The sequence below is a fragment of the Rhea americana genome, unplaced genomic scaffold, assembly GCF_003343005.1.
Source record: "Rhea americana isolate MKP2758 unplaced genomic scaffold, rheAme1 scaffold_112, whole genome shotgun sequence".
In the NCBI taxonomy this organism is placed as follows: domain Eukaryota; kingdom Metazoa; phylum Chordata; class Aves; order Rheiformes; family Rheidae; genus Rhea; species Rhea americana.
In genome coordinates, this window is record NW_028185173.1 from 787,880 (window position 1) to 859,968 (window position 72,089).

At 39.0% G+C, this 72,089-nt stretch overlaps 1 long non-coding RNA gene across 4 annotated transcripts; it reads right to left on the reverse strand.

Moving 5' to 3' along the window:
- Window positions 1–47,710: 47,710 nt before the first annotated feature.
- Window positions 47,711–55,437, reverse strand: LOC146600873 (uncharacterized). 4 transcript variants are annotated; one of them, XR_014897150.1, is made up of 4 exons: window positions 55,211–55,437; window positions 53,353–53,505; window positions 48,006–48,222; window positions 47,711–47,910 (listed from the first exon to the last, which is right to left on the reverse strand). It is a non-coding gene; the product is annotated as an uncharacterized LOC146600873 (long non-coding RNA). The 4 variants fall into 4 exon arrangements; XR_014897147.1 differs by lacking the exon at window positions 55,211–55,437 and adding an exon at window positions 54,537–54,913; XR_014897151.1 differs by lacking the exon at window positions 55,211–55,437 and adding an exon at window positions 49,437–49,492 and having other exon boundaries at window positions 53,353–53,650.
- Window positions 55,438–72,089: the final 16,652 nt, after the last annotated feature.

The window sequence follows — 72,089 nt, forward strand, 5'->3', positions numbered from 1 at the left end:
CAGCACATATTAGCTTATGTCACACTTGAAGCAGAAAAGTTAGGATACTTCAAGAAATTTCTTTCTGTGCTATTTCTGCCTGGGTTCTATTAAACCCGGAAGGTGCCAAATATCTTGCAAAAAAATATTTCTTAGCATTAGTTTGAAATGTTTTCATATAATAATTATATTTTTTCAGAGCTTGTCCCAAAACAAATGCTGAGTACTGAGAACATCAAGGATTTAAAAAAGAAAAGTTGAAAAACTTTTGTAAACTTACACACTTCAAGGTAATTTAGATTTTAATCACTATAGCCTGAAACAACTCTGCTGATTTCATTGTGAGAGGAATTACATCCTGCATATTCAGACATGTTACAGGACATATGCATTATGAGAGAGTTTTCAAACCACTGTTTTCTCTTCTCAGGGATTCACGATCTGAAAGTTATGCTTTAACTTTTACCCATACCACAGTGTTTTACATGCTTTGTGTCACATTTTATCACTTTTGTATCACTACTTTGTATTACTAATCAGCTAAATTTATATGAAAATCTTTCAGGTTTGAACCTGAGCAAACTTTGCCATGATACTGGCAGAAATTCTAGTTTTGCAACAGAAGCCCAAACAGGGCAAGTTTGGCCTGCTTTCTCTCCAGAAGTTCAATGCAGGTTTGATGGAAATATTATTTTCAGTTATATCTCCTGTTTCTGCTTTGTCATCACTTTCTCTGGATTTTTAATCCATGGCAATTCACCTACTGTGGTGATCATCATTTTAGTGGTGATTTTTTTTTATGACAGCTGTTTTGAAAAGTTAGAAGCAAATCAATTCTACTATTGAGTTTAGTCACGTATTCATCTTTTGCTACATGCTGTCATTTTGATTTGCTATACTGTGAAAATTACTGAGTCTATATGCTACATAATATATAGGAAATTCCTTTGTTTAATTAGTTCATCCTGAGTACATTTTCTTCCCATGAGCAATTTGATTAGCTTGTTTAAAATTCAGTCTACAAGACCATATGAAGTGACTAATACGAAAGGTAAACTTGTATTTAAGAAAAACAACATCCTAGGAAAGAATAGGAAAAATTCCCACTGGCAGAGGTCTCTTATATTTGGAAGCTGATTTTCCCATTTGTGTCTGGGAACAGTGTTGGAAATGAAGTCCAAAGTAGCAAGATGAGTACATAATGTTAAAAAGCATTAGTTTATACAGCAATTCTTACTGGGTTTTGCCCTTCAGTTGTGCCTCTGAGAAAACAAATTGAATTTCCTGATTTCAAATGGCAAACTCTGCTATTACATACTTCGCGATTTCAAAGAGCATCTGTCATCACACAAAGACAAATACATTTCTTGGAGAAACATCTGGTGCTTTTTTAAACAAGCCCCAGGCCAGGTCTGTGCAATGAATGAAATATGTACTATACATAGAGTGTTATTTAGTGTTGCTTTTCATTTAATCAACTGTGTGTGGAATGTTTGTATTGCATTAACTATCTCTAAAATATTGGCTCTCCAACTACTTTGGGCTATTGTTGATTTTTTTTAAAAAAAAAAGAATTGTGCTGTGAGTATAACAACAAAGAGCAGTAAATCAGCTCTACTTGATTTCCTAGTTCCTTGCGGGATATCTGTGGGAAAGGCACTAGATCTTCACTTATTTTGCTTTTAGGAAGGCAAGTGCTTGTTTTTTGTGCTTGCATGAAAATGCTGCATTACGTTCTGGCTAGCTAAATTTACAATACAGAGATGAATATACCTCATCCAACTCCACCCCTACAATCAAGCTAATATCAAAAAGCTGAACTGTTGTTCAGAAAAGAATACAGAACAGGCTAACCAGCATAGCACTCTTCTCTAAGGACCCATTTTCATTTTCTGACAATTTTGGACGATTCTTGCTGTGATACCCCTGAACTGGCTGGTAGCAGGGTCCAGGCAATATGCTTTTCTAATGAGATGCCACAAGCTCATTTTTAACACTGTCACTCTTCTCATGATGAATTTTGAAGAGATAATAGATATCAAAGAGCACCTCAATTGCAATCTGTGGTTAGGTCCTACCATGACTCATGTCTCACCATTTATTTTGCAGGAAAATTACAAGCAGAGTGAGTGAAGGGCAATAAAGTCACATACGTGAGTAAGGAAGCAGCTGGGAAACTGATACACAACATACTGAAAGTCAAGATGAAAGCCAAAAAGAGACGAGTGTAGCAGAAGCATGGAAAGGAGAAGTATCTTGTCCAGACCATATGGCATGATCATAATATGAGATTCATATCTAGAGACAACATTTCCCACTTTTCTTGACACAAAAGTAGTGTGCTCTGGTTTCAGTTCACTTGTGGGCCCTATCTGGGTGTTTTTCATCTCTGGTCCAAACATCTTCAAAGTCTAAGAGTCCCTAGATACGATATGGATATGAGGGCACATCTGACTTGAGGGCACCTTGGACTTACTCTACCCTTGAATGGCACCCATCTTCCGAGCAGAATTATCTAGTCTATTTATTAATCTTACCTTTCTTTCACTGCAGTGAAAAGTGTAGTATTTCATCTGCATCTTCTACATTCACATCCTGCTTTTAGGTGAATGGTTCAGCATTGAGAAATGTAACTAATGCAGTAATGTAAATATACTACATACATTTGGAGAACAAGGAAACAAAATAGCAAGTGTACATAAATAGATAAGTCATACAGTACCAGAAAACACTGCTTGGCAGAATCAAGCTTAGTGTATGTCTACATTAAAATCAAAACAAAACAAAAAGGACAAACAAGACCGTAGAATGCATCAACAAATAATTGGAACACAGATACACAGATCTATTGCTAGGCAATGTAACATGCTTCCCACTGAAATGTTTTTTGCAATACTGTCTGCGTATTACATTTTTTAAACCGATCCTCAATGATTGCCTTTTATCAAGGCTGTCAAGTAAAGCAGTAATTTTGGAATGAGTAAGAACTATCATGTTTCAAGGCATAAAATGATCTCAAACTAACAGGGTTAGTGAGAAGCTTTTATGAATATCAAATCACTCCAAATAAGCTACTGAAGATTTTCTTGCACATTCTTCTGAAGTAAGTAAAATATGTTAATGGTGGGCCAAAATATTGGACAAACAGAACTAGTGATCTGAGTTAGGTAGCTTAACCTTATCCTCTACAGATGGAAAAAAGCATTGTATTTCTTTCGAGCTGAGTTCTTTGAGTGAATATAGTATTTTAGGAAGAAAAATATTCCTTTAGGACAGTAACAGCCTGGCTAGCGGAATAGTATAGAACTCAATTTCAACAATAAACTCACATTACAAAGAGCCTTTCCATTGTCTAAGCCAACGACCACAAAGTGTTTGTACCAATGCCAAGTTTTGCACGGACAGGTCTGGGTGGGCATTAGCAGTGACAAGCTACAATGCTTTTTAAAATAAATTTCTCATCAGATGCTAAAACAGTTTCCCATCACTGATCTGAGATGCTTCATTTAAAATCTAATGGCCACTAGGTCTGGAATGTAGAATAACATATCTAAGATAAAACAGTCAAACAGTGGAGCCTCATTAGTTATCTGGTCAGAGACCATGCAGATTATAAACAGTAGTGACCACAGTAGACCAATTGACTCGAGTGCAGAACTTGAGATGGTGCTAGCATCAAAGTCAAGCTGCCAGCCTCCAGCATCCCCTGCACATTACCTTCTTGTAAGCTGCATGTGCACTTCCTGCCCTTCATAGGGCCATCGCTGGTAAAGTTAGAGTCCCATGCTATGATTGGGTCCTACTTAAGGGAGACATGTAGGCTGGGGACATTAAAAGGTTTTACCCTATCAAGAACATCTGTTCCTATCCCTTCCTCTCACCACTGGCTCACACTACTTTTCTCCCATRCAAACAGTTACTTCACCCCTCATCCTCTGTAGCAGCAGCCACAAGTTTCCATGATCGTTTATGACAATTGTCCAATTGTCCCAGTATAAAATTAACCTCCGATCTGAAAAAACCTTCCTTCTCATGCTAAATGTGCAAGCATGTATTAGTCCTCCATACCCAAGTTTGGATTCCGGTTCAGCTATAGTTCAGACAAATTCAATTATACAAATGAAATAACAAAATTACTTAATTTCCTTGATGATGTCCCTATAATGTAAAGTTATCAAACTCAGCCAAACAAAAGGTTAAATAGACAGAATTATCAGCCCGAATTATGGATGGCTACATAATGTTGGTACAAACAAAGGTAGTGGGGGAACTTAAAGCACGTAAAGCTGCAATTATTTTGCTTTTAACTAATGTAAAGGAAGGAAAGACTGAAAAGTGGAAAAAATAACTGCAATCTGACCTATAAAGATATAAAATATCCTACAAATATGCAGTTCTAGGTATAAGAAATTCATATATGTGTTTCTTTGAACACTGAAAATTGTCTGCTTTCTCTATTATTTCCACAAGCAACAGGTTACGCTGAGGGACAGAGCAGACCAAACAACACCCCAAGCAAGGCAAGGGAAACTCTCATTGCAATTAGGGAGAACTGGTCTGAAAAAGAACTTTAGTTTCTATTTAAGTGATATTGGTTGCTTTAAAATCCTTTCTTTTAGTTTCCTCTTTTGGGATGTTCCCATTTGTAAATAGCAAAGTATATCCATTGTATACTGATGTCCAAAAAGCCCAACAGCGTCGCTGCAGCGGCTCAGCCTGGGATGTGTGGGTGGACCGGCATCGGGGCACATCGGAGCAGCATCTGGAGAGGGGCTCCAGGTCGGCTTTGCTTCCCCCCTCATCAGGGCTGGCAGACCTCGGACACACCATCCTGCCTGCCGGTAAACAGCCTACCAGGATTTATTAAGGCTTACTTCTAATTATTTTATTTGCACTGGCTTATATTGATTATGTTAGAATATTTTCTTCCTGGAGAAGAGAGATGTCAGAAAAAGACATGCAAGCTAAAAAACAGGGCAATTATACATTTTCAAAAGACAAACAAGTGGGGAAAGAAGCCTGACGTGGTAAAACCCAGTAAGTCAATGAAACAGTCCTCAGAGGTAGAGCGATGCGGTGGGAGAGCAGTTGGAGAAGGAAACGCTTGCAGTGTGATTTCAGCAGAGGGAAGGAAGATGTGGGGAGATTTCCGGAATCAATCAAAGACATTAATGTTTTCTTATCCTAAGGTTTGGGAATGTTTTAAATCCCTTTCATTTCCTCATTCTTTACCAATGGCACAGTGTGAGCTTACTCAAGGTTTTATGCAGTTTAGTGACTAATATGTGGTAGGTACATTGAAAGATATTTCTTTTGTCTTTTTAATCAGAAATTGACCTCATGGGGATATTTCCTATAACACCTATCAATAAAATGAAAAGTTATGGACATGTTGTATCATAATGTGATGGTCATTGACAAAAATTACCGTGTCAAGAAAATAAAATATGCTGAAATACACTTGACACGTACTTAAAACTCCAAGCATTTAAATAAAGACCTGTTAACTATACTTTTCTAATCCAAGTTTCTATTTTGACAAAACTGTTCCATTATTAAAACTGGTTGGGATCACTACTTTTCTTTGAGAATACTCCATTAAAACCATTTTCTCCTATAAAATGTATTTCCATCAGGTTTTATTGAAAACCTGGTATTTTTTATCAGAAAGTGCTTCTGGTAAAAAAATACTATTTTTCAGTAGCTCTTAGTATTCAATGGAAGGAAAACTTATTTTTGAAAAACAAAATGAAGCAGCTCACTCTGGTTTTAAATAGAGGAAATATAATCAAGCAAGACAGCAGTCCTCTTGCAAAGGATCAAGATGTTAAGAAGCCACTCACTACAGAAGTGTATCTGAACTGAAAATCAACAACCTAAGGCCATGTAAGGGTGACAAAATACCAAGGCACAGCAAACAAAAAGGAAATTTACATTAAATTAATCCCACATTTGAAATCTGTTGTTCTACTGTTTATGTTAATTTGTTTTAGTTTGATAGAATCAACAGTTTAAAATGGATTAATATAGTCATGGAAAGAAGCATAGAATAAACAGACATGATGTAATAAAGTAAGTTAACTCTGAAAAGTGAGTGGCTTTATCACTTCTTTCTTCAATACGTGTTATGGATATACAATACATCTTCAATATGTACAGATCAAAAAAATGTTTTGTGGAAATTTTTAAAAAAATCCTAGAAGGACAAAGGAAATTAGGCAACACACCTGGCACACAATAGTTATTGAAATGTAGATGAAAGTATATGTTCAAGCTCTGTTATTAGTCAAAAATTAGGAAATAAAGGATGTATAATAAAACCCTCAAATGTTCCCAAAAGCTAACACAGAAAAGCTTATCTACAGTACAAATCCAAATGCTAGCTTGTGGGCATTCTGCTGTATACTGTAAGTAACCCTGATGCTTAGCAAGTACCATTTTCATCCTTGTATTTACATTATTATGCAAACATCATTACCCTCACTGTAAACCTTGCAAAACGGAAGCACAGAGCCGTGGGGACAAGAAGACGGGTGAGCCTCATTTTCCTTGCTTTGGATAGGAGCTCTGAAGCTCTTCGGCTGCTAGCTTGGGCTGTATTCCCCAGGAGCGCCTGGCGCAGAGGTGACCACCGGCCCCACAGCTGGCTGCACCGTTGAGCACTCGCTCTCCTGCTGAGAGCTCCCTTCCACAAAGTGTGGTCCCGCGGGGCGAATGAGTTTGCTTACACCTCTTTTTTCTTCTTGGTTCCAGGTCACCTTTCTTTGACCTTACATGGTCCAGCAGTTAAAGGTGTCTCTTCTACTATATAAACTATATACCCCTTTGATTCTCCTTTTAGTCTGTCAGTTTTTACTTTTCTGAAAAGCCTGAACTCTTTTACTTCTTTATAAAAATCTTTGTCTGTTATGACCTTTTGATCTGGTCAGATTTTTTTTCCATTCTTTGTCATATAGTTGGAAGATCCTTTTGTTCTGGCTTCAGCCAATGCTGCTTCTCATTCGCATTTAAAGTGCCAACATTTCTCTTGGTTGAGTTGATTAGAGCTTTACCATATATCAGCCAAAACATCAACTCAAATCCATCTCTCAGGATGCTGAGACTGTGCATACAGCAGCAATTTTATCATGTCAGCCAGAACTTTCTTGCTGGCAATAGAAAACTTTCACAAAGTAGCATCCATGAAATTCCAGTGAAGAGCACAGCAATAATTTGCAGCATATATACTACTAGTATAACGTTTGAGACTATCCTTACTAGTTATTCTGGAAAACTACTACTCTAAGCACACAAGCACTATTAAGTAGTGTATCAGACATCAGATAGATGGAASTAAAAGAAACTTTTAATTTGTAAAACTTAATTTTTAGATGGTAGTTTGAAAACTTATAAATTCTTCTGAAAAAGATAAGAGTCGTCTTCTCTGTTTTGGTTCATCTAATGATATAATCCCATTTGCCATATTTATTTGTCTTAACACCAACACGCTACAGACATCAAATCATATAAGAAATCTCAGTTCTGTTAGGCCCCATTTTAGCACAAAGTTGTGTCTGAGAAACTTCTGTTTTCACATTATTCAAAACTAAACTACATATTCCATCAATGGACCAAAAAAGTAAATCAATTCTAAGAGCACAATCACTTCAGTACTGCAAAATGTACCAGGTACTTTTTGAACAATGGTGTTTATACAGTACTGACATGATTGTAATGTTGAAGTGTACCATAACTATCTGGTCATTTAGTTTAAGAGTAACTAGGAAAATGCAGCTACTTATTGGAGTTGTTTTCTTTTCTCTATTCTACCAAAAATCTTCTACAAGGTAGAAGAATGTACCATTATGACCATCTAGTCTAGCTCTTCCGTAGCACTGCTGCAGCATTTTATCTCTGACTCTTTTAAAAATCCCAGAACCCTTGGTCAAGAAACACTCAGGTTTAGAAATCCCTAAAATTTCTAAAATTCCAAAGCACTCTAAAAAAATGATCAAAGAAAAGGTAGAATGCAGATATCAGTCAAGAAATGTAGACATGTAATAAGTCTAACTTCTTCTATCTTCTACGTGAAGCTGCACTTGGGAGACTCTTCCAATCTGCCAGGAAGGAATAACAAAGAATAAACTAAAGCCTGGGAAAAAAGTGGTTGTCAGCTGGTCATTCATGGTAAATTCTCTTAATTCACATGAGGAATTTTCCTGTGACTAAATGAAAATATACGTTTCTATGAGAACAGACACAGTTTTGACAGGATCTCAGATAAATAACTGTGCGTGAAATGATGTGTCCTTTAGATAGTCTAAGCAGCAGATTTACAGCAAGATGAAGAAGTTCAAAGCATGATACAGAACCAGTCTTGACAATGTGAATATGTTATCACTTTTAGCATCTGCTGCTGTTATTGCAATGTGCACCATTTTCTATTCCAATGCAGAGGTACAGGTACAAGATCTCCAGTTTCCTAAAAGCAAATACTGAGTAGTAACTCTCCATTTCTAACGCAGACAACATCATAGACATAAGGATTACACAACAGGCTTCTTTGCCATCTTTATGTCTGTGCTGCTGTCTGCATTAGATCAGAATAGTACACATTGCAATAACAGTTCTGTCAAAGATGTTCTCAAAATAACTTGCTGTAAAGAAGAATGTGTAGACAGTTCCCCATATATTCTTCCTAATTTCAGATAAAGCTCAACCTATATGACCAAACATATTTTTGATAAGAAGTGGCAGATCCCTGAATTTCTAACACTAGATCCTTTGCTGGCATAAACATCTGTTATTCTAATAAAGCAATGGCTCAGCTTAGTAAAAAATCGAGGAAGGCATTATTCTTCTTTCTCCAATTTCTGAATTCCACCCTTCTGAAATGTCTTTGTACTTTCAGCCCTCTTGACTGTTACCAGAATGATCAGTCTTCTTAAGAAATGTAATTAAGCTACATAATCTCAGTCATAGAACCGATATAGCTGTCAAGTGGTCCAATCCTAAAAGTCTCAGAGCTGCAAATAAGTGCTCAAAATATCAATTAAAAGCAAAAAAATGAAGTGCATCTCCCTTCTGATTTAATCTCTTCTCTTAATTCTGAACATTAGCTTAGCTGAATTTTTACTAATACAAAAATCCTTTTGCTAAGGAAAGAATTCATGATTTAGGCTTTTTTGTAAAGCCACAAGGGCTTGATAATAGGGCTAGATAGTTGATACATACACATACAAACATACATATATACATTTATACGCATACACACATATGTAAACTGCACACTATTTCCTCATTTCTGCTGTGTATATTACAGACATAAAGGTGTGAAATGTTTTTAAATGAAGGCTTTACATAGAAATAGAATTGGCAACAATATACTTTTTTATAATTTCACAGAACTGTGCTGAGGAGGAATTACTCTTATCCATTAGATGTTTCAAAGCTAAAATTGGACACCAAAATCTCACAAAAAACAAAGCTGAAGGCACAAAAAAGATTTTTTTTTTAGCTTTGATGAGAATCAAGATGATTAATCTGAATCTTCCCAAGAAATTCCATAGTCTGGATTTAATTTCTCATACTATCATTTATCAAGATAATTATATTTAAAGTATGCTCTTCTAAGTAGCAGTATATTCTGAATAAGTAAGGAAGATTGATAATAAATGTAGGAATAGCAGAAAACTAAAACAAAATTAGGAACCCAATTATATTTTTTATCAACACAGTTTGAAGCTTGATACCTTAGAAGATTCTTGTTTTGCTCTAAATTTAGAACTGATAGCATTATAAACAGGTAATCTGATTCATCTGTACTCTTCAGAGAACACAGTTTGATCCCAAAATGTAATGAATTAATCTCCTTAAGAGCTTCCCTATGGAAAACTGTTGACTCCAGAGCATTCAGGATATGAGCATCACCAGATGTGTTATCCAGATACTTCTACACATTTTTCAGTGACGTTGTATGTAGCTATGACTGACTCTTTCCAAAGGTATGGCCCTCAGTCTTTGCTATAAGTCACAGCAATCACTTACAGGGATTTTACACAGCAACTTACAGTCCCAAAGTGTAGAAAATACAAAGGAAAATAAAGGACAGTTCAATTCCAGGAAAAATTCACATGTCTTGTTACAATTCACATTGGATGTTAGGTAGAGCACTGATGTGCAGTATTTAAGGAAAAACGAACCAGGATATGCCTTATGTTCTGCAGCGTATGCTAGACTATTGCTACAAGACAAAACTGATAAGGTCTTACAAAATGTCACTTCATACTGAATTTTATTTGCTCTTGTTGTCAATTATGCATGTAAAAATAGGCTATTTAGACAATAAGGATGTCTAAAGATATGTCATGTTCATGGTTAAATATGTTAAATGTCACATTAAAGATGACACGGTTATGGCTCAAGGCGAAAACACTGTCAAGCTGCCTATGACCCAGATGTGGTATATGTCATCAAACTGATTGTTTCTGTTTGATTGTAGTTTATAGCGTGTAAGATTGCATCTTATCTCCTGCAAAAGTGCTGCTTACCATGAGAGAATTTTTTTCTCCACTTCCAGTATTTACTTTCAGCTATGTCTTGTTAGAGCTGCTGGCAGACATTGAGAATATGGAATTTCAGTTAATATGTTAACTATCCTTTTATTTGAAAAAAAAATATATATATATATATATATATATATTTTCCAATATATATTTCCAGATATATATGTATCTGAGAGGAAAAAAAAGAATAAAAGAATAAAATGAAATTAATATAGGGTGTACTTCCCAGAGGAAATCAACAGCACTGCCCTGTCACCTTATTACAGTAAACAGATGGAGAGCTCAGATTTTTTCACTAAAGTCTTGTTCCATATATTGTCTGCAAATAAGCTGAAAGTGCTCTTCCGGTGATGATATTCACTCTTAGACATTGGCTTTGTCTTTTTGTTAGAGAAGAAAATCAGCACCTTTTATATAGAAGCTTAAATAAATTCATTCTTCTCAAAAGTCATTATTTGGGCTTGGGGCAGGGGATGTCATTCTTTTCTCTTATTTCAGTTTTTTATTTTTGCCTTCTAGTTTGCTTCCAAGCTTCAGTAGCAGTTGACTCAGGAGGCTACCTCTGGAGTAAACAATTTTCAGTGGTGATTTATAATGTTATAATTATCCTTAATATATGGCTTTTTAACACAGCTGGACCCGCATTGCAGTTGCACTGGGAATCTGTACTTGCTGGCAGTTAACCGAATACTTTCTGCCAGACAGATTTCTATCACCACTCATAACTTTTTCTTCCATTAAGTGGGATATTTATAAACACTATTTCAAGAATGCTTTTGCAGAATAAGTTATCATCAATTAAATCCTCTAGGAGCCATTCTAGTTTGTCCTACAAAATAGCATTTTTCTTTTTTCTTTTTTTTTTTTTTTGTATGTTGGAAAAGTAGGTCTAGAATTTAAGGATAAAAATAGACAAAAGGCTTGATGTGCACTAGAGAGAGCCTTTGAGTAACAATTGCTGTCACTTCCAGGGAAGACCCAAGAAGGATTTCTGGTTTCTACAGAAAACAAGTTAATATGGTTTCTAACTAGACTCAGAACATACATCTTCCTGTAGCAGATCAACTCTAATTATAACACTTCAAAGAGAACAGAACAGACTAGGTCTCCATCTCTTTCTTCTCTGAAATGGGATTCCCTTTTGCTCATTTGGGTGAAGAGCAGTGAGTATATTCTTTCCTTCTTCCTCACTAAGTACATACCGCTATGACAACCCTAAAAGAGCTTTAGGGGTTTTTGCACCCTTTTATTGTTGTGTCAGGCTGAGCCTAGGGGAAAAGCAAGACTACCAAATGATACAGCTAGCACTCCTTGGAAAAACTTTGATGGAACCATTTGGCCTCAGAACACAAATGCTTCCTGTAATCATGACACTCCAATCATAATTTCTTTCATTAAAACAGAAATGGGCCCTGACAAATACAAAGAGGATGTGCATTACAGTTACGGAATGAAATGTTTGTCATTAAATACCTTTTTCCCTAAGTAGGAGGTCAAGGGAATTATCCCTATTATACATTGTAATGGAAACTGTCTTTTATTTGTTTGGCTTCCCTCACGCCCACCACCCAAGGAATTGCAAATTTTGGAGCACTTGTTCCAAACTGGAAACAAAAAAACATGTTGAAATCCAATGTTCTTTCACAAAACAGAATTTCCATCATTAATACACTGTGTGCTCTGCAGAGAGCTGGGAATTATAACTCAGTTCTGTTTTGTCTCTTCAACTGGCAAAGCAGAAAGGGGAAGCACAAGCTTTATTTAGTCTTTGGAGAGCGTATTTAGAGCTCAGAAGTAGCCATGCTAGCCAGTGAGGAGAGCAGAAGAAGACTATCAGCCTGAGGCACTCATAGTTCTGGTGTCACAAGCCTCAGCTTGTGAAACCAAGCTCTCCATATGGATGTGGAGGAGTGGAGATACTAGTTGTGTATTTTAATACCATTAGGATCAGACAAAATTTCCTAACACAGAGAAAAGGATAGTTTTACTCATGCCTTAAATATTTCCAGCATACATAGTTTCTCATGCTAAGAATAAATGAAATACATTGCTTTAGCTACTATCTAGGTGTCCCATGCAACTGTGATTCTGTGATTCTGTGATTCTGTGATATGGGCAGGGAAAAGAGCAGTATTTCTGACATATTCCCTGTCAGATCTGTAATGAGTAACCTCACTCATTCCATGCAGTTTAGGTGCTTCAGAAACTCCATATCCCTGGAGAACTGTAAGGACAGGCCGGTGGGAGGAAGCTTCCCCATTTCTAACCCCATTCCACCATCAGCACTGCCCCCTTGCCCCAAACATATACATAGAGTGAGGAAAAAGACTCCCACATGTTTTAGCGCATTACTAAGTTTTACAAGACAGTACATGAGGAGTCCAAACTTGCTTAACACACATTTTATAATTGCCTGTGAAGAAGTTCCTTATGCTGTCTTCACACTCTTTTTACATTTTCAGAGGCAGTGGAAGATACAAAGTCATTCCCCTACTACTTTCCTTGTTTGAGGGTAAGGGTAATGCAAGCCACAGATCTAATGTCTCCCTAAGGAATGCATTTAAGTAAGAAAATCCAGTAACTCATAAATCTGGAAACTGCTTTTCTGACAAAATGAACAGGGCCCTAAAGTCAGGCTGTTATTAATGAGTTCATGGGAATCATATGGTTATAGCTGAGGTTAGGATTTGGCACTTCTGGGGCTGAAATTCACAACTAACTAGAACTAACAGAAGAAAATTGCTTAATAAAAAAGAAACCAGCTGACTTTACTTCTATATAGGCTCCCCAACACTGCAAAAATAGTTCAGCTGACATCATTTTATGGATACTTGCACTGTGTAAAAATCACAGAAGACATTAGCTGGTTTTGCTTAAACTGAATCTGTCTCCTAAGGGGAAATTAAATAAATTATACTTGACAGCTGAGAAGTATCCACAGGTCAAAAAGCAAGAATCAAAGTGAGTTACATGATTCCAGATCTCTTCTGAAAGCATTTTTGTCCAATTCACACCAACCAGAGGTTGAAATCTGTGCTTGTTTCTGAACAGCTATTATAACATACAGTGCTCTGACCCACTGCTGCCACTTCTCCCTTGAGCCAAGCACCTGGATCTGTGCTTATGTTGACAGACAGCTGCTCCATCTCTTTTCAATTTCTGAGTGCAATTAAGCTCAGGCATGTGCAGCCTCAGTCCTTGCGTTGTCCCTATTTCTGGTTCCAACCTGATGTTCCTCATCTCTTTTCCAAAGGGGAAAGTATTAACAGCATATCTCTGTATGCCTCAGTTAGACTTTAATCACAAGGTCAGCAGTGGTCACTGTGATGATAAGTGGTAAGACTTGCAAGACAGAGGAGGAAATAAAGATACAGAATTGACAGAGAATAGAGCAGGTAAAGTGGTTAACTATCAGCTAAGACCAAGAAGTGGCAAGAGGATACATCCATGTTCCTTCCAGATAGCTACTGCCCAGACAGAGTACTGCCAAGACATGTACATATGTGTGTGTGTGTGTGTGTGTGCATTTATATATGTATATAACCCCAGCATAGGCAGTGCAGAAGTGAGGAATGGATCTACTGATCATGGTTACTACAGTTTTTCTGGCTAGGTTGATGAAATCAGGGTTACTGATGTAAGCACTGCATAAATGGAGTGACAGAAGGTCCTTCGCTTAAAAAAAATAATAATTCCATAGGTAGAAATGATAGATAGAAAGTAGGAAGGAAAACAAGGGACAAAAATTCATGCAGTGATGTGCTTAAAGGAAAATGTCAATTAAGTGCCAATGAAACCCGAATGTTTTTCTTCTCTCTATTGTTTATAGGTTGAAACTGTTCAGCTCCGTAGATCTAACCTGAAATTTGTTGATTTCAGTGGAAATATAAGTACTGATGTTGACCTTGGAAACAAACATTTTGATTTTGGTTCTTCTGTTAAAATCTTGTTCCATTTTCACAGATTGGGTTGCCTCTGAAATAAAGCTGACTGAGAGGTCTTCCATAAAGTAAGTTCTTGCTGGAAAATGCCATTCCTTCCAAAACTGCTCTTTTTATGAGAATGAACAAGCTTCAACTTGACATTAGGCTCTTGGCTATGCTCCTCTTAAAGGCATTTCATGTTTTATTAATAGTAATTCATATAGACAAATAAACTGGGGATGGGAACACTGATTGGAGCAAGTGGTTCGTGTTCACCTCTCTGATCTGCTGTTATCAGAGCTAAAGTGAATGCTCCAGCTACCAGACAGTTCTGGGAAGGGATCTCTCTGTAGCTGTTACTCACTCTTCTGGGATTAGCATCTCTCACACTCATTTCTCAAAATCTTTGAAAAGTCTTGATGATATCCCAAAGTTTCTTGCAAGCATCCTATTTTAGTTCCACCCTCTCTCAGATGAAAAGAAAATAACTAAAATGGAAAGATGCTTTCCAAGCCACCCGTGCTCTCCCTTGAAGGCATACTGCTGTCCACAGCACATTCCTCTGCAAGATTTGGTCCGATCCCTCTGAACACTCGTCTCCAACGACTAGCTGTGAGACTCAGGCTGCAAATTTTTAGCCTTTTGAAAGTCTCTGAATGAGGTTTCAACTCCAAGTTCTACTTCTTACACATATTCTGATGAGTTATTTTACACGTACATAAAGCACCCTTAGTTATTTGAACCAGTGATTAAATTTGTCTTTTATGTCATTCAATTACACACATGTTAATGTCATACTATGGTATTAGGCTGAGCAAGCAACTTGACCTTAAAATGATATGCAGCACAGTATAAACATAAATAGAGAACTGTGTGGGATAGATTTCTGAGTAAACCTTATTTTTAAAAATGTAATTACAATACACAACCATGTTAAGGTTACAAAAGTTAACACGTTTGAATTGAAATTCTCATAGCACTTCCTTGTTGATTTTTTTCTTAACTTTGCCCAGGATTCTGTGTTTTTGGAAAAAAATTTAGCATCAAGTGCAAACCAGGAATAATAATTCCAATTTTTAACAAGAATTGTTAGACAGCCTCTGTCTAACTGTTCATCTATCTGCAGAACAAAGTTCTGAGCTTCCTATGAATGTAGCTTAAATCTGTTGTAAAAAAGCTAACTTGCAGCAATTCAATTTCTATTCAGTTTTCAGTTTGTCCTTTCTTCCCCAAAAAGTATGGACAAAGTCTTTGTGAAGAACTTGCCTCTTCTGATAGTACCGAGTCATCTGCCCTGATCTCAGCTATGCTCTTAGGAGATTTTATATGGGAGTTTTCACTCGTCAATTCTAATTGTAATGCTGCATAGATTAGATGGTGGTTTATGGTTTGAACCTAAGTCTGAGCAGCCCATTTATTTAAAATGAAAACAGACTTTTTCACACTTTTTGAACTAGATATTAGATGAAGACACTCAAAAGAGTTCAGGAATCATGACTGAAAATCCTTTGCTCCCAAACAGCTCCTGTTTTTCTCTACTGTTACTCTTCATCCATACTTTTATGTCCTCTTTGTCTGCTGGCTTTATAAAGCCTGGAGGAAGTGGTTTGTGGGAAAATCATTTCATAGCAGATAAGATGGGCTACATAACAGAAGATAATGTTTTCGCTGTCTTGAGAAAGAAAAAGTAAGAGAAGCTTATGTAATTTTGCATAATCTAAATAAAAAAAGATCAGGAAATTTGAAAGTAAGCTAAAGCGCGTTTTGACTCATTTTGTTATCTATGGAAGTCTTAATGTTGCTTGGTGGATGCTAACAATCTAATCTAAAAGCACAGGTGTTTTTCTTTTTATTAGTTTTTTTTCCATTCTTAAGAGAAGTGATGTGGTATAGACCACAACAAACCAAACAAAACCCCGGAAGGAAGGCCAGTTCTTCAGAAATGCCAGTAATTATAGAGAAAGTCACACAACATGCAAATGACTGTGAACTTCAGCCCCTTGCCAGCTTTGTGAGCTTTAAAACAAAATTAGCAGTCCTTCAAAGCATGTAGGCAAGGCTTTGCTCTACCAACCACAATTCAGCTTCTTTTCTTCCAGTTGTTCCATCCAGACCTTGGGGGACAACCTTAACTATCGCCTGTTTCTTTAGTTTGGATTTCTTTCTTTTCTAAAAATGCACCATAACTATTAGATTGTACACTATAACAGCTCCAAGCAAGCACTGCTTATAAATCAGAAACCCCAGCCTGTAGCAAATAGAAGTGAAAACAAGCATTAGTTTTGCAGCCAGTTTGTGTAAGCAACTCAGAAGTCCGCTGCGTAGGAGAAAACCATGACTTTCCTTCTCTTCCCTTCCTCCCCTGACGTTTGTTCTAGCCATGCTTCATTTTCCAAGAAGAAGCACCAGCATTTGGAGTAAAACAAGGCCTCGCTTCTTTTATAGTGTTCTCTGTGGAGACCTATCAGGCGGGGGCTGGTGGTTATAAAGCTAGCATGAGAGCCAGGTGGGGTAGAGAGCTTCCAGGAAGTTTTTGGATCAGATTTGAGGAGTGGAATTTCACTTATCAGTTTTATGGGAAGAAATAAAGCTAAAATTGAAAAGCAAAGGGTTGGGGTACTTGAAGCAAATGGAGGGTGATGTCAACATTTTCAGCCTGGAAGACAAACCAGTAGAGTGGAGGTAGGTTAATGTGTACAGGTTATCATGTCCTCGGTTAGTGGTATAGTTTTCCTTGGGATGAGAAAACTGACAGTTTTTTGAAGACAGCAGTCTGTATGTAATTTATTTATATAGGGAAAAGCAAACTTCTTGTAATGCTACAAGTTGTTGTGTGACCTTAAGATCAACTCCACTAACATCTTATCAAGTTGGAGGCTATTGAGAATAACAAGAGGCACAGAGGGTCAATGTGCGTGAAACATCAACCTTTGTGAAAGGTTTCTGTACTGCACACTGATCCTTTGTATTTCAGATCTGAGGATATTTCAGGTCTTTGTTTCAGCTCTGCTCTTGGCAGCACAGACGGATGTGTCAAGCCAAACTATGCCTGTTGATACGCATGAGCGAGTGCCACCAGTTTCAATAGCACTTGCATTATTTCAACTGCAGGAGAAAGCTTGTCCCTTCTCCAATATTCCGGTACCATGGACTGAGCAGTGAGATGGGGAAAGAAGCAGAGGCTGTCTGAAATCTGCAACCAGGAACCTGCCTAGCTTTAGGGCTGGTATCAAAGATGCTATCAGTCTTTGTTGAAAATTAACTATCCTACCATTTTCATTGAGAAATCAGCCTGCAAAGCTATCCGTTTGATCTTGAAGGGCATATATTGATCCCATTTCCTTCCTCTCATCCCCTGCTCTTGATATCCGWTCCCACGTTATGTTTTTCAGGTAACAATCCCAAGTTACAGCCATACTTCAGTAACGATGGGCTAGCCTACAGGAGCTGCCCATAGTGAGTATAACCAGCTCCCCCTGGCTACTAACTATCAATCAACATTCAAGCAGCTTCTCTGTTCAATGGCCAGCAGTTTCACAATGTTCAACCTTGCAGGCAGGCTAACCAGGTGGCATATTCCACATTACCATCTGCTGAAAGCTTAAAGCTTGGCTGTAGGCGTCTTCACTTGCATGAAGGTGTATGCTGTTACAATATTGTGACAGCAGTAAAAACAACAGGGACACATCAGAACCAGGTACGTTTTACCCATTCTGCCAAGGGTCCAGGCCTGCCGGGTAAGAGTCAGCACTCAGTGAGGGACGATCTGCGCTTTGAATGCGATGCAGAGCTAGCCAAGGGGACAGGAAAACCATGGGAACAAAACAAGACTTTGTCAAATGAACACAAAACAAAAGCGAATGCAAGACTGTGAGTTTTGTGTCTTAGTCATTATTCCCTAATATATGACATCATCATGGATAGAAACGAGCCATGAGATTTGATATATTACAACGAACAGCTCAACGTGAAAGTCATTTCACAGCCTATTCAAAGCAAGGAGCCAATGCTATTCTCCTCTAAAGTAGAAATAATTTCATTCAGGTAAACTGAGCTGTCCTGACTTGGAGCAGAGTGAAGAACATAAGAACATAAGAATTAAGATTAAGTCCTTTTTCATCGATTCTATGCATGCTTTTTCTCTCTTTTTTTTTCTTTTTCATGTTTATTGATTTTAAAAGAGGAAATTTACAGATAAGGAAGCTGTGGAGCTTTTTATTTTGACTTTACAGATTTTCCAGCACAAACCAACCTTATTTACTGCAGAAATGTTATTTCAAGGAAGGCATTTTCTGTGAAATTTCCATAAGTTAATTTTATGTTGATGTTTACTTTTCTGTCTCTCTGACTCCTCTTTAGAAATAAATAAATAAATAAATAAATAAATAAAAAGTTTGAGGCAGTGAGTGTATTCCATGAGAAAGTGATTTATGTTTCTGCCACATGGTATGTTGATGACTACAGACTTGCCTGCTTCTCAGAAATAACTCTTTCTTTTCAATTCTGTTGGCAATTCCAAAGCACAAGCTTTTACTTCGAAATAAAAATGTTTGTTATGGTTTATTATTGATTTTGGAATGTATTTACCTGGATCTAACAAGCCACCAAACTTTGTCACTTAGCAGAGAGCTGAAATTTTCTCTCTCTCCTTTTTTTTGGATATGAAATTCTCAGGACACCACCGTGTTAAGGAATTAATTTCCACGACAGCCTGTGTGGGGGGGTATTTATTGTATTTATTTAAATTACATAATAATAAACTGCATTTTAAAGAAGTTGCATGATTTTTGGAGCTAACTTGAGAGATAATTGATTTTCAAAGTTACTGTCATAGAGAGTCCAGGTTACCTAGCCCCACTGCTAATCTACTATATGTTGCTTTAAAGGAGCACTCAAAATTGATAAGCATTTTAAAAAACTGAAACCATTTGGGCTACCAAATGGTTGCTGTAACTGCTTTGGCTGGTCTCTCAGGCTCATGCTATAACTGTAGGTAGCACTTCCAATGCTTTGTTTTATTTTATTTTTTTTACACCTGAATATTGCTATTAGACATTTACAAGATACCTCTTTCTGGCATGCTGTAGTAAATTCTGACCCAATTTTACTTCAAAATGTAATCTTATGTGATGGCCACAGAAAAAAGAAACAGCCCCGAAAAAATTATATGCATTTAAGTATGGCTTTTTCAGCTTTTTTCCCTGCTTCACACTTCCTTTTCTAAGGTAGAAAGTAATGCTATATGGATATTTTAAAAGTAAATGTAAAACTGATCTCAGACAATGAAGGAGAGCGACTACAGTGTGGGAAGTTCTAACTGAAAGAAATTTTTTAAATTTCCAAGGTTTGACTTTTTTTGACTTTTAGATTTTTATCCTCAGGCTGATGTGCTCTGAGTGGTCTCTCAGCCTAAGCAGCCAGAGGGAACTTTTAYGTGGTTGTATTGGACGAGCTCCGGTGATAATCTTTGAAGGCTCTGTGATACAGAGCATCATTCCCCACGTTGCCGTCTGCACAGCCCAGTGAATTGAAGCGRTGACGGGTGAGTGTCAACGGCAAAGTTTCACAGGTTGCAGCAGCACCGGGTTAGGCAGCTCTTTAATCCGCTCGCTCGCCTCTTCAGGCTGCCACTGCGTCTGCCTCTGCTGCGGAGGCTACACATCAAAAGCAATGACTGTGCTTCACCATTCTCTGGTTGACCAATTAAATTAATAATATTGGAGTTATATGCAAGATTAACAGCTCAGAAAAGCTAGAATATACATTAAATTGCTTGGAGGGAAAAGAAAGCATATCAGAACTTATAATTTAGTGATATTCTGTCCTAATTAAAAAAACAAAAGATAAGGATTCTTTTTTCTCTATAATTACAGGATAAGTAGTTAGATCAAGCCACATTCAAGATATCATGCAAGCCAAAATGGGTCAGACAAAATATTCCAATACAATCAGCTGCTTAACTAAATCTCTCTTCCTTCTTCCTCTTTATATTTTGGCTTACTTTACTCCAAAGCCTTGCAAGGCAGCCTTGTCTTGTAGACAGATGCCTCCATACTGCCTTGGATGCTTCAGTATCTCTCAGTGCTTGCATGTCCTGTATGCTCAAGGTTCAGCATTCGTATCTGGATGCAAGTAAACCACTTAAACCTTCTCTTCAGCTGAGCTGGAGACAAATTGGAGCATGAGCCCTCTCTCTTGCCTAACAAAATCCTGGAAGTGAGCTGTTTTGCGCTTTCTTTGGATCTAAGTATTTAGCTCTACTTAGCCCTGACGGGCTTCTCAACAGATGCAGTTTTATTAGTCACTAATAGATGGATTTCTAAACAGCCCAGCACAGGTGATTTCTGTATCTGCTGCCACATTCATAGAAACAAAAATATATTCAAATATATTCATTCTGATAAGCATCATTATTTATGACCTCTTACAATGACAAAAGAGAAGTAATGTGGTTTGTCCAAAAGTATGCTGACAAATATAAGAGGAAATATTTTTGAACCAGTGACAGATATGAAAGGACAGCATATTCCAGGTGAATGCAGAGTAGGCAAAATGTCTCCTCCTTTCAGATATGTTTCTACAAGTTCTCTCTTTTTTTTTTTAATTCATACTGACAAGCACACRCTGAATCTAGCAGATAAATATTTTACTCAGATTTTATGCCGTCAGTGACATGTTTGCACAGCAAGAAGCAAGTCTGCTCCTCATTTCCAGGGGCATGCCAAAGCAAGTGCCAGCCTACACAGCTCTGCTCGTCTTAGGGCWGCCTTTCCTCCGATGGCTATCCCTTACAGGCACGGCAGGGCAGGGCTCTGCAAACAGCTAATTATTCTTCTGTTTTGTGGTCCAGCAGGTCAAACACAACCAGTACAAAGGGTCAACTGCCAGTAGCATAGCTGCCTTTTGGTGTTTAAGGGCCTGTGAGTGGAAGAATGACTCCGGCTGTGGGAACTCGATGAGTAGGTTCCTCCTACCGAGAGCCTTTGCTGCCTGAGCAGGGTGGGAAGCAGCTAGCACTCACTCTGGGGTCTCAGAATTTCTACCAATCATGTCATTAACCATAGGTGCATTTTAATAAGCCACATTGCGAATTTGCATGAATTATTAGTCAAATATGAATAATTTGTTGATTCAATCACAAGTTTCAGGGCTTGGTATAGCAGTTACTGGGTGACATTTTACAACGTATGCTAGGCTGCTGCTCAAGTAAGACTTTATGGTAATTCACTCTGGAAATCTGATAGCTTGAATTTAATATAAAATGTATACACAGGAGTGTATGGTGCAAGGGGCTCCTCAATTACATGAAGTTGTTTTTACCATGTCTCTGTAATAAGATACAAGCCGGCAACCTTCGGCAAATTTTGTTCAGATGACCAGTTGATTCAACAGCATTAGGGAATGAGATTTCACCAGCACTGCTGGGTATTTCTACCAGTAGACTTTTGTGCTTTTCCTTGTAGAGTAACGGTAAATTCAGCTGTTGATGCCAGGTACTTTTTAGCCTTTTATTAGCTCTTCTCTCTTCCCCTCAACTCCTTTCACGCACTGTGAGCAAGGAACACAAGAAGCGCAGTTCCCAAGAGACCAGTGACATGATAATAATCAGCTCTTCATTAAGATGAGGCAAAGCTAGAAGATGAAGTCAGTTACTGGCACTGAGCTGTTAGTACAAGGCACTGCTAAACCACATCTGCTTAATCCAGAGAACTTCCAGTCAAACAAAAAGCAGGTTCATGTGCTGCTGATGCAGAGATGAATCATAAACTTTGCTGACAAGCTTTCCTTTATTTTGGCACAGCCTAAAATATGCCCAAATTATGAAATAAGTGGGAGCTAATTTTCTCTGAAGGAGGTAGCTTAGTCTTCTCTTCAAGGATGCAGTTCCTTTGGAGAATGGAATTAACAGAGCACTGTGCTTCAGGGGTCATGCATACAGTCACTGCTACATCTCTACCAGACCACTGGGAAACGACAAATTCACTAGGCAATTATCAGCACWACAGAAACATCTGATGTGCTGAATCGACAGGATCAAGGAAAAGATGAATTGCTCCACTCTGGTTGAAAATGGGGAACGTTCTAGTAAGAACATTCAAGCAAATCTCTATAAATTATGAAACAGTTCACCAGGAGATCGTCAAGCCCTAAACTGGATTACCATAAACAGCATAAACTCAGGTACTGCAAATATACAGATAAAAGTGACTGTATATCTCATCCCCTTTGGAAAGATAGCGATTTTGTTCAGTCCTCACAAATTTGATTCCTCAGATTTGTTTTTGGTTCTAGCTTGAGATACAAGAGACTTTTGATTCATTCTTTTATACTCTTGGTATAGAAAGCTCTTTCAAAGTATGTTGCATTTAAAGCTYGAAATCAATAGGAATGTAATGTTTTTGGTACCAACCAGACTCAAGAGTGCTTTAGTATAGCACTACAAATTCCAAGGTGCTGCTGCACTTTCACAGAACATTTTGTGGGTTTTTTGAACTATTTAATTTTATAGGAGAAAGAAATGGCATGTATTTTAAGTCTTGCATTCAAAAGCTATACTTCTATTGATAATTTCCATGCAGGACACTATTTTTTACATTTTTTTGATTGAGACAAACTGCCAGAAATCCATTATCCTGTTGTATGTATTTTTAACATTGGCATCTAAAAATCATTTATATGCATGAGTGTGTGAATTTATATACACATGGTCACTGAACTACAGTAAAATGCCAGTCTTAAGTAGAACTGCAGACACTCTGGCAGGATTCAGGAAATCATTCCAGCATGTTTCTTAAAGAAATTGTTCAAGAATATGTAGAAATAGACAGACTTGTAAGTTAAAAGGCTCTCTATCGCTTGAACAAGGTGGATTTGTTTTTTTCTTAATGTGGACTGTTTATCTTTTCACCACRCTTATCTCTGCTTCTGTTTGGAATTAATACCTTTTCAATTTGGGATTCCAAGCAACTACACCTGAGCAACAAAAATCACTCCCAAGACCTTAGGTATTGTATCATTTTAACTACTTACTAACATTTCTCTTAATCTAATAGCTCCTGGAGAATTCCAAGGAACGTATTTTACTTATGAACTGCTCAATATCTACACACACAAACCTTTCAGTCAGCTCCCCACCATCGTGTAGTTCTATCAAGCGCAGTGATGATGGGAGCTCTACAGTGAAGTAATGTTGCAAGGAGATCACAAAGCTGTAATAGTAACAGTTATTTTAAAAAGTGAAAGAATGGCCATCGGTGAGATTTCTATATAAGTTCATCGTAATTGCTGCCCATAGAGATGGAGCTGTGCTTCTGCCCAAGAACAATTTCTTCCCCCATTTGGCCAGGAAGAGACTGTTTGTAGCTTGGATTATTAGGGCTCTGATATTCCCTGCTTCTCACTTCGATAACTAGGGGAAGTTGTCATAATACAGTCCTGGTAAACTTGGTTCTAGCAGGAATTCATCCGTAGGGACGTGGTTCTTTATGCCAGCTTTCAGTTAAAATCTTCTAGTTTTCTCGTTTTGCTGTTTTTCATACTGCATAGGACTGTAAACTAGACAAGCCTTTGAAAACCCCAATAAACATTCTTTCCTTTCTGGAACTAAAGTTCTAMTATATTAATAATATAAAATATATTGTTAATATTTTCTTTTTGCTGGCTGTTGATTTGAAGGTGTGAGGGGAAACATGCTGCACGGAGAAGTGGCTCATACTTACTGTTCCTCCTCCTCTTTCCAATTTAGACAGAACRTCCATCTCATTGTCACAGAACTTAATTCCTTCGCATAATGCAGAGACTCTCAGGAACTCTCGACTAGATTGAGTTGCTGATAAAAGCAAGTCAATACCACAGCCCACAGGGCTCTGCATTAGTGCAATAGACCCTTCCACTGTCAGTTTTGCCTACACCTAATATATGATGGACAGATATGGAGAAAGTGGCAGAAATTTAAGGTGGACCTAGGTTGCTGCTACATCAAAGCCTCAGTAACGCAAGCTGGGTGAAGGGGCTGAGAAGCTAACACAGGAACCTTAGGTCTAAATGTGGTCTCCTGGGATTTTTATGCAGATATCTTTTCTTCATTGTTGTATTCCTGTCACTTCATTTACTGTTAATTAACTAATAGCCATTCTCTAAGCAGCCATAACTTTCTCTTGACCTTGAAAGAAAATCTTGAAGGTTCAGCCTCTCTGCTCTCAAATTTCACTTGCATGCCAAAGCTATGCTCAGTAGCGATGAAGTCTCCATACTACAATCTCCAGCCAACCTCCAGAGATTAGCAGTATCAAAGTGAATCAGTAGAGACCATAGACTGTAGAAGAAATTGCATAGTTAACTGTGATCTAGTGGTTCTACTCGCTCTACGTACAGAGGGAATTAAAAAAAAAGAGAGAGAGAGAGAGAGAGAGAGAGAGAGCTATTACCATGCAGTCCTGTCTAACTAGCAGTAAGAGCTTAAAGTCTTGCCCTTTCTCTCTCACTGAAAACAAAAAAATTAGAAATCTGCCCAAAAAACCCTGTCAAACAGGCAAAAGGTCAAGTACACTAATATGTTTTTTTAAAAAATGAATTCTAACCTGTATCTTCTGTATGATAAAGCTCAAGCCATTGYGTCAGCCATTGCTGAGCTACCTAAGAGGTCAGCATTGTGGTTCTGTGTATTCTTGCCCTCTTGTCCTTTTCTGTGCCATCCCATCCCATTTCATCCCATTCCATCTCATCTACCTCAGCCTTAACGCATGAGATAAGACCTTTTTTATTTATTAAATTATTTATGCTAGTCATGTTTATGATTTCTTCTTTATGTCACCTGTAACTGGTAGAGGCTGTAGGGGTAATTCAATAGAAATAAAACTGAAGAACTCTCTGGCAATCTTCTTCCCGGCCCTGATCCAGCCAAGCACTAGGTACTGAAGCAATCTTTTGACTTTAATGGGGAAAGTTAAGCAAACACTGGGTTCCAGTGAGTAAAAACTCCTCCAGTAGTTTGTATCAAAACACACTAGTGCCAATACATCAGAAATGCAAACAATTTCTGCCATATCTTTTGTGCCAACACAACCAGCCTTACAGAAAACTGCCACAACAACAACAGGAAATGAAAGTCCGCTATCTGCTCCTTTTCTATATTTCTGAGACTTCAATATATTTATAATGAAACAAGCCAGTACCTTGGTCCCCTTTGTCAGATATGACAAACACAAAACATTTTCAAATACGTACACAGTTTAATTTATAAACACAAGAATCTTAAGTTAATCTAATGTGGGACTTGAACTATTGTCAAGAAACAAGCTGTAAGAAAGCATGGTTCAAAATACCATGAACCCAGCTCAGATTCTAACTGAAACAGCAGCATTGGCAGTTTTCAGACAGGATAGCTGCACAGACCATGTATCCCTCTTTTTGTTCTCCTGCAACATGAGCAGCCACAGCATTGATAGCAAGCTTGTACTTTCCTTCTTCTTCTGTCTTTAACAGTGCTCTGTATAAAAAATGACCAGGGGTGTGATCCAGCAGCCTTGGCAGTGAGCAGTAAGCCCATTGGTTCCAACAGGTCTTGAATCTGACCTAGAAAGAGAAAACTTGGTAGATAAAAGGCTTAGAAATAGCTGATAGAGTGATATAAAAATAGCGCAGCAGCATCTTTATTTTTCTTGCTTAGACAGAGGCTGATCTGTGTGCTGCGGGCCTCTTTTTGTGCAGAAGCCCCTAGGATGCTTGCTGAAGGCTAACAAGCAAACTGCAAAGGAAAGTTTTAGAACCTTCTTTTAACTAAATTGAAAGATTGCACACATTTTCCACCGTGTTTTGTTTATGATATAAATGATGGCTTAAACATTGTTCTTCACTGAAAATACTCCAGCTGCCCATAATCTGGCATTGATTTTCAGTCCATATTTTGCAGCTTTTAAATACATTCTTGGCAGGAAAGTTAGAAATTATAGCCTATGATATTAAAATCTGAGACTGGACTTGAGCGTGGAAACATTTTCCTCATCTTCAGTATGCTCCATTTTAGGAAGTTCAGTTTCGGTCCTTGGGTGTGTTTGAGCCATGGGCAGATGCAAATTGCACCATGGCTCCAGTGAAGTCATTTTTCTGAAGAGACTTAAAAAGCAGCCAAGTTCCTGGCTTGCTGTGACAGTGGGCATCTTTGGAATTCCTCTCGCAGTTTATGAATGAAACATCATATCAAGTAGTTTTGAAATTCTGGAAGATGCACTGTTAACACACTGTAAAATAGTCAATCATTTCATAACTATGCTTCACTAATAGCATTAAAGCGTAAAAGCAGCAATAAAACACTTCCCTGTTGCTCAGCTGATTAAAATTTCTATTACTCTGAATGCAAGTGTACATTTAAGATTCCCCTGAATTACAGCCATTAAGGTTTTAAGTCACGGACCTGCCTCTTCACTGATGTTTGAGTCAGAATGGCTTTCAGACATTCAGCATAAATTATTGCTTGTATAAAGAGCGTTCTTCATCCAGAGCTGTGAATAATAAATATCCAGACAAACAATGATCGCTAAGCCAAATTACACTGCTGTCATAAACATAACCTAAAAACATATCTGAAATTCTGTGTGCTTTAACATTATCCCGTTTCTCTCCCTCGGAAGCCTTGAAATGTCGGACTCTAATAGAAGGAATTTGTTTACCTAGAGTCTGGGCATAATAAGATTCAAAGACCTAACAGCACAAAGTCCTGAAAAATCTCAGTGAAAGTTTTGTGTTTCTGGCATGAATAGAACACTGGTGTGATGTGTCTTTTCATTAAAAAAAAACTATTTGTGTGTATCTCATTAAAAAGCCACTATGTTGTAATACTGAAAAGAGAGTAGGTATTAAACTGCAGCCAGTGCAAGTGGCATATGGCAGTTACAGTGGAAATAATCAGATTCTGGCCCAATAGGGGCAAACTTATTGCTCTTTTAAAGAAAAAAATACAGTAATGCAACCTGCCCTGGTAGCAGTGAAAGAGGAAGAAGCAAGAGCTATCTATCAGCACATAATGATGTTTCTATTTTCTGTTTTCTGATTTCTATTTTCTTTTGGTCTCTAAATGAACACTTTGTGGCCTTTCTGTTTCAGAGGTGATTTGTATTAATCAAAAGATTTCTGTTGATCTCAATAAGCTTTAAATTAAGTCCTCAAGAAACAGCTAGTTTTGCTTTTCCTTCTCTCTCTTCAAAGCTCAGCTCTGCAGCAGCTGCCTGGAATATGCAGAATGCCTGAGCTAAGCTCTCAGATGATGTGATTTTGGCTTTGAATGGATTCTCACCAGCAGATAACTTTATCTCATCATCTCCCTGAGCACAGAGCTCATCTGCAGGAAGACCTGACAGCCCACAGTCCATTCTTGTGCCTATAGACACTGAACCGGTTGTGCCACCTAGCCCAGGAAGCTCAGGCSTGCTTGGGGGCACAATTACCAAAGTAGGGCCATGCCAGGCAAAGGATTTGAGATTTTGGCCAAGTGGGTGACAACAACAAAGGTTTTTCAGCACCACAGCCCAATGTCAAAAAATGTCTCACTGTTAATAGGAGATGACCTGAAAAGTTTATAACTTAAATTTGATTTTTAAAAAAGTTATCATAAGAAACTCTGGAAATTTAGGCTATAAAGTATTCAAGACAGCTTTTGTTTCCTTCTGCCAATATTAGTAGAAAGCTTTGGATCTTGCTTGCAAGAGAAGAGAAGGATTGTTTGCTGGGGAGAAGAGAAGAGAAGAAGAGAAGATAAAAATGTTCCATTTTTGGCCTCTTTTTCTTACCATGCTGAAAATCAGTAAACAATAATTCAGACAATTTATTTCTCTTGAAACTAACACTATTTCTGCCAGGCTGGAGAAATAATACTAATGCAAGCATCAAGGAGAATAAAAAAGTTATGGAATTCTATGTATTCCATGAGCTTTATGGATGCTTTCCTATTAATATCAGATAGATAGTTGAAATCTAAACTTTGTACATTGGTTCTAATTTATTCTCTCCTATTTTACTCCCTTCATCTCCTGTTCCTGTAGATTGCTAATATCTGTTCTATCTTTGTATTTCTCCTCTATGATTTATGTATTCTTGGATTACCGGTTTTTCAGGTATTTGAATATTTTTTCTGTCCTCTTTTCACATCCTGTTGTAATTCCCTAGATTTGGTCTCATTCTCAGAGTTTTTACACTATTTCATTTTCCAGCTGATAGTTTCCTTTTTAACTTTTAAAAGTTAAGCCTGTTTCTTTTTCTCCCCTCATTCATTCACCTCTTTCCTTTTCCTCTTTGGCTGATTATGCATTCTGGGTTTTATTCCAAAATCTTTGCTCTTCCACCACAGCCCTATCACACAATATGCAATAGTTTCCAAACAAGTGTTAGAAGCAGTTATAAAGAGGTATCCTTTCTTCAAAATTACATCACATCTGTGTTTGAACTTCCATAGAGTGCCACTTCTTCTAATAACAGGAAAAAAGGGATAAAAGTTTATTTTGAATGGAAACTATACTATTTTAACTGCACTAGATTTCTTGGAAAGTATAACCCGCTAGTATCTGTGAAATGCTTCCAACATTAAGAACGTGCCAAATTTGAAAAGCACGAGTTGAACATGAACAGATTTGTATCTGCTCTGTAGTAATTATGAACATTGAATGCTGACCTGTTTATTGGAATAGTTACAGATTGGTTTTGTTTACTGTTGGAAAGAAACAACTAGAACAGAAAGCAACATAGGGACAGATAAGTCGCTTCTGTGTGGCCAAAGGAAGATTGTTAGAGTCAGTAACAGGACAAGAAAAGGCTTGGGAACTAGGGGCAGAGTAGCAATTTTAAAACGAGCATGTTCTGAAGTAGAGAATTATGCTGGAATGACACTGAGACAAAGGTACCTTTGGGCTGTCTGAAGAAGTCAAGCCTAGACTGCCAGCTATCTTGTTGGGACCCCACTGTGATTACAAAGAGCTAAATGAGCAGTTTTATTGAATTAAGTTTCACTCGTCTCTGCAGGACTAGATATTTATTTTGCAAGGACTTAAAATTTTGTCTGAGATGATTCAAGAGCAAAAATCTCATAGCTTCTGTTAACTTATTCCTCTGAATAGTCCAAATATTCCAAAGTTTATTAAAGTAGCTTTAATATTCCTTTTAAGCTTTCTTATTAGTGTAGAGTGAGTAGTGTAGAGTGAGTAGTGACTTTCCCACATGCAATTTCCCTTAAATGCTCAAATTCAGGCAAAGAATTTCTACCTTCAAGCCAATGGTCCCTCTCCATGGGCTGAACAAGAAGACAAAAACAAAAAGAAATCAGCCCTCAGGGGAAAAAAAAATACAACATTACTGTTGAAGAACAGTTAACAGAGCACAGAAAAGCTATGTGAATATACTCCAGCCAAAGAGATATGCATATTTTTCAGATTTTTAATGCCTTCTCTGATGATCCTTAAAAATCTCAGTTCTACATTAGCATCCAGCTTTTGAGTCAGCAGTCAAGAGGGAATAATTCGGAACTGACATCACAGGCAACTTCACAGATTAATGTCAGCAGATGACAGCGAAAGGAGAGACTTGCATCAGGTTTTCATCAAACTGTGTTTAGAACTTATCATGGGTTTCTAAACATAGGTCTGACCAGTCCCACATTTGGCACCAGGTCCAGCCTTTCGCAGCCTCCACTGGAAGGGATTTCTGTGACTTGATTTCTTCCTTGTCAGATTTTGTAACCATTTTTAGGTGACTAATGAATATTTTAATCTGATCTTCTAATCTCTAAGTATGTTACATGCCAAAGAATAATAAGATATTATAGAGAAGAATATGTTACAGAATAGATGATTTCACTGAAAATCAGAACTCTTTGCCAAATTTCACTGTAGTTAATGCTCTGCAATATGCCAAAAATATCAGACAAACAGGCGTCAGTATGATTAACTTCACTGCTATTTCCTTTTTTCCCTCCAACTGGCCACTGAGACCACTGAAGTGGCATGCATGAGCATACACTTTGCACATGTTAGCTGAAGTGTTTGTCAACAAATTGCATTCCTTTCTCCATTAGCTTGTCTTTGCTCAGCCATCTTGATCTGTTATACAAGAATTAGTATCAGATGAGTGATTTGCTTTTGCAACTCCATCCATGCAAAACTGAAATGGGTAAATAAAGTTCACTAAGAGGCAATTGATGAGGTTTTTGTTTTGKTTTTAAGATCTAATATAGAGATTTCCGTYCACTGAATTAAGAACTTCTTGAGTTGGATTCAGATCCGTTTCAAATGCTTCTAGTTTTTGGACCTTTTCAAGTATAGAATCTTGGTTATGGATTAGGTCTAATAATTCACAAAATAAGACTTTTTCATATCCAGTTCCTGCCCACTGGCATACAGTTACAAATGTTATTGGTGGCAGCTGAAGTTTCATGTACCTTCCAAAGAATGAAACGTAAGCTCTGGCCATTGAAATCTCAAGACATGTTTAAGTAACATCATACTTAAGTAAATCGGTTGAAAGCTGAGGTCCAGAATGAAGGTTTAGAGCACGTATAGAACTGCTTTTTCTTCTACAGCACAAAGAACGTCTTTTTATCCAGAGCAATGAGTCTAATCCTATCTTCTATTTAAAGTATGTAATTTATTATCCCATTTTTTTCACTTACGTTTTTCTGCAAGATCTCCTTAATCAATTTCACTGAAAAAAGCATTTAGCAAGTGTAGAGTATTTCAGATTTCCTGATGGACACAATATTTTTTCTTTGATTAGTGATTGCAAAGCTGTTTCTTTTTGTAACTGTTCATAGGTGAGAGCTGAATCAAAAGAAATTCCTTTTTTCAACTACTGTACAGAACCCTCTGTCTACAAGTGTGTTGGAGAAAGATCAGAAGAATATTCATGTGGTATCATGCATATGTACAAAATTTCTAATTGATTAATCATACATTATGCAAACCTGTCAAGCATTGTGTTGAAATGTATAACAGCAATTCAAAATGAGTTATTATTACTCTTTCTGAGATTCCCAAAGCATCTAAAATATGACTGAATTAATCCTCATGATGATTATATAAGACAGGTAGTATCTCACTTTGAATTATTCTCACTTATTATTTTATACAAGGAATTCTTGGTTTGAATCTTCAGTAATAGACTTCCTGATGTATATTCTTAAGAGACACCAAGAATCGAGATACCAGAAATCTAGAAATTGTATTGTGTTAGATGGAGCTGTACATATTGCACCCTTCCAAAAGAGCGGGAAATGAAATGGTCTTTGTGACTATTGGAAAAGGCATACAAAAAACTGATAGAACTGAGCAATCAGAATTAAACCTCTACAGGAAAATATTGACAGCTTGTCTCCCAAGTCCATGGCTTAACCGCAAAAGTATTATTTAGAATATCCTAAACTATATATTCTAGGGCTGAGGAACTTCTGCATAGATCACAACTTCTTTGTAACAGTATCTCAGAATATTAAGTTGTGTTTTAATACAAAATAATAGTTTCTCATGGGCCTGCACATTTTCTTTCCCTCTTTATATGTTGTCTTTTTGATTCTTAAAATAGCTGTACTGCAAGTTCGTTACCTGGTGGCTCACTGAAACTATTTGGTTATGTAATCAAGAAACACATGAAGGAATCCTCTTTGTCCTTGATGTCAAAGTGCTGTTTCTGCACATGTGGAGGTAGGAAAAGAAGACAGCAGAATCCAGAGAGGTCTTGCCAGTCTGACTCTGCCTTCTGCGGACGACAACCTGTAAAGATGTGAAAAGTTTCAGCTATTGGGTCACTAAGGTAGAGGAAGGAGGAAGGAAAGACACATGCCAGCTTTGGAGGCAGAAAGCAACCATACAGTCCTTCCCTGAAACCATTTCAGAAAGCCCGTGGATACATGCTACATACCTTGGAAAGCGGAGAAGGGGGGAATTCCAGGGGGAAATAACGGTTCTCCAGGTGTCCTCCACAGCTCAGTGAGCAACTGTCTTGATCTCAGGGCAGTCTGGGAACTGTTTTTCAGGCTCCTTTTTGGCACGCTTCTTGCCACAGCCCCGCTTCCAGGAGTACGAAGCACCCCAGTGAGGAACTGCATGGAAATAGCTCAAGAGTTTCAAGAGCCATAATTTACCTACTTCTGCTGTTGTAGTCAGTGCACATAAAGGGACATCCGAGGATAAAAATGGAGTCAGTCACTCAATACAAATGATTAAGGCTGCTATTTTCTGCATTAAAAGGTCACACATGCAGTCTTCCAGACAATTCAAGTAGGGGCACCTTCCCACAGTAACAATATTTTTGCAAAAACTTCTAAGAGATTTTCTGTCACGCTGCAGGTGTCGTGCAGCTCTTACATGTGGTAGTCCACACAGAGAGTATTTCTACCTTTAATCCTAGTCAGGGCTACAGCTGAACTGGAAGAGAGCCATGCTCCTGCAGATAAGCAGGAAAAAGTCAAAAATCAAAGGCTCAAAGCCCAAAGCAACTTTTTTGTTTTGGATATTTTGTTTGTGGAGTATCTGGTTAATGACCTTACCCACAACCTGCACACTAGCTCGTATCTGAAAATCAAAGTCTTTCAGAAGACTTTTCTAAATAAAACGAGTAATCACATACTGTCCATTGGTTTACATTAAAAACATCTAAACATTTTTATTTGACAGGGATTTTCATTTGAGAAGGAGAGTTTGAGCTCATTCAGCATATTCTTTCTTTCTTTGTTTTTATTTTTTATTCTTTGATGACTTGGAAATTTTTCCACAGCTTTTTGGGAAGGACATAGGAAGGAGAAATCTACACTGGTTAATATCTTGGAGCCTGTATGACCCAGTTTCAGGTTTTAGCACGCAGTGTATTTATTATCAAGTTACAACTCTGCCCTGTAGAGCACAGTTTGCAAGAGCTGTGGCAGACTAGCTTTTAACAGGATGGAGACAAAGTGTATAGCTATAATAAACCACTAAACTGAAGCTGTATGACAAACCATGAGCTGCGCAAAGGCTTTCAGTGCTTACACAGTTTCTTTGTTTTAACTCTAAGGCTACTAACTTAGATGTGGCTTCCAGCTAAATTAAAACTTATTGTAATTATCCTYATTAACTATGCTCTCTAACATGAAAATGCGGGGCTTCAAAAGATGGTGATATAATGAGGGTAGAGTGCGATGGACATGTACTACTTTGCTTCAAGGCACCCTAGAGGAACTAATGTATGTTTATACTCATTTTTTGCCCTGTTTGGGTCTTATTCCACTTCCTCTGTGGTTGCCTTGCTCTGGGCCTATGACGACAATCAGTGGTAATGGCTGACTATATACAATTCAGCTGCAGATTTACTGGATAAAAAATAGACAGAAAACAGTAACACACACCATAAAAGCAGTTTGGGGGGGGGGGGTCATGTAACCTCATCCCTGTCTTTTTCTTCTCTCCCTATTTCCCCAGGGAACAATTATATTTAAGAATAATCCCTTGTCTTAGCATATTTGAACAAGGAAAATTAAATTAGCTTCTTCCCTGGCTATGGTTACTAACATTATTGGGAAATACTTAATGAAGGCTCATCAGAGGCCCTTTACACATCTTATTAACTAAAAGTCCAGGATTTACAGCTTCTAGCTGCAATAACCAAGCAATGCCAATTACCTATAATGCCTGATTCAGAGAATATGCACAGCTGAAATATCAGTCACATAGAATGACTATCATGGCTCACATTAGGAGCTATACAAACTGTATACACACTGTAGCTATACAAACTAGGTAATTCTGGTGCCTCATGGCTTTTTGTATTGGCACAACTCTAGGCTTTGAGGGGATGGAGTGAGTGGGTGGACAGAGGATTACGAAAGTCCTTAGTAACTGAGCCAGTGGCTTGAACAAAAGAGTGTGTGAAATAGCCTCTTATGAGCCCTGATTCTCAGAATGAAAAAAAAAAAAAAAAAAAAAAAAAAAAAAGAAAGAAAGAAAAAGGAACCTCAGGCAAGATCTCCTTTTTTCTTAAGATTTTATTTAAAAAAATGAAGTTTGGACAAATTCTTACCACCAGAAAGGCAAAAACGTTGAAGCACAAATACAGAAATCCTGGGTACTATAAAAATTACAAAGCTAGAGAGTGCTAGGCTATATGACAGCATTAAGCCAACTTGTGTTGTAAGCAGAACAAACAGAGACAGCCCTAAAGACCTGAAGTCACGGTACACTGTTCTGCTGATTGCAAGGGACATCGGAATAGGGCTAGTGTAAGGATGCCCTCCTTAACCAAACTTCATCTTTATTAGCACTTCAGCTTCTTTCCCCCCCACTAATCTATCTATATGCGTTTGTTTTAAAGAAAATATAAATACATTGCCCAAATGCCAAATCATTTATTACCAAATACTAAAATGAAACCAAATCAACAGTTTTCCTTCATCTTATTCTGACCTAGCAATGCAAATTACTGAGAATCCCTTTCAAGACAGMATTTTCCACAGATATGTGCATTCACTTCAGTCATCGCCATAGAGTTTTACTTACAGAATGAGAAACAGAGTCTAGAAGTTGTGAAAACATGGTACTACAAGCATGGTTTAAGTCAAGTCAGTCTGAGATGCTACTGAAGATTCTGCACTGCTTAACCTGGTTGGCTTGAAGAGATCTTAGGATTTCCAGKAAGTGTTTTGTTTTGTTTTGTTTTGTTTTCAAAAGAGTGTGGAAATATGCCATGAATAGTTCTAGATTTGRTAACTGTACAGYACTAAAAAAATGAGACCTATAACTTAATACTAGGCACTGAAAGGCAAAACAAAGTAAGCTGGTTCCTACCTCGGTCTGACGGACCTGTGGTGCCTGTAATCTAGTGCTGGAGTAATTTAGAAGAGCCCCAAACTTTCTCTGTGCCACAGATTCAGGGTATCATTTAAAGTGCCACTGAAGGGTATTCTYTTGGTAAGGTCAGATGGAGTTTGGGAGCTTTTGTGCTGCCAGAGCAGTGCAGAGGCCAGATTGCAGAGCGAATCTACACTACTGCCTACAAGCAGTCAGAAGTCTTCGTTTCCGAGTGACCAGAAAGAAACACAGCCAAATATTTTGCTTTGATTCAAGTTTTAGATGGGTGCTCTAGTCTGATCTCAATTGGTTCACAAGTACTTAGGTATGAGAAATGTCAAGACAAGCTAGACAAAAGCCGAATAGTATGTGCACCATTCTTCATAGACTTGCAATCGATACTCACAGACTAAGTTGAAAATCACCTAAATAAACACATCTGCTAAGCTAACATTTTCCAGTGATAGCAGTTTTAATGTTGTGAAATGTGTTTGATGTGGTCATGTTACAAAGCCCAGTTTCCAAAATGTTACTCTCCAACTTTTTTTTTTAATGTAAACTGACCTTTTTCCTGTTGGCTCTATGGTGGCCAAGATATATTACATTTAATACTGGCTTAAGTTAGAGGTAAAATGTTAAAATACTCTAGTGGTTTTATATGTACATTGGAAAGAAAATATTATGAGAGTTATATGCTCTTTATTATAGCTCATTTTGGAGAGCAGAACCAAAAAGTTTAGCACTGTTAAATGTCCTCAAGAAAAGTCACACGTTGCAATAGATTATGTTAGTCAATACTTAAGTAAGAAAAAGCATACTTCTTAAAACAGCTACAGTTGACATTTTTGAGCTGGAAGAGAAGGTTATCAATTATATGGGGTGATAATACAGACTTAGGGCCAAAGTCAGCACTGGCACATAAAGCAACGAGAGGTACACATCTGTAAGCATTTGTGCCTGAGTCTGTGCAGAGGAATCCAAATCTCTAAACATGCTCTCTTTGAAATCAATGCAAAAAAATCCTATTTCCCTTCAGGGTGCAATATCAGGTTCCTCATACAAATAACAGAAGCATGACTGGTGCATGACCAATAGAGCAATAAGTGATGGCTAGCTGGGCAAGGGGTGAATAGAGAAGGGAGCTGGTACTTGAATTTAAAAGCCTCCCTTCCCATTGCTTTTTCCTTTTTCTTTCTTTTTTTTTTTTTTTTTGAGTCATCATATGAACAACCACCCAGCCACAAATAATGCTCACCTRCATCATTTTACTCTTCACTTCAATATGTTGTCTCCAGTCACTGCRGAGAGGTCAGAACTGAAACCTCAGAAAAATATCTCAGGGAACAGATATTGATTTTTTCCTTCTCCCAGGCATGGACACTGGCCTGGTCAAAGGTCAACACCCCATTGCAGGTGGATGGATATAGAAAGAGAGTTTTTCATTTCTAATTTTCTTGAAAATGTCCATCAGTTTTGTAATTTGTGAGAACCAAAAGAGTTAACTTACTAGAAGTCCTGTGTCCAAGCATCATCCCCATATTTTCTTTTTGAGCACAGCTAATATGATGGGTTTTTTTGTTTTATTTTGTTTTGTTTTTCTAAAGAATCAGAAATTGCACCTTAAATGTTATTTACATACAGACCAGCTTATTTTTCCCCTTCGCATCTCAAAACTAGATGAGGGTTGAAAGGTTTATACTTGCCAGCTTGCCCTCAGACACTGGCATTTATTAAATAAAAAGAGGCCACACAGTTAGTGATGCACTGTCTTGAGGTACCTAGAATGATTTCACAAACCCATCGTTTCAGCCATATTAAGAGCTGTAATAAAATACTATAATTAATGGCAGATGATAGGCAGTAGCCTGACATGAAAGTGCTTTAATCCTCTTGCAGTACAACAACTGCAGTGCTTAAGTTAAAGGTCATCTGCTCTTACAAGGCATGAAGCAATTTGTGTACAGTAAATAAACCAGAGAGTATTGCTAGTATTGCTAATACTGATTACACAAAGTATTCAGTGGGATTTGCCATGCCAAGTGGTCAAATGAGAATGTCTTCATGCATTCATGGAACATGTGGGAAACATGGATTTGTCCAAAATTCAACAAAATTCAGCAAGCAAACTGCAGCCAGAAGTAGCTCTGGAGTGATGCCAGACAGTGACTTTGAGTGTTTGGGGGTTAAACTCTTGCAAGATGAATCAGGATGTCAGATCAATATAAACTTTAAACAGAAAGCTGTTTTTCATCTTTCCCTGTTGCATACTCTGACTGATGTCCTAATAAATGCTGGAGACGCACCTCTGTTCTGACACTCTGGCACTCACAGCAACGCGTAAATGCTCTTAACGAAGCCCGAAGTCAGGAGGCAGGGCAGATCCCAGAGGGAAAGCGTCAGCCTGTTCTTTCAGGTCTTCCAGGTGAAATGCTGCGGACCTGAGCAACAGAGATGCTGGGGAGGAAGGGCACAAAGCAAAAAAGCAAAACAGGAAAACTGAGAGTTGCAAAKCTTCATCAGTGAGAAAGTCTGAATTACGATTATAGGTCAAGAATGGCTAAGAGGAGAAAAGGCGAGGAGTGAGACCGAAACAACGAGAACACAGGAAATAGTGAAGAAGGCAAATATATCAGCCGAGGCAAGAGCTGGCCACAGAGAAAGGAACAGGGTGTGAGTCACAAACCGATTTTCTGACACCAAAAAATAGATAGGAGTAAAGTGATAGACCAATAGATAGATGATGAGAAAACAATTCCAAAAACATAGACAGAAGAAACGAAAGATGTATTTTACGTCAGTAATTTGAAAGACATTAAATATCTTAACAACATAACTGGTTGAAAGCTAACAGGTCGACTGTCCTCCATTAAAAACATCAGATGAGTGGTACTGGAAAGCTTTGTGAGTGTCAGTTTTGCTGAATTATGTGGCTTGCACTTGGCAGAGATGGGGAAAGAGATAAGAACAATTTTCCCCAGAAGGTAGAATATTTCGTTTCAAGATTTTTCTAAGTCTAATATTGTGATTTTTAATTCAAAATTTCTTTTCTAAATGTCCTCCACTTTTGCTCATTTGAAATGGAGCTCTTTTTCTAACTTTCTAGTTCTCTTAAAAATGTTAAGCACTTTATTTTGAGTGACTCTTGACAGGAATTTGCCAGCTGTAAAAATGTTTCAGARTTTCTAATGTTCATGCAGGCAGAAGATAGCAGAAATCTCCATGAAACTACTTTTATTTCTCCTTTAACTTCTAAGTTTATACAAAGTTTATTTATTGAATGTTTATTTAAAATATGTATTTATTATTATTTATTTATTAAGTCAATTGTCAGTGCTAATTCAGAAATTTTTTAGACTGATATTCTCCCTCAGCCCCCTTTGAGTCCCTAGTAAGATTCTGGTTGCATTTGCTCAGCTTTGGAGAAAGGACACAGACTGTAAACTCTCTGACAAGAACTCTTATTTATCCACTGCTGCTTGGAGTTGCCCTAGGGCCTTATCGCATGATATAGGAGGCTTGAAAGATCGCTGAATCTCCCTCTCTCTGCATTGTCCATGTCTTATTATATATTTAAGACAAATACAGATTTCATAACTTCTGAATATTTTTAGAGTATTTTGCTTTGTTCAGAATACTGAACAGCTTTATCTTGAGAAAATACCTCTTGAAAAAATTTCAGCAGTGTAAACCAGCATACTAACAATGTCCCACTGTAAAATTTGTCTCTATGGTGTCTTTCTATTAATGATTAAAGTAATCATCCTTTCATATCACTTCTATTTGCTTCCTGCCTCGTGCCTCAGGAATATATTCATGCTCTGCTGAACTGGGAACCTGGTCAAAACCAGAAGGACTGTAAGAACTATTTTAAATCATGGCTCTCTTCACCATGCAATGAAGTGGGAGTTTTGTCATGACTGGATTTGCAAATTTGACTGAATGACTTGACTCATTGACATTTGTTGTTGTACATTAAGAGAAAAGCGACACCTCATTAAAAAGGGGATGGAACATCTACCTGTTTGCTGGAAGTTTAGATGGTCCTGTCTGGATGGTGTGTTTTCTTTAGGGATCTGTGAACTTTACTCCAAAACTTAATATTGATAAAATTTCTAGCACTGTTGTCAGCCACAAGTAGCTATCACATGTGGGAAAAGAAAAGCATAATATAAAGACCAYTGGATTTTATTTGGAAAAAAATTAAGAAAGAACCATGTATTTTCTAATGTGAGCTGACCCTGTTACAGTTAATACGGCTTTACAGATATCTCCCAGAGTATCGGGCTATTTCACAAGAGAAAGGACTTAATTTCTTGCAACCTTCTATCTTCTTCATGGAAGACTTCTCTTCCAAAAATACTGAAGTTGTAAATAACCATACTGAGAACCATATGTTGAAAATAGGTGCTTTGTTAGAGGAAGAATGGGAGTGTTCATTCAGACACAATAGACTATTATTCAGTGCTCATAAATTAGTGAATGCATTTCTTGGAAAGCTGTTATTGCTGAAAGGCATGGTAGCAAGGTAGGTGGTCTTCTAAGTGTATTAGTTGTTATCAGCAAATTCTGGTAAAGAAAATACTATGAAGCAAAAGATGCTAGAATTTARCAGATTAGGCAACTCAGATGATTCTTTATGGGAAATAGCTTGCAGCCAGTGTAATTCACACTGCAGTTAAAAGATCCCTGTCTCAGGGAAACTCAAAGAGAAAAAAGATGCTTAAGACCAGAAAAGAACAAACTTTTTCAAGCTAGTTAGACTTCCAAATCTACATATATTGTATGTATGTACAYATGTGCTGTATATATAGATACAGTGTATATCTATATAGCATTTACATATTACATATAAATTTCATGAGAAGGAAATGCTTTAATATTTTTCTGTAGAATATTTTTCTCCTATTTAATAATCTGTGTCTGTGATTTCACATAGTACTTTCAGCCCAGATCTTGGAGATAGAGATTTGCCCCCATGGATGATACGACTGTCTGTATAAATGCCAAGCCTTCTAGTCCCTATTCTAGATAATGAAATTGTATCTGTGTCATATTTTTACGTTTTGCTAATTCCTGTAYCCAGACTGCTTAAGCAGACTGATCTTAGTATCTTTTTTGCCTCTTCCTTTCACTTCTGTCTAATATTCAGTTGTACCACCTTTTCTTTTAGGCAGTCTGTCAGCTTGCTACTAATAAGTAACAGCATTCACTCAGTTCCTTCYTAATACATGTATTTCCTGGGGATGCTAATGTTAATCTGCTGTAGACAGTAATTATTTAATATAATAAATCTATACAACCTGAAAGACCCTCATTGGATGATTCCCTGCACTTATGCATCTGGCTAGTATTACCTAGCTAACTGAAAATCTAGTGGTTTTTATTTTTTTCAGTCTTATGCTTTGAAAAGCATCACAGTTGTAGGGTTATAGCTTACATTTTAAAAAAGTATTTGTGATTTTTGGGAGCCTAAGTAGAAAACTAATTTTCAGAACAGGCAATTAAGCCAACTTCCCACCAGCATGGAAAGCTTGAAATAGGAAAACAAAGGGATGCAGATTCTGACAATTAGAAATATAATCACAGGAACAGTCTTTTGGCACAGGCAAAATAAAAAAGAAAACATACCTCTGCTTACAAATAATAAATTCTTTACAGAATACTGGAAGATCTCCTTCTTTAGRTGTAATGGCTAAACAGGAAAACCACCCAAAAAGAAGAAAAATTACTAAAAGGAAAGAATATAATATTATAGCATGACCAATCTACATATAAAAAATTTATATGTAATATGTAAATGCTATATAGATATACACTGTATCTATATATACAGCACATATGTACATACATATAATATATGTAGATTTGGAAGTCTAACTAGCTTGAAAAAGTTTGTTCTTTTCTGGTCTTAAGCATCTATGCTTGGATACAAAGACAAAATGAAAACATCTTTTTTTTYCCCCCCTAACATTTAGAGGAAGTGGTGAATTGAGAGAACTTCTTAGGTCCTAAATTTAGTCTTGTATTTTATGACAATGGTTCATTCAGCTGCTTCTAGTGAAAGACAGGGATAAAAAACCCTGATTTTATATAGCTGTTTTTCAAGTATATGAACACAGGATTTATTTTTTTTTATTTTTTTGCAATAGGCTCATTAGAAACCAACATTTTTGTCTCGTTTTCAAAACAAGTTGTCTCCAGCATATAGCTAACTAAGCTTGGCCTGCTCCATAAGAAATTTTGTTAAATATCCTAAAGTCTCCAATTTCTTCATAAATAACTCTTTTTCAGCCATCACAATACTGTTGCAGTTAAAATTATGTTTCAGGTAAAAGAAGACTTTAGGAGGTACTAATAAGTGCAGCTAGTGCTGTAAAATAAATAAATAAAGACCAGTATCCTGTAAGCAAAGGCTAATAAAAATCAACCCGGAGCACTTTTTTCTGCAACCACTGGGTCTTAATAAAGCTGCAAAGTCAGTGGAAAACTTGTTATCCACCTCAATAAGAGCAGGCTAATCCCATGCTCAAGGGCTCCCCAGTGTCCTGCTGCTGCGTCTACTGCTGTTACTGCTCTGTACCACACACATTTGCTGTCCATGGAGAAAGATCATCCTGCAGACCTTGATGATTTATGTGCTCAGACATGGCATTGTAAAATAACAGGCTAGAAACGTAATTCATTTAGCAGTGTGACAGTGCTGGCTGTTAAGTTAAAAACATTATTTATAATAAGGATGATTATTTATAGAGCACCTCTAATCCAGAAAAGATCAAGGCACTCGCCATATTTTACAAATTGAGTTACAAAGTTAATATTTTAGGGATCATTTCATTTAGCACCGAAACATCTGGGACAACATTTCAAGAAGAGAAGTGCAGAATAGAAGAAGGAATAATATGTCTATTTAAAACTATCAGATCTGTATGTGTCGTACCAACAGAAATGTGCCCAGGACTCCAGAGCTAACATCTCTAACCTTGTGAAAGTACTAGAGCTTCATAAGAAATCATGTCTGATATTTCATCCAAAGTACGAGAAAAGACTCAAAGTGAAGATTACTCATCAACAACAGAGATGACATCCTAAAGCTCCTTGTTTTCTTTCTTACCCAGCCAAGTTTCTGTTAAGAGCTTTTGCAAGAGTTGCTTGCAATAATTATTTTCTACTGCTACGAAGTTTGCTGCAGTGACTTAGCCAAAGACCTGACTCTTCAGGACATATTCTTGTTCTCTCTCTGTTTACACGTACACACACACACACACACACACACACACACACACACACACACCTCAAGATGAATGCAAGTTTGCTTAGTAAACTGGGGCTAGGAGCAAGAAAGTGTCTCATGAAGTTGCTTGGATAATTCAACAACTACTGATCTCTCTTGTACAAATATAGATAATAATCAATAATACAAATAACATCACCTCTCCTCTTGACCTCTTCATCTTCTGCAACTAAAAATTATCTATCCTACTTGAGACATGAGAAAATATGCTAAATGGTTTACTTACCTAAAAATACATTGTGAAATAGGTATTAGTTAAATTCATAAAACTAAGGAGTCTAGGGGAAAAAATGCATCTTGTTTGTAACAGCACTCTCTTATATTCTACTTTTTCACATCTAGAGTATGTATGGCCCTAAATTTAATAGATGATGACTAGCCAGCCATTTTCTGGATGTGTGTATTGCATTTTTATGCAAGAAATGCATCACCTAAAGGAAAGAAATCTGTATGGTTCTCAGAAATGAGAATAAACACTTTCTAACAGATAAAAAAATGTATTTCTCCCTTAGCATTAAGGGAAGCACAGTGACTAATCTGAAAATGTCTGCTTTGCTCCTAGTATATTGAAAGTATAACAATCTATGTATAGTGCCAAAATCAATATACGGCTTCTCATTTGATGAGCAGTGCTGGCTATTGTCAAAAGCACAAGKCCTTACTCTTCACCTTTAATAGAGCAGGCAATCAAAATGCAACTTCCCACAACTGTACAAAAGTAGGAACGGGAATCTAAACCTGTTCCTTACCATTTTGTATGCTCGATGAGGAGGAAGGTTGAAACACTGTACTCTCCTCCTAGTCCTCTGTGACATGTAACGTTTTAGTTCTAGCTCCAGATCCAAGTCCATCAAAGCCAAAGCTAACGAACTGTGATTGTCCACCTTCTTCTTGCCTACATAGCTGTTTGATTAGAAGAGTGTTAGATCACAAATACTGAGTATATTGATCTTTATGACAGCCATTAGCAATATTCCTCAAGACACACTCCAGGGATTTTTACTGGGGGCAAAGAGCCTGCATAAGTTGAGCCAAACAGGCTTTTTCTCCCCCGTTGTCTAGTATAAACAACTCGAGGTATGATAAAAGAATTTTCAACACGTCAGGTACCCCACTAGAAGTTCAAATCCTCTTACAATGATCAACAACTGACCATTCAGCTAGAATCCAAATACTGTATTCAGATGACTTTGTTGTTAAGTCCTCTCCAAGAGGAACGAAATACTAGTTATTTTTGTGAACTTCAGCATTCTTCCTTCAAGCAACACCATAAGGGATGCAACTCAACAAAGCTGGACCAGTCTAGCTTCCCTCAAAGCCAGATCCCAGCAGTCCCTGTACYGAGGGCGCGCAGCTGTGGTTTTTCTATCTGGGTTACAGAGGGATAACACCACCCTGCCGGGGACTACATCTACAACACCCACAAAAACTTATTAAAAATATATTACATTAAGAAAGATTGTATGGTGTGCACTGGAAGAGCTTAGATTATCTGGAGGCTGAAGGCCAGCAAAGAATCTCTTAGGAAACTAAGCAATAACATCACAGGCTACACATGTAGGTCATTTAGCACTATTTACACTAGCCAACCCCACACACATACATGAATAATTAACACCTCATGCCCCAGCTCTCACAGCCATTCCTCATAGGGCAGATGCTCCAGCCCTCTGATCATCYTCRTWGCCCTRYRCTGGACTCTCTCCAGSAGMTMCATGTCTCTCTTGTACTGGGGAGTCCAGAACTRGAYRCAGTACTCGAGATGAGGCCTCAYCAGGGCTGAGYAGAGGGSCAGGATCACCTCCTTCCACCTGCTGGCAACASTCTTCCTAATGCACCCCAGGAGACCATTGGCCTTCTTGGCCACAAGGGCACATTGCTGGCTTGTGGTCAGCTTGTCCTCCRCCAGCRCTCCCAGGTCCTTCTCTGCAGAGCTGCTCTCCAGAAGGTCAGCCCCCAGCTTGTACTGGTGCCTAGGGTTATTTCTCCCTAGGTGCAGGACCCTGCACTTGCCCTTGTTGAACCTCAGGAGGTTCCTCTCTGCCCARCTCTCCAGCCTGTCCAGGTCTCTCTGAATGGCAGCACAGCCCTCAGCTGTATCAGCCACTCCTCCCGGCTCCTTCTCATCTGCAAACCTGCTGAGGAGGCACTCTGTCCCCTCATCCAGGTCATTGATGAAGAAGTTGAACAGGATGGGAGCCAGTACTGAGCCCTGCAGGACGCCACTAGCCACAGGCCTCCAACTAGACTCCGCACCACTGATGACAACCGCCTGAGCTCTGTCTTTCAGCCGGTTCTCAGTCCACCTCACTGTCCACTCCTCTAACCCATACTTCCCAAGAAAATACTATAGAAGAAATGTGGACTGAAAGAGTTCACTTTTTTGATACATGAAAGCAGAATCTACAAGAAATACAAATTACAATGACCTGTAGGTTGTGTCCTTATTCCCTCATTTCTTAGCTATTCAGCCCTTTGCCATGAAAGACCTAATTCAACAGATCTTTGCCATGAAAGACCTAATTCAGGAATCATCTACAACAGTGTATATGAAGACTAACCTCTCTAAAGCCGTTCATATACAGAAGGAATTTACTGTTCACCACAGCACCAGGATCAAAATGCCACCAATACTGAGTGGTTTATTCAGGCTACAGCACTATGGCTCTGTGGGATCCAATACAGAATTATCCACTGGTGCTYTAGGGCCAGGCTAGAAATTACTCAACAAGTGGCACTGTAGTTCTGCTTAGAATTAATCACAGCAACAAAACAAAATCTATGTATTTTGGAAATAAAAAGTAAGACACTATTACTCATTTGAACCAAGAAACGATCAACAAAATGCCACCGTAAACACTGCAATAATTTGCTGCAATTTCTTCACAGTGCTGGGTATYCAGATAATTTTATCTTAAATATATTATTTATACAGTAAAGGGTAGCAAACTTTGTCATGCAAGCAATAATAATATTATGCTAGTTTTGCTAAACATAATTCTAAGGAAATTATGATATTTTACTCCTATTATGATAAAAGCAATTTGCATTAGTAGGGTTTTTTAAAGATATACAGTAACAGAGAGCATGTATCTGTTACTCATTAGCACATTAGTACAAATATCTTTTTTTTTGTGGTAGCAGCAATGTGTTGAAATTGCTTGAAATACTAAACTTGTTTACTGCCTTTTATTTCATAGTGTTTGATGGAAGTGCAACATAAAATTCACATTTTGGATCAAAACTCTGTGTTAAAGAAATTTCACTGTGATTACACTAGCATGGCTAATGATTATTCCAAATATTCATGGATTATGGAGATGACAGATAGCCACTCATAGTTATTTGAGGGAGAGATCCTGTCTTCAACACCTATGATTTTCAGAAACAAGGAATCATTTGAAAWCTGTGTTTGGAAAAGCTTGCAGAGATTAAGTTAAACTTCTAAAAACTTAAGCCTCAAATTACACTATCCATGACTGGATATCTTATAAGCCCTATGCTGGAATAAGCACCTAAACAATAGCTCTTCATCTGTAACTTCTGTATTTTAATGTCCTTGGTCTGCAAAATTGTGTTAGAAATTTTGCAACAGTTGGCTTTCAAATGAAATTTCTGGTACTTCCTTATTCGTATTAAAATGCAAAAAAGAGTTTCAGAGTAACATTTATTTCAATGCATCAGTATTGTACTTCTGCTTCTGATCAGCACCAGAAAAAGCAAAGGCACACAGAGATATGCAGTAAGAGACAGGTTAAGTAAGCAAGAAGAGCAATTAATCAAACTTTTCTTGAGCTTCATGGAAGATCTAGTTTGCATTTTAAGCAGAAGTCTGAAAACTATTGCCAAAATTGATTTGTCCCCAAATCTTCATAATGTATTTATTTCYGATGTAATTTCTGTATACTTTTAAGTTATGTAACTATCTACTACTGCTATAAGCTGTGTAAGCAGAAAATATGACTTGAAACAACATYCAAGGTTTAGAAGCCGGATAGGAAGAATTAGAAGCCAAAAGCAAGATCAAATCAAAGGCAAATTGTACAGTCTGATAGTATGTTATTGTATATATCAGCCTCTTAGCATAAGAAGACAAATTAGGTCTTGTTCTTCCTGCCAGGCTCTTACTCGACATCTCATGAGACTGGTCYGAGGGAGTCAAGACACATGTGAGTCACAAGATGCATCTTTTTCAGCAAGACACAGACCTGGCTGCCAGCTAAGGAGAAGGTGTGTAGGAAAGGGAAGCAACTCTCCTTTCCTTAAAAGAAAAGGAGCGGTGTTTCATTGGCAGATTTATCTCAGACCATTTATCTACAAAGCTGCTCCCGAGTTATTGAGTTACAGCATACACTTGTCCTGCACTAGCTTATCAGTACTGGCAGGACTCAGAGAGAGCAGATTATGTCCCTTTGGAGAGCACCAAACTGAGCCAGTCTGTAAACCGGTGCTCTAGAGAAAACCCTGGCTTAACACCAAGCAGCACAGCCCTGGGTTTGCTGTAAGTAACCGTGCGGCCCTGCACGCGGAGGCAGCTGGGCACCCCTGCAGCAAACACTGCATTTGCACCTGCACCCCTTGCTCCCAGGSGGTACTTGTGCCCCGTTATTTTTTCTCAGTGAACTGTGGGAGAATGTTTCCCTTCTCCTGCCCACGAGACCGAATTTATGAGGAGCAAGCACCTATCACCCGAATCTTCACTAAAAAGGCACAAAAAGTCACCAGCTCACTGGGAGATGTAACATTGGTGGCTTGGTCTGCCTCAGCTGGAAACATCATCTAATGATGTACAGAGAGGAGGAAGGTACAGGGAATTCAGGCAGCTCCTCTATGAGTGCTAACTATTTAGTTCCTCCATAAGAAATGTTATTCCCATTAGTTTCAGGGCTGTTCTGTAAATATTACCTCCAGTTAATGAGTTCACTGGGAAACCACGAGCAAACCCACATCTAAGTGACAAGTGCTAAAGGACTTTCTGCCTAGCTATTTTGCTAAATATTTTAGATCGGTAAATTCCATCAGACAAACTTTCTGCTGCAATTTTGAGAAAAAAAAATGTGCTTCTTGAAAATGTGATAATCCCTGCGATAAACAGAGACACGTTTGGAAAAGGTATCTCATCAGCATTTCTGCTGATATGTAATTGGGGCATTTGTGTCTTAACGAGAAAAGCAGACATCACAAAACAGCGGTATTGTTTATTTAGAGCAGAGTGCAAAGAACACATTAAAATGAAGGTGAACAGCATCCAGTGGTGACAGGAGCAATCTGCCAAGTGTGATAAACGTGGTAATGTTCTTAGAGGTAGTGGCARTGCTCTGCAGAGGCTGATAGCAAGCAGCTTCTTCAGTTTTGGTATAGCATTTAAAGTTCCTGTACTGAGAGAAAAAGGAGAGGAAGGGAAATGAAAGGAATTTTCACATTGTGTTTAAGTTTATTAGAAGCAGAAATTTGGGAGAAGGAAAAGCCTTACCTTTTGAAATCTCACTTGTCTCTCTTTAGATTATATTATGCCCAAAGGCAGAATAAATATTTTTTTGTTATTTGGAGTCAAATGATGACTCTACTCCAAAAATATTTCCAATGCAGTCATATGTGGAATAGAAGGAACTGACCCTATTTTTTTGTTTTTCTCCAGCATTAGCAATGAAAGTAGAACAAGAACTTTAATCAGTTGTGGTCGATTCAATCTGAAGAGAGAAAAAAAATGTAGATTACAGGAAATCACACTTCTATTCTGCACTTGTAAGATTGCTAGAAGGAGCTGATTATAAAAAGGAAGCTAAAAATCTGGCAATTTGCAAGAAGTGGCCACTTCCTCTTTAAAGACTGTCTTCCTATTCTGATTTACTGAGGGTACATTTTCCTGAATTTCAGAATATAAATACGACCTTTGAAGTAGTTCCTCAATTTGTTAGAATCACAATAAGCTACAGTGATTTATAGTATCCATTCCAATAGTTATTTCTATCTCAGTATTTGAAAAATCTTCATATACCAAATGTTCCAGGATTTGTCTCAGAATGTATTTACATTTCCTTTTGTACCATACATGATCATTTCCCCATTTCACCCTTTATAAACTGACACTGTAGTCCAACATTTTGTTTGTTCGTTTATTTGTCATTTTACTTCACTGCAAGTAATGATTTTATTACAAATCTATAATAGACTGTGTATAGTGCTTGCTAATTTCTGACTTTCAGGGGGTAGTTCCCAAGTCCTTTTGCAGGCAAAATCTCAATACTCAGAGGCTCTAATTCAGTAAAACATTTTACTGTTGAAACAACTTCCATCAGTCAGATGTATTTTAGTTAAGTATTTGCTTTTTTATTATTATTATTATTATTAAGTTTCACATCTCCCTAAAAGATCTACTTTGGGGCTTTTTCTAAAGTACCTCTGTTTTGACAGAACTGCTCGCTTGACTCTGTGCTTACACCCAAGCCCTGGGAACCAGATGTTCCTGTGAAGGGACAAGCAGCCGTGGGAAGGGATCTACCTGGGTTTAGCACACCATTACCCACACAGCTGATGGAGCTCTCCACAAAATGCCGTGAGAGCCGTAACTTTCCTTTAAGGCCAGACAGAGAAGAACTGCCATGACTGCCTTATTTTAATGTGAAGCACAGTATCAGTACGACAAACATACCCGCAGTAAGGTTTTAGTTCATTTTCTGGAATGTATAAGATGTGCAGGTTAAACCTCCATAAACTAAAGAAATTACCCAGTCCAAGTTTTCTTTATCCCCACTCTAGCCATTAATCTGCTACATGGTCATATCACACTATAGGTACCCCAACTTCTCAACCACATTGAATAAAAACAAGGGAAAAAGAAAGCAAGGCCAGCTCATTTCTTCAGAATAAACTACAGAAGGCCCATACTTGCTTACATACTCACCAAACTACATACTTGAGAGAGATGCCCGGGCTGTGGATCACAGACAAATTCTTCTCCTACAAAGGATTTATAATTCACTTTGGTCTGCAGGATTTCTTGTTTGCAGCTGCACGCCCTACCTGTGAATGCTCCTGGCACCCCTTTTTTGTGTGGGTCTTGTTAATCACTGTGCTAATGCAGCAATGTCCCTGCTCTCTGCTTAGGGACTGCAGGCATTTGCTGTTTCTCAGTGTCACATGGAGATGAGGACAGCTCTTGTTATAATTTTTTTTTTCCTCAGGTAACTTTCTTCACCTGAGACTAGCTAGAATTTGCTGGTTCTTTGTAGGAGTAGACTCCTTTCCCTCACTTATTTGCCTTTTCCCCACTGTACTTCCATATGCCCTATATCCATTTTTCATTTTCTCTTTCATTGCACTTATCCTGCTTGGTGTAACCCTTCCAACTCAAGGAAAAGCATGGAAAAACAGTGGTGTTTGCTATTATGGCAAGCTTTATTCCACTCGTGCATCATGTCTGTTCTCTTCCCACATGTTCCTCTTGCCTGTTTAGACAGTGAGCGACTTGGAGCTGGGGCCACCTCCTATTCTGCTTTTGCAGACTGCAGGGTGGTCTGTGCTTGCTTGTCCTCAATCACTTCCATAAAAGTATGAATAGTTTTAAAAAATTATAAGCAAAACATTATTTTCAAGTCATTAATAAATATAATCTCTTGACAGAAATATAGTTATCACTCTATCATGTGAGACACCACCTTCTGTGACTACAATGACAAGACAAAAATGCATCTGAGCTAGTCTCTAAGATCGTGCATAATTTGAAAGGCAGTGACTTGCTTTACACTTACTCTAGTTTCTTAAAATTTAGATCATCCAATTACTGTCTCAGATAGTTTGTTTTGATATGACCATTTCCTATTATCAACTACAATCTGTTTTTTTCCAACTTGTTTTCATGGCATGTATCTGCTCTGACATTTTTCTATTCATTCTGCACTAGTTCTTTACAGACTTACTTGATTTTGCAATGAAAGCTGAATTATCAGCCCTGAAAATTAATAAACATGAATTTAAAATATATCTCTTTAGTTACTGTGGTTAGCTATGTGAATTTTTTTACATTCTTCTTTTAAAGGACCTGCAAATGAAAGTATTTCTTTTAGCAGCTATGCAAGCTACATATTTTCAAAATTTGTCCTTGTGTTATTTTAGAGAAGGAACAATTCCTATTTTCCAGCCCAGGACTATGTTGTCTGTAGAGACTAGCAGAAATAGTAGTGTCATTTTAGTGTTGTTGGATAGATGTAATTCTGTTCAGCATGTTACTTAAACAAAAATGTTTGTCACATGCTTTGGCTTTCTCTGGGAAACTGCACCCACCTCTGGGTCTAATCTAGCTCTCACCAGCTATGTCTTTACCAGTAACTGAATCAGATTCAGAACACAAAGTCACGTTCTAGTCCAGGATCATCCTAACTGTTCAACCCTTTGCACAGTCCCTGGCACCTCTTTCGCTCATGCTAAGTCTCCCAGCAAGGCCCAGGCACAGCTCCTGGCCCAGGTGTGGGACAAGGGACATTTTCTATTGACCATTCAGAAGCCATTGCCCTGCTCTGGGTGTGGGGAAAGCACGGAGACACATCGACACAAGCTGGGCCACATTGCTTAGCTTCAGAGCCAGAGGACAGGCCGAGGACTGCTCAAGGATGTGGGCCAGCCATGAGAGGTGATCTTCCCATTGACGTCAGCAAAACTGGAATAGCTCCTTGTCTAACCAAAGTCTAACCAGTGGCGTTGGTTGTTGTCCTATAGTGAATGACAGCTGCATCAGATCCCTGTGTTAGTCACTGCACTGTATTATTACTTATCGCAGGAATGTTAACAAAGACTATCAGCTGAAAATGCCTTTTGCATGGAAGTAGAAGCACAGCCAAACAGGAGAGAACTTTTTTCTTGAACATTGAAGGGCAAGTGTCAATCACAATTTCTCTGCCAGAGGTAGTATCTCTAGAATTGCATTTGAGTGGTTGTTTAGAAGCTGGCTAACAGAGCATAGTAGTGACTTGCAGTTCAAAATATTTTGTGAATAATAATATAGGTATATTATTATGCAGAGCCAAATCCTTATACCAAAGGTTGGAAAAGTGTTGGTGGGGGAGTGGAGGGAATGATGCCAAAAATCATGGCTGAATCAACTCAGGTTGCTGAATGCAGCTCTGGTGGGATGGAAGTCAGCTGTTAGATCTGCCTCTCGAGCATGTATTATACTAATGGATAATGGAGTATACCATTATAAAGTTAATTCTATTTATCTTAGATAGTAGTATTAGGAAGAGATAGCAAACTATCTTATCTCAGCAAAAAGCACCTGTATAAATATGCGTATGTATTTCATATCTTCATTCCATGGTATTTGCATATGATGCATAGCTGAAGTATATAACCACATCAAACTAGTGACAGCAGCACTGTACATACCTTACTTGATGAATAAAAATCTGACATGAGCAACAGGAGGATATGCCTTAGAATATAYATAGGGAAAGATAGTAAAAATGACTGTTCATAGATGATTAATTTAATTAAGTTTACAGGCTGCCATGTGGACTGGCGGAAGGAGCCCTAATATAACCAAAAGTAGCAATCAGTCCTGCACACATGCCAATTTATTTTCATAGTACACAGAGAAAAGCAGTGCTGGTAAGAAGACCTGATATTGTAGTGAGTTATAATTTTACAGATGTTTTTATCTACTAACTTTCTCATCCTGAGTAATGCCTAAATGTGGGGTCAGCCCTTTTCTTGGCCCCCACACACTCTTAGGAAAGTAARAAGACCTAATTTATTTCCTTCCTCATTTTAGAGCTACTTTCATTTAGCTCAGATGTTGCTCTTCCTACTCAGACTAGTGGGTAGCTGCTAGAGCAAGCACAGCTGAGCTGACATCAGCTGCCCTAAGGGGAGAAAGGCGTGGGCTCCTCTGCTGCCCATGGGGTTGTCCATGTGAACTTCTGCTCTCCCCCAGTCCTCTCAGTACTGCTCAGAGTTGGTGCTGAGCCACCAGAGGAAAGATGGAGAAGGTGGACCCTGGTCATGCCCTTGGAGTTCAGAGCGAGTTCTGTAAGCAGACACCATGTCTGTGAGAGCAGTGAATTAAAAAAATCAAAAAAAAAAAAAAAAAAAAAAAGGAGAGAGCGAGCGAGTGAGCGCAAGTTGTGCATGTGAGCTACATCCAGCAGTAACTGGAGCTAGCTCGCTCGGCTGGAGGTCAGAGCTAATTAAGTAATTGGGGACTTGCTCCATGCACGTATCTCAGCACTTCCTGCTCAGCCTTGCCGCTGAGGTGGAGGACACCTGCATCCAACAATTGTCTTTCTTCATTTGTTTATTTGTGGTCATTAAAACAGTCTCATGCCACATGTCTAGTCTTTTTTGTCTCATCCTGTTRCTCTTGCTCAGGAAGAGCGATACGAAGTCTGACACAACCTGCAGTGAGCTGATCTTTTGTCGCTGACGTTTGAAATAAGTGTGTGTTACTTTAGCAGTGTTTCTGCTTTGCCTAGATMTAAAGTAAGACTTGGAAAAGGCTGAAGAGCTTAAAAAATATCTGAGAACTCTAAAGTGATTAGAAAAACAGGAGGGGTGATTTAAATATGGTTAATTTGTAGTGCAGCTTTCACAATTGCCTTGAATTTTCACAACATGCGCTCGTAGTTTTTGTTTTAGGAGTCTAGTGAGTCTGCTGTGCTCTGTTTGGTTGTCTTCTGCTAACACAACCTAATACTGGATATACATGAAGTTATGCGGTGGGCTTCACAGTCTCGTGGTTTCCACCATTTTTCCCTAATCTCTCCATCCTATAAGGGTCTCAGTTAGGGGTGTTTCAGGATGACTAGAAGGAATGGGATTCACCTTACCTTGCTTTCTCTGCCTGAAGGTTAGACACTGGGTAAATGTTCCTCTACAGTTCCTGGAGAGACTGAGGCACCTCCYTCCCTTTTGTAGTTCCTTACCATAGCAGGCACTGTTTTCTCCTCAGATGTCTCTGCCTCTCTCCGACTGTAACAGAGCTGAAATACAAATATGACTCCATTGAACCAGGTTCCTACAATGCCTAACGTGGAGAGGAAAAAAAACTAGCAAACAAAATAAAGCATGATTTTCCAATAATTAAAGCAATTCAGGTATCTGCCCTTCAATTGCCAATATTTTCATTTGCTCACTTCTCTGTGCTCCTCGGTTCCAAGTGAAATTGAAAGAGGAAGTGTTGAAACAGTGGAGAACTTTTCTCACAGTATTTCTGGATGAAATAGAAACACTAAGCACTGGAAATCTGTCCAGTTTTGCACACCCGAAGGACAAGCAAACAGCTTTTCTGGTAACGCAGACATGCTAGACAAATTATGAATGTGAGTATGAACTTGTAGACATCGAGGACTCCATGACTTATAAACATCGTATTACATTTTACCTCTACTCTACGTTTATATAAACCATGTTTGTCTTCTGAATGAAAAATAGTAAAAGGAAATAAATCAAAATCTACAATCACTTTTTTTCTTAAAGGAAGAGYAGCTTTCAGTTTTTTCGTCCTGGATAAACTTTGACAACCCTGAACTCAGAAGCAAAAACCTAAGCTCTGTGCTTTTAGTTATGCTTTTTGGTGCAAATATACATAGTCTCTGTCAGGAATAGCTCCTTAAATCGGACAGCTGAGAGTTTCAGGAAAGTAAATCTTTGAACTAGCTGAGACCCTGAATATATATAGTTACAGAGTAGAGGGAGATCAGCTTGTATGGTATATAATAGCAGAATATAGGGGAAAAAAGAGGAAGGAGGAGAGAGATAACACTATTTGGCACTCGGGGCCAAACCCAGCAGAGCACGCTGCACTGGCTGAAGCCAGAGTGACCTGGATGGACAGGCAGCCCTGCGCACAGTGCATTGCAGTAATCCAGCTGCCAGCTGAATCATGAATAATTGCCCTGACATTTTGATGTGTTACAAATACCCATCCAGATGCTGATGGAAAAAAAGCAAACARACAGCTCCTCCCTTTCCCCCATTCCCCCCCAAAAAAACCCCTTGTGGTTATCCATACCTCCTGAGACACCGAGACCCTAAAATTAGATCTAGACATATGTCTGAATTTGCTCCTGAATGATTTTAAGGGTTTCTCTGTTTTGTTTAGTTTTCCTATGAGCTTTTGTCTTGGGGAATAAATTGCTTGTTAAAAAGAAAGTAACTGCATGAGATCAATTTAATAAAAGAATGAAAATTCAGCCTGGGATTTTTCTGTAATATTCAGAAGTGAAAGAGATTAATTAAAAATATTTTTGTCCAATTTTGTTCTGAAGACAGAGCTAGGAGAACCTTTAATAGATCATATAATTTCTTTCTGGACTTAGGTAAAATATATTTAGATCATCCTTCCAAATGTGTCTTCAACCAATTGGTAAAAACACCCAGTGAAGGAGGTTTCCCAAAGTTGTTTGGTTACTTCTTTCACTCTTGGCTACTTTTATAGCTTTCACTCTTGGCTACTTTTATAGCTAGGGCTTTTGAAAAAATTCTATCACAAATATCTTTTTAGTTTAAAAAAAGTGATTTTTTTCTTCTTCTGTCTTAGTGGAAAAGAATAACTGATCTTCCTCACAGCAACTTTCACATATCAAATACCTATCAGCATKCACATATCAGTGTCCTACCCTGCCCACCACTGCCTTTCAGGCTTCTCTTTTCTAGAATACTCCTCATACATAATGTTTTCTAAACTTATCTGTACTGCTCTCCTCTGGACTRCCTCTGAGCCATCTACATATTTCATGAAGTCCAGGACCCAGATGTGGACGAAGGGCTCCAGCTGAGAGCAGCGGCTGAGGCACGGCCAGCGCTGTGTGCTAGCACATCTCTGAATGACTTCTGCTTTTTTCCAGGAGTGTCATATTAGTGATGTCTTTCATTTGCAGGCTCAGACATACAGTACTACATGCCTAGCCCRCATCTCTGTGGAAGAGAATATTCGAATCAGACCTGGCTTTCTCCAGCCCTGTGTTACATTGATGAAATCTATTTTTGGGACAGCCGTTAGTATCTGCATGCTCTATATTAAGGCAGGAAGATAGTTTCCACCCTTACTAGTACATATTCTGCCACGCTTTCCTTACAAGCCATGACAGCTTTAGTCCTGTAGTCCAGTATTTACAATACAAACCTAATTGTCTTTATTAGCTATTATATTTTTCTTAACAAATTAACATTTGAAAGACTTGGTAATTCTATTTAGAGGGTCTGTTGTGGGAAAAACAACCTCCAACAAATGACTGAATTCCTCAAGCTCAATGCAATCATAATTGCTTGATACAGGGTACAGATTGCCTTTGTGTTTTCCTAAATGGGATTAATGCTTGGAGGATTCAGTAACTCCTCATTAACAGGCAAAATGATTGAGTGCAAATGACTTCCAAATAATGGCTTGGGTCAGATTATGAGTGTGCCAGAGAAACATATACCCTAAATGACTGAAATAGTCTTTTCAGCTTTCTCTTCTGTGCAGACCATGGATTTGAAGGATAATAGACTCTCAGCTAGCATAATTGCAAAGTATTTTCTTATTATCTCTGACTAAATATCTATGTGGGCTAAGCAGAAAGGCAAAATTTGAATACTATTTCCTGCTGCTGCAGGAGCAAATGATAATATCGTGGCAGTTATCACAAGGGAGAGATTGTAGATACAGAGGCACTCTTTGGGACCGTGCAGACCTATTGACCATACAATAGATACAGACTGCAGTTTAATTCAGAAATTCACTTGAGAGGAAAAAAAAAAATCTTCATTTGGCACATAAGAGAACTCATGATTTTATTTTTTTCTTTAATGCTTAAAGCATTATGTATTCATCTGTTGAAGAAAAGTGATTTTTGTGTTTTGATAAGCCATCATTCACACCCATTACATAAATATCTAATGGAGCCAAGCAAGGATTTGGCACCATGTTCCTGGACTCTTTTTTTGCACCAGGGATTAATGATGCTACTAGGTATATGATGCCAGGAATTTTGCTCAGTTTCAAACATCTGGCAAACTCTTAGCCTGAACAATTTGAAAGCTTCCAGAAAGGCAATTTAAGAGGCTGTAAGTGAGCCTCTCAAGGCAAATGACCATGTTATAGGAACATGATTCAGCTCCTACTGAAGGCAATGACGTGCATTAAAAGGAACCAGATCAGGCTACTGTCATACATGTTGCAGGTAAACTCTTCTTTCCTCAAGGCACAGCAAGAATGCTGAGTCCTCTGAAACTGTGGTCTTACAGCACTGTATACCTATAAAAACTTACAACTAGAAAATATATATAAAGTATGCTTTCAACATTAGTAATGTTGCTATTAAGGTATTAAAGGCCTTTACTTACCTGATAAATGTGTTGCTGAACCTTGCCTTCATTGATCAGGAGGTCACTTTTGTAAATAATAAAAGGTGGGAGTGTGTGCGCGTGTGTTTGAGTTACTCTCTATAGGTCACACTGTGTGTCTAACCAGCACACCACTCCAAACACCCAGAGACCTCCCCACAGATCTGGACTGCTCTGTGAATACCCAGGATCACACATTTCTTACGCAGGTAAATTTATACACTGAGTTGTGATCCACTGTAACTGAGATGCTTGTTTTTATGATCTGTGATTTCCATCTGCAGAATGGAAATAAGGCCAGCACTTCAAAGAGCGGAAATTATTTACTCAACATCTTCTAACGCATTATGCACATCAAAAGACAAGATAACTGAATGGCAATATGCAAGGATGTTGCATAAACAATTTTAAAGCATTGCTTATGAAAGTACTGTGTGGTTGGACCAGATAGTACTTCTGCTTGCAGAAGACAGTGTACTCCAGGAAATTCTAATGGGTCAAAAATTAAAAGGCACAAGCAGAAAGCCATAAAATAAGGCCCAAGCATTATTTTTCTTGTTTTAATAGAGACTTAAAGATAAATCTATAAGATATACTATTATTCAGATGAGCTGGAGAAGTAGGAAAGCAGAGTACCGTGTCGGGAGAAAGGAGGAACTGCATAACAAAAATCATCAAAACCAAATTATCTCCTTGTTTCACCTCTGAAAAAGATTTCAAGTCTAGAATTAGGTTCCTTAGGTCTCTACATATAACTCAAAAATATCTTCATGTCATTCATAGATACAAAAGGAAATGGAGTATAAATCTGTAGTGTACCACTGATCTGTCTATCATAAAAGACGAAAAAGTCTCTAATCTGTGTATTAAAGGTTTTCTATCAAATATGATTATCACTTTTCCTCAGTTCCTATTTTATACTCCATCATAGAATAAAGAACAAACTGAGGAAAAGGGAGCATCATTAATCAGCAATGTTACCAAGCTGAGGAAATAGAATAAATTCTACAGGAAGTTTCGATGATGACATTTCTCTTTAATGAGGAAACAACTCTGTTCTCCATGCTAGGTAATTATTGACTCCCCTTTGAAAGAGTAGCTTTATTTCTCACCCAGCTGGGAATAGTAGCTGCAAAAGTATCCCCAGCATGTGGAACAAGTGTGTTCAATGGTAGTCTTTCCTCACAGGGTGCAGCACATATTTCTTTGTCTTTTATCAGGTTAATAAAATGAATTAAATACTCGGCCTCTGCTTTGTGTAGAGAGACATTTTTGTTTAAACGAGAACTTCATATCTACTAGTGTATTTTCAAATTTGGTTGACATGGTTTCTAACACTATTTGGACCTAAGTTTATTTATTTTAGAGTTTTAGAGACAGATGGAAATTTTCAATTGAATTGTATTTTCCCCCTTCCTTTGTAGATTTTCCTCCTTGCTGGTTTAATTCCAAATGCCAGCTTAAGCAGTATAATAACTCAAGAGAAAAAAAAAACAAAAAAAAAAGGAAAAAGAAAAATAACCAGTTCAATGTCACACACCATTTATAACTGAGTTGGCAACCTGTGAGACTTTTCATCAAAATAAGCTTGCCTGGAGTTATACTCTGCACTAGTCCTTACATGTGCAAAAAGTCTCATTCTAGAGCACTTAATATTATGAAGTTCTCTCTTTTAAGCCTGTTTGTCTTGTAGAATAACAAGAGATTGTAGTTAAAGAAAAGCCAATTGTTTTTTTGATGCCTGCCTTATTTAATATTGATAAAATAGATTGTTAAATCATGACTAGCAGCATAATATGTATGTATATACATTGTCCTTTATTGATAACTGAAAGATTAAGAATTCGTATCTTTACCAGTGTTACCTAACATAGAGTTCTCTGAAATATTTTTAATGATGTGGGTGGTAATGGTGATTAATGTAAAAGACACAAAGAGCTTTCTCGTGGTTTTTTCCCACAGATTTAATACTTGCATGTTCAAACTTGTCCCTTGATGGAAAAACAGAAAGTGATGCTAGGCTATACCAGAAAATAGTTACACAAGTCCTGCAGACTTGAGCTTGCTCAGCCAAGCCTGTGACCACTACGGGAATCACTGGATACCAGATGTGGACAGAGGATATGATTTTCAACGCCTGTTACAGAAAGCTGCATTAAAGGAGTTAGGCAAGGAGCCTGTCTCTAGCTCTAGGGCTCTGGGACAGCATGTGGCCTCAGGCAGGGAGAACAGCAGGTCTGGAAAGCATAGCAAATGTGCCAGTCAGTTGTAATCTGCCAGGATTTTGCCTAGGACCATATTTACTCTGTAGGACAGGCATGCACCTTGATGTGCTTTGCAGTCCTGACCCTGTTACCCCAGGTGAGACTCCTGGGCCTGGCAGTTGCATTTAGGTTCCCTTCCCAAGAGAAATGTCCATGTTCCAATGTGCAGAGTGGGAAGGTTGTGTGCACTCACCCTAATCTGCAAGTTGTGGAGCATCCCCAGGTCCTAAACAGTAGGCACATCAGAGGAAACCACTATACTTTTGCAGACAAGAGTAAATTTATTCCCTTTCGTCCCAAGCTTGGGGAAGTGAAAAGTGCACTAAAGCTTTACCCGTACCTATGCAAAGTATGAGTTTAATGGGAGCTGAAAGCTTTCAACTTCTACCCAGAGGCAAATATGAAATGTTGGTTTAGAATGCTTGGCAGAATTTGCCCAAATATAAATGAATGTGACAGTGGAGGTATGCTCTATTTAACAGTTAAGCTAGGCTTGTGTCTAGGCTAGTCATGCTGAGCCCTGATCTCTGGACCATTCAGACTGCTAATATCCTGCCCCACATGCTGACATCTTCTCCCACCTCTGCACCCACAAACCCTGTGCAACAATGAGATTGAGCTTCCTTCTAAATTTGGAGAGGGTAGGGGCCCACAAATTGCAATCTGTAAAGCACTCAGTTGGTGACCACCTCTTGCTAAGAGTGGACACATATAAGTATCCTAACCTTGTGCCCACAGTACAGCATAAGCCATATTTTTGTCTTTATAATGTAATAGCAGAAGAATGCTCCCTTAGTCAAGCTCCAGGCACAGCAGAAAGCTGGTGACTTTTAGTACTGTCTCCAGCTAAGCCCAACAGCTCAGACATAGGCCCAGTGGCAGCCTCACGCGGAAACACTAGCGATGAGACCCAAGACTCACCAGGACTGCTCTCTGGATTCAAGGTAGGCTATATCTGCCACACAAAATGGRACTACGCTTCTTCCAGGATAAATGCCATGGCTCTATCAGTGGTAAAAGATTTACATCCTCTGTGGACTGGGACAAGTAATGTGCACTAAATTACACTAAATTACACACTAAATTATTCTGTTCCCCAGATCCTTTCTCACAGCTTTGCCAAGGAACAGTATTCTTTCTTATTAAAACAATTCACATCATAATCCTGAGGACAATAAACTTACTCTTATTTTTCTAGTCTGACATAGTGTACAGTAAGAAGTGAATCAAATTTCACATAGTCATTAACCTAAGGTCACTGCTCATCTGAATTTGAGTGAGAYGGTCCTTTTTTTGGTAGAAAATATCTTCATATCAATCTGAAGGAATAAATATTTAAATGCTACAGGCATGTAGAAGACATGATAGTGGTCACCACATGTATKCTGGCTAGCTACTTAGTGAAATATTGCTTCAGAGATAATGGACTGAACTTTATTCAGGCCCTACATTTTTTAAAAAGCAAGTAAAAACAGACCCAAAATCACAGTTTTCAAAAGTAAGCCRGGGAGAAAGCCACTGGAGGTCCTCTGACATGCCTAACGCCACCCCTCTTTCTCTCTCCACTGACTGCAGAAGGGTTTTTTGAGATGAAGATAGCTTCAGTGCAGGTCCTTCTGGGAATATGCTAGCTCTATGCACACGTTAGAAATCTTGTGCCAGGAAGTCATTGTGTACAGCATTCTCAAGCCACAATCCTATATTCCTACCTTTATCTGAACTAGAATTGATACCAAAGCTTATCCAGAAAAGAGAATTCTTTTCATTATATGAGCCACRGAGATCTTTCAAGATAGAGGTTAGTTTTTAATTTACCCAAGTTTCATTGCCAACATACCCTGCCATATACTGTGCAAGTAGTAGAGGCCAGATGAAACATATCTTGCTTGCAATTAGCATGTTATGCCCATTTTCTTTATCCGTTCATAATAAATACTTTCTAATGAAATGTAGTGCCCTGTGATCACCTTTAAGAAAAGGGGGCAGTCCCTTTCCATACCTCARTATCGRACAGGAGTTATTTCTTGCTCTGAGTACACGGAGAGATCATAAATCTTACTGGAGAAATTCTAATCAACACATATGCTCCTTTGGAGGGTGTCTGTTGACAAAATTGACAAAGCTATCTTGATACATTTGTTCCTTTGTATATTTTTGGAGTTTTTTCACCTTGCTTAGTAGATGAGCCTTGCTCATTAGATGGTTTTAGCATAATTTCATATACAAGGATGTTTTGTAACTACTCAGTCCATCTGCAGTGATCAATGCTGTAAACTTACAATGGTTTAGTTTAAAGCTGTTGGCCTTTAAATCCCCCCAATTTTTCAAGCTGGTTAAAGGGTTAGACCAATCATTTGAAATTTGATTGCTCAGCTATACTCGCAGCAAACCAAATTTGTTTAAGGCTAATTCTATTTCAAGCTTGAGAATTTTGGTCATCAAAGGTTGCTTCAATAATCATGTTAGCTTTACATTGGAACAGATGCTTCTAATTGCAGGATTAAAGTCCTCAATTGAAGTTTTTACTCAGATGAAGTCTTTATTCGGACAAAATTTCAATTCACCCCTTTGAACACAAGCTAGCATGCTCTGTGAGAGGAGTGAAGGAGCAGAGACTGAGCCAGCATTCTGTACTGGAGCTTGTCATGATTGCGAATGGATGACATCAGCTTTCTAACCAGAAGATTAAATGATGTCATTTAAAACAGCTGAGAAAAGATTGCAGTTTGCAGGGATAGGAAGATACTAAAAATTTTGTACTATACGTTCTAAGACAAGTTAACATGGAAAGTCTGGAGAGTTGTTTGAACTTGTGTTTTTACTGCAACTTCAGTTACAGCAAAAAATATTTTGAATATTTGGCTGAAGATAATCTAACAGCAAATAGTAAAAATATAATTCTAGCAAGACAGGTTCTAATCTGCAGAATGTCAGAAGGAAATACCATGAAAAGTGTAATCCTTTCTAAATTCCCACCCTTTCTGTGGAAACGAATCAGTGAATCAACAATACAAAGTGTTCAACCTCTTTTAACTCTCCTTGCTTAGGAAAGAGTTCATTTCTGTAGCATATCTAAGCGATAACTAACACAATAGCTTGCTATCATATCTGCCTTGATTTTTTTTCTCTTCATCATATGAATCAAACCCTCAGTCTGATATTTTGATATTACAGTTGAGCTGGACAAGCTGTGTATTGTGTAAGAAAAAGCTGAACTGGACATAGTAGGAGTTGGCTTGGACACAGCCTGAGAAAGGATACCTGCTGGCACCTAGCCGAGATGAGGCACAGGGACAGAAGCATCTGTGGCCAGAGGAAAGGAAGAGTCGAGGAAACGGCTAGGCAAGGGGACCAGGAGGGTGACGGCCAGGCAGCCTGAGGCAGACGGGTGGGACAGGTACCCTTGGGCATATTGGGAAAGGAGAACAGGACTGCAGTGAGACACCTCAGTGTGTGCTGCTCTCTGTGAGAATGGAGTGGGCCTGGTAGCTAAAGAGAAAGGAAGTAGAAGAATGAATCAGGGTGAGAAAGATACAAAAATTAGTATGTGCTCAAGTTAAAAAAGCAGGAAAGTGTGTTAGCTAGAAGAGACTTCTCTAGAGGTTCAAGCTCAGATGCCGAAGCTGCCTCCTGTAAACTGCAAGCAGCATGCCTCTGCACCCTCACTGAGATGATATCCTTCTTGCTCTAGCGGTTACTCTGTCAGAGGTCCATGCACAGATTTAAACACTGCAATCCTATGGAAGCCTAAAAGGCTTGCTTGCTTGCTAAATCAAAAGACAAGGAAATAAATGTCAAGGCCCTGAGCGCCTAGGCCCCCATTTCAGCCCAACCTAGTGCTGTCAGTCCCCGCCCCACCACACTGTGAGTGCCTTTGTCAGCCCCATCTCCTGCCATCCTGGCTTGCCAATTGGACTTCCCAGGTTGACCCCAGCCTGACTCACCACCTCGCCTGGGCTGATGATTGCTGGACAGTGGACAGGTCCTGTCACGGTCACTACACTGGGCCTGCGTAGATGTGGTGGGGCTGCACCCTGCCCTGCTAGTGCTGGGTTGCTCTGGCTCCAGCTCCTCCCCAGAGCAGCCCCACTCTGCCTGCTCCCTGACACTTTCACACAGACACCATCAAATCAAAACAGCAAAGTCAAGCACTTGGAAATACGGAAAACTATAGATAACCTTAATCTGAATTTGGCATCTTCCTTTGAGATCACTTTCTGAAATACAGCGTAGAAAATCCTATGAGCAAATGAATACTTTGGCGTTCTATAAAACATTTGTATAGTGTAGAACTGCAAAGATAGTATCACCCATGAATAACAAAGCAAAATGTTAACAGTAATTTGATGCAAATTTTGTGCATGCATCGAAGTGAGATATAGACTGGTGAGGATGAATTGTTGTATGAATGGCAGTGCTTCAACTAAGAGTCAAAATAAATCAAAATAACTTCCTTCTTTCAGAGATCCCTCATCACAAGTTGGATAGAATCTCTTTAGTTTCAGAAATTATGTCAAGCTGGATTGTTTGCTTAACCTGAGTCTGCCTCAAGATGAGTCAAATCAGATACAACCTAGATAGAACAGAATTGATTTGTTTTTTACCTCAGAAATGCTATAGTTGTGTTTTCAGATCTGCCTGTATTTTAACTCCCAGTCAGCTTGTACCTGGCTGGTTTTATGACAACCACCTACAAGGTACCTTTCTTCGATGAAAGATGTCTGTAGTTGAGTCTTTTAGCTTTTCCATTTAAGTATGACATGGTCAATACCACAGGATATTGCTTCCAAAGAACACATTAAATGTGAAACATACTGTAAGAATAATTTCCTGAAAGATGTTTGGAAAATATAGGCCTAAATAAACCCAGTGTATAGTGTTAGATTTTGGGTTCCAGTGAAAAAGACGTAATTTCCTGAAATCTATAATGTTCTGTTACAGTCCTTATCTCATCACTCTTGTTCATTTCCAAGAATAGCGATAGACACCACGTCTGTCATCTATCACATCGTCCGATGTGATAGTGTCTTATATTTCTAAGTCTGATATGAATCATCCTTCAGGTAAAATTATGGCACTGAATTAACTGCTGCTGTACAGGATTTAGGCATACAAATTAGGCTGCTGCCATAAATTTGAATTATGGCACAGGAAATACCAAACTTATCCACTTTCCCTCTAGTAAGACCAAAATGCCTATCTGAATTATATGCCCTGAATGACAAATACATGACAAATTTAAATTATGTTTTTTATCCTGGACCTGCTCTACCAGGAAAAGCTACTAAATCCTAGGCAAAAAAGGGTTTCTGGTAACAAGCTACATCTTTAAGAAGCGTTAGTGTAGCCAGTTAGAAATTATTACTGTGTTATGTGGAAGTTCAGCAAAGCTTATCTGCCTGCTTGCCTCAGGCCTCTCTCTCACACATCTAAGGTCTAACTCAGCTTTGATTAATACCTCTTCCTAGGACCAAATTGGCTATGAAAATGCTGGGAAGCCAGCTGAAACACTGAAATGGTTTGGACATTAGAGTAAGACTTCATAATTTATCTGTTAGCAGTGGGTGCCTGCCAAATGAGGAAGAGTCAAAAAGTAGCTTTTTGGTTACAACACTATCTGTCAAATGAAGTTTTTAATGGTTTTCAGTTAACAAGAGGAGGCTTGTTACAAAATTATATTACAGCAAATGCATACTGCACAAAAAACCAAAATATAGTATGTGCTGTTAAACCAAATTTTAAAAGAAAGTGGCGAAAAAGAAGCAGTTAGGGGTTGCTGAATGCAGCAGCCCAGTTGAGGCACGGCTGCTGTGGCTCCATGCCCCCAGGAGCTGCCAGGAGCGAGGAGGCTGAGCATACGGTCCTAGCCAGCACATGCACAAACACACCCACGCAACGTGTGTGCGTACACACAGCCGGCCACAGAGATCAGTGCAGACACACTCGGCACTCACGCAAGTGCAAGCAGCCTCATCCTATCCGCCTTTCTGGCTGACCACCATGAAGGTCCACTAGTGGGAAATGCATGCATGCACGTACAATGTGGGTCCTTCCAGGAGCTACCCCATAGCTCGCAGGGTCCACAGTGTCCTAGTCACTGGCACCAGGTCACACGGGCCCCACGGATGTGCAGCTGCAGGCACAGACCAGTCCATGTGTAGACACATGCCTCCCCATCAGTCACAGACCCCACAGTCTCTCCATCACCCCTGGGCCCTTTGGTATCCAACTCCTCCATCTGTCTTGTACACAGACACACACATATTTTATGGCTTCTTTGATACCTGGCTCCCAAACCACTTCTCCTACTCACTGGCCACTTGGGCTTGGTATTTGCTAGCAATCACGCACTGACGTATGTCTTACTTGCTCTGGTTGCTGGCACCACAGACATGTGGGCCCCAAGACCCATGGTCCCACTCCAGTTCCTGGCACTTAGGCCTCCAAACACATGTCCACACAGAAGAGTATCTCCTCAGCCAGGAAAATAGTTAGAAATGGAGTTTAATAAGAAGACAGGACAATGTGCACTGAACAGATGCACAGAATTGCCAGACAAGCAGCCCTTTCTATCTCTTTATCTCTTTATTTTCCCATGCTCCCCAAACTGCATTGATTCCTCCCTTTTTCTGCCTTTCATTTCTCCTATAGACATCTCATAATAAGTCTTGTACACTTCCCAAATGCTTTTCCTCTGCATCTCATAACTTGTCCCTTACCTCCTAGGCAGTAACTCCTCTGGTGTGTGAGATGCTCTGGAGAGCAGCTCCCACTGACTCCCAGTGACAAGCGTGGCCCTCCCAGCAKCGTGTGCCACCCCGGCCCGGGGCTGACGGCTGCCCTGTGACAGCCCCAGGGGAACCCCTGGCCCTTTCTGACTGGGTTGTCAGAGTCCCCCCTCGCTGTTTTGCCTCTGCGCTCCTGCCTGTGAGTGGAGGTGAGCCTTTACAGGCTGATCGCTCTCCTGGGATGGGTCTGGGAGTAGGCAGCTCAGGGGATTTTTGGGGTTCCCCACCTGCTGTTGTTCCTCTGGGCTCCTGTGAGTGTGAGAAGAGCAGCCTTTATCACATAACCTAGCAGAAGCATCTGTGTCAGCCCTGACGCTGATCACGCAGCTCCGTGAGGCTGAGCCATGACGAGTCCCTGTTAATCATGCCGAGGAACGCTGGACAAAGCACTCAGCTAGCAAGACCATGGCAAGCCCCTGAAGTCAGCCTTTAAAAGGCAGTTGGAATAGTGCAAGCAAAAGAAGTCACTAGCTCAGACTGAATCTTAAAAAGGACTCTGTCATTACAAACACAATGAGGAATCAAAAATACCACAAGAGACCTGAGGCAAAAATCTCTAAGGCCATGTTCACAGCACAAGTTGTCCCACAAACTAGAGCAAAAGCAGACACTGAGATGACATGTGACATTTGGAAAAAGATACAAGAGACTCAGAGGTTTATATCTCTTTGCTTGAGCTTGCATTGCCATTCAAGTGTGCAAAACCTGGGCAAACACAAAGACATGAGAATCACTAGGTCAGGGCAATCACTGCTGCAATAAAGAACAGCAGGAGATTATTGAACTACCATTTTGCACTGAAAAAGGAAGGGACTTGCATTATTTTTGATAGAGATCTGTCGGTCAAAGTAGGAAAGACCTGCAAATCCACATCAAAACTTTGGACACCAGAGAAGCATTACTACTGCATTAGGTCAAAATAGCTCAATCACAGGAGCCATTGCAGCTGATTCACAGAATAACCCTCTTCTCCCTCAGGCCCCTGGGGAGCATCCATGGAAGCATGGTCTGGCTGGGCTGGGCCATACTGGTTTGGATAATAGAGCTCTTGTGAGTATTTGAGATTCCCTTTCCTGGCAATGTCAAATGTTATTTGTTAATTGTTTTTATACTCTGTTAGAGAAAAGTAGGAGAGAACAGTACATTTAAGAAGCTCTGATATCAGTTGCTTTGAACAACATATATGGTGCGCCTCAGCCTTTGTTATATACTGATTCTTAGGCTGTAGACAATAACAGAATTAAACCCATGAGGCTGTATTTAACTTGCATCCTGCGATATATCTCTTTTCCCCTCACCTCTCTGTGTCCTGGTTCCCCCAGGTTGCCCAGACAGCATGTAACATACGATAGCTCCCTTACCATCTCTGGATCTGCCTTTGCTCCCTATGGAAAATGAGGCACAGCTACCTGAGGCTKGTACCTGCCCAGGTCTCACTGCAGAGCTGAGATATGGCCAGGGGACAGGTATAGGAGGAGTTGAGTTATCGCCTGAGAGTCCTTGCATCCAAGGGACTGCTGAACGGTACGTGACACATTGTGACCTTTGCTGGCTTTCAAAATGCTCCTCATATCTCCTGCATAGGCAAAATGTAGGCAAAATGCTGCAGTCAGCAGCATCCAACTGCAAATATATCCCAGTGAAAGCAATGGCRAAAGGCTTTCAGTCACTTTGGACAGGACTTTGAGATATATCATAGGGAAAGTTAATATGCCTTCTGCATCCTCTATTTCTTGATCAACTTTATCAWTTTTGTAGAACCTCTTACAGAAGGCAAGAAGCTGTTCCCCAAATGGCAGCAGGGCAGAAAGGAAAGACACAGAAAAGATAAAATCAGATCATTATTTTTCCCCCTAAAATATGTAGTTTCAACAAAATTGTTTCAGAAGACATTTCATTATCATTAGCAATAAGGAAAAACAGAAAAGTAATCTCATCTGTTTTCACTGTAGCCTCCAGTCTGTCATTCTGTTACTTTTCACATAAATTTTTGTAAAATACTGCTCATGTGCATTCACCCTTGGCTGCTCTGGGAGACATCACCTTGGGGCCACCAGAGCAGCTTTTCARTGCTGAGTGCGTTACTCTCCAGCTTGCAAAAGCATGTTCCATTACTGCCAGGTACAGCACACTTGCATTATACTTGGAGCATTTCTACCCTGAGACAGTGTCAGGCTGGCATCACCCAGAAGTGCAGCCATGGCCMAGAATACAGGCACAGCAATGATCTTGTCACATGTAAAAGAAAAGCTGTTAATATGCTAAAATACTACTTGGTGAAGGACAGAGAATTATACCATCCTGTAATCCCTGTACAGTGCAAAGARTACTCCCTCTTCTTGTACTGCTCAGCTCCGCCCTAGTGTCTTGTGTCCCTGTGTGTCCTTTACCTTTTTCAGCCACATCATTTTAAAAAAAGCTATGCTGATTTCAAGTCAGTGTGATATTATTTTTCAATGGTCAAATATTCCAGGAGCATTATCTTAGCACATCAGAAAGTCTTTTTAAAAGGTGACTCACAGAATATTTTTTTAGATGCCCCTTTAGTTTTCCTTGTCCTGGAATCCTAGAAAGTACATGCCACATACATTTTTTCATGACATCCCTGTCAAAAATGGAATACTACTGCATGAAGATTCACAAGTCTGTATGCTGTCTCACCTAGGAGGGAAGCTGAAGTGGTCACCAGGTTTACAGTCTCAGAGATCCCTCGGCTCTGAATCAAAAAGTATGTCCAGCTTTATTTGTGATCAGAAATTTTCTTAAGTCAACATAAAAAGCCGTTTCTATCAGCTCATCTGTCAACTTCACTTCTATAATCCCAGGCCCATAGGCTCAGCAAAAATACAGCCACTCCATTTACAGCGGACTGGATTCCATGAACCACTGACCACGGGTAAAATCTTCTGGATCTGTGAGGTGGAAGAAACAGAAGTATGTGCCAGCATGCAAAGGCCCCAGGGAGAACTGGCACTCTGCCGCTGAAATGCAGAATGACACRGTACCTGTCTTGAGGACCCTCAGGCCCCAGAAAGCAGTAATGCTATGCTTCAGCTGTCATAAAGCAAAGGAAAGTAAACRCAAGTTTCACCTTTTGCAAAGTCATTGATAAACATCATCTTTCAGCACGAGAGCAAATCATAGGCAATTTAAAATTTTGATTTAATCAGGAGGCTATAGTTAGTTTGCCAACACCAGACCGCACAGTACTCCCCAGGAGGAAGTGACAGCCACCAAGTCTCTGAAGTTGTGTGACTGAGGTGGCAAACAGGGAAAATTGCAAAAGATGTAAGTACACTTTTGCAACCTCTTTCAGCGACTCTCTTTCCTCTTCCCTCCGCCCTGCTCATCGACCAGCTGATTATATTACAGAAAGACTCTTTCTGTACTTGACCTATTTTTTATATTCTTGCTAAGCATCCCCTGCTAGCCRTTGCTGCTGATAAAATACTGAGTTCAACAGATCAGAGGTTGGACTCACTGTGGCCGTTCTGAYGTTGGCTTTTCAGCCATTTCGTGTCACTCGCTCAAAAGAGAAGGCTCGCCGCTTCCTGGCTCCTGCACTCGGTGTATTGTTGGCACCTGGGTGAAGGGTTTTAGAACGAACCTGTCAGCACAGCAGAACTTTGCAGTCACATTTTCACAGAGTAGGACAGGGAATATTAGAACAAAGCACTAGGAAATCAAGCTGACAATTCCTGTARAATCCTAGTTGCCTTTCAGAAAGCACAATAATATTTCCTGACTCTCAAAACTGCATCATAGTGGTATTAAATTAGAGATTTAATATTATTTCAATTGCATTTTTTTCACACTTTTTCTACTACTACATTCGTGAACTCAAATGGGATTTCTAATTTGATGCCGAATTTCCAGTGCAAGTTTTAACATTTGTTTTCTGTAGTTTTAGTACTGCTCTGGCCTTGCAAAACATAAGGCCAGTAGCACCTTTAGGGGAGAGACTTCCTTGCAGACCGAGTTGAAAATGCAGAGACTTGTTTGTTTGCATTCATCCATGTAGAATGCTGTCTCCCTGCAGAACATCTTGCTAACTGCAATCTTACTTCATTTGCAGCCTTGAGAAAAACGTACAAAAAAAGCTCTGCAAGGTCCAGATGGTGCAGTCAAAGGCTGGAGTGAAGACAAATTCCCAAGTTCTCTGTCTGCGCAGAAGCAGCCAGAGCCACTGTCCAAGAACGACACAAAGAGCCTTTGTGCCTGTCGATGAGAGATCCCTTTGAAGCTTGGGAATCCTGACTGGCAGCCTCTCATATCTGGCCATCTCTAGATTTGGAGCAATGAAGAATGGAAAAGGGGGAAGAGATGGGAAGGGAGAGACCATGAAAGAAGAAATGTTGGACCAACTCAGAACAAAATCTGACTAAAAATCCATGACATCATCATAAATTTTGCATTAGCATACCCATGCCACTTTTTATTTAATGTTTTCTTATCAAAATGGAAATTTCCTATCTATTTTTGATCTTTTGACCAAAAAGCAGGAAATAGCTCTTAGCTGTATTATAACTCATTATTAAAAAAAAGAAATCTTCAGTTTAAAGGTCCGCTGTAAGACAAAATAAGCCTCAGTTTCTCTTTAAAGCATGCATACATAGCTAGTTTCTCTACCAGATTACGTGGAATCCTTTGCACAAATTCCTGCAACAAATTCCAGTGACAAATTCCAACAACAAATTCCTGCAAATAAACCAGTTTTGTCTGACTAAGAGTATTTCCAGGTTTAGAAAAGTCTAATTCAAGTCTCAGCTCTATCTTGTGATGAGGTTACAGACAGAAAAAATGTTTGCCCCTCTATATATTGCTTTGTTCAGTCGTAAACCATACAGCTTCCTGGTTGAAAGCTGTAAAAATGTTATAGCTGATTCTTGTACAGCAGCAAGCACTTGCACTTTACAGACGTACAATGTTCTAAAAGTCATACTTATAATGTTAACAAACCTGTTTCATTAATGTGTTTATCTTCGCCACTGTCGGTTTCTGGTTTCCTTAATGTATAAAAAACAAAAAATTGACACATCTGATCAATGTGTATAAGTATCTTTCTGTAATATAAGTCTTTTGTATTTTCATTATTCTTCCTTTCTCAATTAGATGTCATTTGCTGTAGCTTCAGGGAAAGAAAATGATTCACAAAATAAATTAACCTTTCACTCACTGGACTTCGAATCCCAAAGTAATCATAGAATCATAGAATCAGTAAGGTTGGAAGGGACCTCTGGAGAGCATCTAGTCCAACCTCCCTCCTCAAGCAGGGTCTCCTAGAGCATGTCAGACAGGGTTGCATCCAGGCGGGCCTCGAAGATCTCCAGAGAAGGAGACTCCACAACCTCTCTGGGCAACCTGGTCCAGTGCTCCGTCACTCTCACAGGGAAGAAATTCCCCCTTACGTTCAGACGGAACTTCCTGTGCTTCAATTTCTGCCCATTGCCTCTTGTCCTGTCACACGGGACAACTGRAAAGAGTYYGKCCCCATCCCCTTGACACCCTCCCTTCAGGTACTTGTACACATTGATAAGATCCCCCCTCAGGCTTCTCTTCCCCAGGCTAAACAGGCCCAGCTCTCGCAGCCGTTCCTCACAGGGCAGGTGCTCCAGCCCTCTGATCATCCTCATTGCCCTATGCTGGACTCCCGCCAGGAGTTCCGTGTCTCTCTTGTCCTGGGGAGCCCAGAACTRGACACAGTACTCGAGATGAGGCCTCATCAGGGCTGAGCAGAGGGGCAGGATCACCTCCTTCCACCTGCTGGCAACACTCTTCCTAATGCACCCCAGGAGACCATTGGCCTTCTTGGCCACAAGGGCACATTGCTGGCTTGTGGTCAGCTTGTCCTCCGCCAGCACTCCCAGGTCCTTCTCTGCAGAGCTGCTCTCCAGAAGGTCAGCCCCCAGCTTGTACTGGTGCCTAGGGTTATTTCTCCCTAGGTGCAGGACCCTGCACTTGCCCTTGTTGAACCTCAGGAGGTTCCTCTCYRCCCARCTCTCCAGCCTGTCCAGGTYTCTCTGAATGGCAGCACAGCCCTCAGCTGTATCAGCCACTCCTCCCGGCTCCTTCTCATCTGCAAACCTGCTGAGGAGGCACTCTGTCCCCTCATCCAGGTCATTGATGAAGAAGTTGAACASGATGGGASCCAGYACTGAGCCCTGCAGGACRCCACTAGCCACAGGC